Source organism: Lactuca virosa, chromosome 5 (genome assembly GCF_052849685.1).
Source record: "Lactuca virosa cultivar CGN04683 chromosome 5, Lactuca_virosa_CGN04683_v6, whole genome shotgun sequence".
Lineage (NCBI taxonomy): Eukaryota > Viridiplantae > Streptophyta > Magnoliopsida > Asterales > Asteraceae > Lactuca > Lactuca virosa.
Window position 1 is genome coordinate 335262791 of NC_136430.1, and position 72089 is coordinate 335334879.

Genomic DNA, 72089 nt, shown 5'->3' on the forward strand with positions numbered 1-72089 from the left:
GAAGAACTTGAAAATCAGCCTTGAAATCTCGAAATCTAGAGAGAGAATGAGTTTTTGCTTCTTAGTGAAGTATGAGTGAATGAGAGGAGAGATAAGGGTTTTCCTACCCTTGAGTCAAAGTACTTGGCTGGAAAGAGGAGGAAAAAGGACAATGAAATGACCAGGTATGGTGGAAGGACAAGGGCTGGTCATTGAGTGGGCATGGGTGGTTGCTTGTGTCACACATTAAAGCAAAGTCAACACTCCACCCAAAATATCCTACCCACTAATCTTGGATAAGATTTACACTAAAAAACGTGATTAATTGTGAATTAAGGGGTCTTGTATGTTAAAATATAATTTTGGGTGAAAATCCCGCGTAAAAATAATGGAAAACGGGCCTAAAATGAAGTCGTAGTCGAAAACCGGGAAGAAAAGGGCTTTACAGCGAAGTTGCTCGGATAAGGGCCGAAGGTTCGGTCCCTGCTGCTGTTGGGCCCGAAGGCGAACTAGGCCGAAATGAAGTGAAGGTGGTCAGGAGCGAAATGGGGCGTAGGCGAAGGGAAGGTTCGGTCCGAAGGGACCTTCGGGTTCGGTTCGCAGGACCTTCGGGTTCGGTCCGACGCAGTTCGGTTCTTAGCACCTTCGGTCCCTATGGTTTCGGCCCTTTGGAATTTCGGTCCTTTATTGAGAGGCTTCGGTTCTAAAGGTTGTTTTTCCAATAATTAGTCCGTTTTAAGTGGTTTTTGACCCGGTTAAGGGTCGGGATGACCCGAATGGTTACAAAAAGTTAAAGGAACTTTTGAGAGAGATTTGGGAGAGATTTTTAATAGAGAGAGATAGAGTGAAAAAGACTGGGAGAGACTTCTTTTGTGACCTTTTTGAGTGTTTGGCTTTGCAACGCAAGGTTCTTACACTCTGTTAAGCCTGGTTATGAATGTTATACGCTCTCGAGGGGTATGGAATAATGTTTTATCGAGTAGATTCATCACTTATCCTGATTAGCGTTTAGAATTTCCGAACACGTGAAAACTCTAAGTGATACTTTATATTAGGATTGCGAGTAGTACATTAAGAATCATAAGGGAAACCCTAATATACAAGGGTTAGATGAGTTGACCAGTTTGACTTGTTGACTTTAGTTGACTTTGACTTGGCCAAAAATTGACGGTTGTCACAATTGACAACTTGTTGGCCTCATTGCTAGCAGACACAACACTTGAATCAAAATAAGTAACCGTCTCATCAAAAGAAATTAGTTTAGAGTCATAAGCATGTGTAGGAATATTAAAGGATTCGAGAATTTTACGTACGTTTGTTGTCATTGGAGATTTGTCTGCCGTTTTAGATACGAAGCATCGTTCTTTCACTTCGAATTCTTCGTCATCTGAATCCTCCTCCATTTTCGCATACATCGCTCCATGCGTTGGATTCCTCATTTCTTCATCGTCTGACCCGGATGACCAGATTTGATAAGTTCCATCTTCATCCTCATGCTCACCCTTTGCAACCAATGACAAACTTTTAGCTTTCGTACGAACCTCTTCCAGCTTCTCTGCATAATACGCCTCATCCTTGACTTTATTCTTCCTCTCATCCTTCTTTCGAAGCATACAGTCATTTGCAAGATGATTCGCACCGTTGCAATAATGACAATCTATTCCAGCATCACCTTTCAGCTTCTACTCACCCTTTTCATCAGCTATCTTCGAATCTTGCTTCTCAACTTTCTTTTTCTCCTCAACAACATTTTTACTCACAGAACTTCCTTTCACCTCAGCAAGCTTAGTCTTCAAATTGAACAACTTTTTGAAAAATTTCTTAACACGATTATTCGAGTAAAATGCTATTGCTTCATCATCCGAATTCATGATGAATCCTTCTTCTTCCTCAGAATCACCATTTTCAGCTTCTTTCTCAGAAATCTTTGACACCAGAGCTAATGGACCTCCCAAATTCAGCTTCGATTCCTAAGCAATTTCATTTACCTCAATTTCGTGTGTTTTCAACTGATTGTACAAATCATTGAGAGTTGATGTATCAAAACTTTGTTGATTCTTCACCATCATACTCACACTTCTCCACTCTTTTCGAAGCCCCATTACAAAGATGAGATTGAATTCCGTTGATGTCCTGGTAATTCCATAGCGATTGCAACGATAGATTAACTCGTTAAGACGATCATAGTAAACTTCAATTGTTTCTCCTTCTTTTTGTTTGAAATCTTTCAGTTCAACCAAACACTGTTTGACTGAATTGATTTTTGTTTTCTCACTTCCTTGAAACTTATCTTTCAGATTGTTCCATACCTCCTTTGCAGTTGTACAACTTCTAACGTAATTGTACACAACTGGAGGTAAAGCACCTCGCAGTTCCCTCATACACCTCTTCTCCAGTTTCTTCAGACGATCAGATTGATTATCAACTCCAGAGTTTGTAGAAGATGATCCAATTGGTTGAACATTCACTGGAACATTGACATTTCCAGTGATACATGACCATAATTCTTCATCCAGACCATTCAAATAATCCTTCATACGATCAGCCCACTGATCATAGTATTCAGGGATTAGGATTGGAATTTTGGTTGATGAACCTAACAGATGAGAAAACGAGGTCATCGAATTGAGATTGAAACTCGCCATTGTTGTACGGAAGATGATTTTGAGAAGTTTGAAAAGATTTGAGAATTTGAAAACAAACTAGATGAATCAAATCGAATTGATGAGAATAACACTCGATTCAACAATTCAAATGCAGAATCGAATCACAGACTAAGATCTAGACAATTTATTACTTTCAAAAAGTGCGGAAACTTTTGAATCAAAAAGTTGATTCAAAAACCGTTTGAACAGCGTGAAAATCAGATCAGAGATATGATTCCTGCTCTGATACCAATTGATGAACCAATGAATCGAGTAATGAATTAATCAGAGTATGAATTCAAGTAAGAATACGAGATTTGAACACAGGATGTAAATATGATATTGTTATGCTCTATTATGCTTTCGAATTCTTTACAGAGTACAGTAGACAAGTCTGTAAAAGTTCTTCTCTCACTCTAGTAAATAACCCTATTTATAGGGAACTGAAAGCATACAAAAAATATACTAAGGCATTGACACTAAAGCTTCGAATAAAAGCGCCCTAGTAAAATACATTACAAAACATTCGAAGAGTCCAAAACATACTTCGACTAATTACAACAATTCAACCCTTACATCGCAGATCAAATAGACGCACTACTCCGATAACTCCAGCTCAAACGCCACAATTCGATCCTGCTGCTCTCTAAGCAGTGACATCAGCCGCAGTGGCAACTGCCCTAGCTCACATCGGCGAAAGTGGTACCTTCAGATCTGGTAGCGGTACCCACTTAACCAACCCTGAAGTTACTCACGAACACCCAAGGGAGTGCTCGTACAAGGACTTCATGAACTGCAAACCAATTCCTTTAATGGAAATGGTGGAGTCATCGCTCTGATACGATGGTTCGAGAAAACAGATTCAGTCTTCATAATCTGTTCGTGCCCAGAAGGGAGCAAAGTGAAGTTTGCTGCCTGCACCTTCTCCGACAGAGCCCTGACATGGTGGAATAGCCATGTTAAGTCACTGACCCTACCAGTGACTAACTCAATAGGTTGGGAGAACCTAAAAGAGATGATGCTAGAAGAATACTGGCCGAGGGGCGAAGTTCAAAAGTTGGAACAAGAACTATGGGAGCACACGATGCTCGGGTCAGACATAGTGGCCTACACTGAAAGGTTTAGCGACCTGGCATCACTATTCCCCGGGATGGTTACCCCGGAGAGGAAGAAGATAGAAAGATACATCTGGGGTCTATCTGCCCCGATCCAAGGAGATGTGCTGTCTTCTAACCCAACCACATTCGATAGTGCCAAACGCCTGGCCCAGCGACTCATTGACCATGGAGTCCGCCATGGCGTAGTAGTCCCCGTTCCCGAGCCATCAAAGGTAGACGACTATAAACGAAAGTCGGGGAACAAGATGAAGAAGAAGCGAACAACACAGGAAACCCTGCAGGAGCAACAAACGAGTACTATGTACGCCACCACAACGCCTGCTACTCTAGCACCTGCCAGTCGATATGTTGGAACTCTCCCGAAGTATGGAAAGTGCAACTACCACCACACTGGAATATGTCGGGAAATGTGGTGCCTGAACTGCCACAGAAAGGGACACACAATCCGTTTCTGCAGGGCACCGGCTCAACCAATCTCCCAAGTCCCCAGAGTTGAAGAAAACCAAGCCTGTTATGGCTGTGGTGAGACTGGACACTATACGAGGGACTGCCCGATAACAAAGAACTCAGGAGCGGATGGACGAATTCTGATGATCACCGCAGGAGAATCTACCTCGGAGTCGCCAGCGAGCAACGGTACGTTTTCGAAATAAAATAAGAATTACTTTAAAAATTAATTTATATTTATATAAGATTAAAAACTTGGGGAAATCATTTAAAAGTAATTATAATAACTCACGTATCGAAACAAGTCACAGTATTCAAGAGAACTAAAAGATCTGTTCAGAGAAGCTATGATGGCTTAGTATGTACATCAGGGTTGTGCATAGCTAAGATTTTGCAGACTTAGAGTGAGTGATTCCGCCTTAATTCATGTTCCTTGTTTGGTTGTGGATTTGGGACAGAGTTACTCAGTCGACTGTCTTACTCATCTTAATTATTCATAACTTGTATATGACAGGCGATCATAGTGGTACCTAGGAGGATCGTAGTATAAAGTATCGACACTAGTTATCAAAGCACTTTTATTGTATGTACTCGCTCATCGCGGTACGATACGTAGAAGTGTTAACATCAAGAGGAAAACAGAAAGCACTAGAAAGTATACACATAGTACATTGTCGAGCATACTAGGAATACATCATCGTATAAAATCGGCCAAACTTTTGTTCAGTAAAGAGTCCGTTTCTATCATTCATCATGAGTTGGCGTGGTCCTCACCATACTAAGTTCACATGTTTCTATCGCCCTAACCGTCAAAATTCACAAAACCTTCGTCATTCGTAACGACAGTCCGACCTAGACCTCAGTTCTATTCTTCGTATTCTAAACCCCGAAGTACTCATGCGAAGAGTACTTTGCCCTCCGAAGCCTTGCCGCTGTATGTTCCGCAGACCTTCCCGAAGTACCACTCGTTAAGCAGACCAAGTTCAAGCACAGAGGCTAAGGACGAATACAACCCACCTATCACTATTTAGTGTATACGCGAGGGTGGTATATGATTATGATTACGCAGATTTAGTATGTGTGCTTCCGCCCTATCTCCTGTTCCTTGTTTGGTTGTGGACCTGGGGCAGAGTCGCACATCCGACCATCTTACTAATCCTAATTATATACGACTTGTATATACGAGGTAATGATAGATGGACCAGGTATGAATCCTATCATGGACATTAGGACAAAGTTTCCAGGTCTACGAGTGGGTATTCTGCCAGTCAGAGGAGCACAACCCCGGTAGTACTGCTAAGAAAGCTAATTTCGGGACGAAATTCCATCTAACGGGGGGATGATGTGACAACCCGAAATTTTTTTCCTTGTAAGTCCAGCCATTCAATTCAACCGTGTGTCAGACTCGTTTCTGCTATCTTTTAGCCCTGTTAAGGGTCTGTTTGGGTGTTTTAAGCCTAGTACCTTAAAGGATAAAGTGTTACGAAGTATCTGATTGAGTTCACTGTACATCGTTCGAGCCATAAACTCCATCTCAAGGAGTTTACGACTGCAAACAAGGAGTTTACGGCCGTAAACTCTTGCCAGCCGTGAACTCATGTCCCTAAGTGTCATATTCCTTCACTTTTCTTCATTTCTTACACTTTCACCTCAAGAACACTTAAATTCTCTCTCAAGTATCACAAGGATTTTCGTCTTGATCTTCAAAAACTGTAAGTATTTCATCCATCCTTCTTGTTATTCCTTCTTGGCCTTATAAGCATCTCTTGATTCATCCATAAAATCACCTCTTTTGATTAGATCTTCAATATCATCAACTTTCACCAAGAACACCAAGAACACACACTTGTTCTTGGTGGCCGAAAACACCATTTTAAGGCTTAAAAATCGTGAGTATTCCTTTCATACACTTGCTACCTAGTAGAATCATTAGCCTAAATACCTGGAACAAACGATTTGAGGGTGATCTCCAGGAGTTTACGGCCGTAAACTCCCTTGGCCGTAAACCCCTTGGCCGTAAACACCCTCGACCATAAACCCCTTGGCCGTAAACACCCTACACCGTAAACATCATGGCCGTAAACACCTATGTGTGGCCGTAAACACCCCTTTGATGAATCACATGTGATTCTAACACTTGGTCCAAGTGTTTCCTAGTCCCTAAGGGTGTTTCCTTGCATGTTAGTTTCTTATAAACATTATATTCATGCCAATACATGCCATATATGTCATTTAGGACTCGTTTGTGTCTCAGGACTTCATTCGTGGAACTTCTCATCCTTGCGCGCACATTCGTTTGAATCACCCACATAAGGTGAGTTCATACCCCTATAATCAACCTTTTAAACTGTTTTAAATGCTTTTAAGCGGGGGAATACAAGTTGAACACAATGATAATTGTGTAAATGTTTGTTATAAACATCTTTTAAAAGATTTATTATGTTTTTATAAGTGACCAAAACATTTTAAAAACTCTTTTTAAGTTATGTTACTTTATAGTTTATAAAACTCCGTTTTTAAAGTACAATCATAACTTAGTAGATAAATGAGTCTTTTTCAGTAACAGTTCAAGTAAACATACTAGTAAACTATAATAGGCATGGTTTAAGGGTTCAGTTCATACTAGATACTAGAACATACTATAAAGAGAAACAGGGAGGTAGATACAATACACGATAACAGAAAGAACATACTAAGATACTATAACAGAAAGAACATACTAAGATACTATAACAGAAAGAACATACTAAGATGGTATAGCAGAAGAACAAACCAGGATCTAATTATACCAATAATCACTAACTCATTGTTCTAAACAAAAGGTGATAATAAATTGGGTATACATGATCAGATAACTTTAATGTGAGACTACTTCACGGCTTAGCAATTTGTTTTCTGAAGTCGCGTTTGGTAACCAGAATCTCTTGCAGGGAGAGCGTATAGTATGGGTACTACTCATCACATTATGACTTTAATAAAACAAACTTGTTTTAAGGTAATCAGTACTTCAGGATGTCAATTTAAAAGACAACTGTGTACTTACATTTTCCCATTACTTTCATATTGTGACAGTTCCACTTGAAAGTTAATGTAAACTATTTTCGAGTTAAGAGAGTTATAAACTAGGGAAAACTTACATCTTTTCAAACGACAAACAGAACAGTCGAGTCTAGTACATTCAGTAGAAAGGGGCCTATATTCTAACTTTATGATTCCTTAGTTTATACATCAGGGATATATATTAATCGGATCCGACAGGTAGTAGGATGTGTGCTTTCTGCTTCATTTTATGTTCCTTGTTTGGTTGTGGGCTTAGAGCAGATTCACCCAGCCTACTATCTATTCGATCTTAGCTATATATATATATATATATATATATATATATATATATATATATATATATATATATATATATATATATATATATATATTCTGTATACACCATGTAATCATAAGGAGTACCATGTATGGGTTAGGTCATAGGACACTAATTCAATGCACCGTTTTCTAGTACAAAACATACTTTTCAAATAGAACATTTGGTATACAAAACTAGAAACTTACCAGTAAAGGGTTTAATCCATTTTATTAAACCAGTATAACTTAAAGGACCTTAGGTGGTTAATTCTATAATACCTTAGTTTATACATCAGGGTTATATATAATTAATACCCGATAGGTAGTTGGATGTGTGCTTTACGCCTCATTTCCTGTTCCTTGTGTGGTTGTGGGCTTAGGGCAGATTCACACAATTAACTATATGTTCGATATTAGATTATATATAGCTAGTATAAACTAATTGATTATAGAAGGAACCATTGTGGTTACCATTTTTACTAAAAGAAATAAAGGTTTTCTTAAAGAATGTTTTCATCAAATATAAAGGAACTATTACAGTTAACTCCGTGAGTACCAAGTGAATACACCCGGGTTAAATACAACAAACATCTAACAACCAATGGGATGTGTGCCTTCCGCCTCATTTCCTGTTCCTTGTTTGGTTGTGGGCTTAGGGCAGATACACACAACTGATTGTTTGTTTACTCTGGGTTTTATATAACTTGTATCCATTTAGTACTCATAGAAAGAATTGTATAGTCATTTTTACTTATCTTTCATCAAAGCAGGAAATATAGGATTTTCTGGAGGAACAGGTGAACTTTTCTAAAAGAACTTACAGGAGACCAGCGGTAAGACGACTTTGATCTTATACATATATATAATAATTAACCATTAATGTTATAAATAGTATAAGGGTTGAATTTTAACTTTTAAAACTCTAAGGGTTTGGAATTAAAGTATATTAAAGTGTGTGTAACTTTACAAATTCCAAAACTTGAGGACAAGTTTTAAAACTATTCAAAACCTTTCATTTCATAACTTATGAATTAAAGGTTCATAAAAATGAAGACTCTTCATTTCCATGTAACTTATGTGTTTTAAGTGTGTGTTTAAAAGAAGTGACCTTTGGATATCCATAACTTGAGGACAAATTATGGACTCCATTAAAACACACAAATGATCAAGAATTAATCCTAAACAATTCAGCAAATAATTCCTATCATCTTCTAAATTCATAAGAACATGAACATGATCATCAAAGTTTCAAGAATTATATGAACACATACAAAGCATGAAATTTTGATATAAGCTATTGTAAATGGATTAGAACAACCATTACACCAACTAAAACAAGTTTTAAAACACCAAAACAGTTTAGGGTAATGTTTCTAGTCCATTTCCAGCAGCAAAAGTCGAAAATCTGCATTCTGAGGCTCCTACTCGCCGAGTGCATGAACCTACTCGCCGAGTAGGATGAGTTTACTCATGAACTCGGCGAGTCCCCCCATGGACTCGACGAGTTCATCAGGCAGACAGCAAAAAAATTGACCTTTTTCACTATTTTGCATCAAGTATCAAACAAACAAGCCTAGGCTCTGATACCACTGTTGGGTTTTGAGCATTCTAACACTTCCTAAGTGTACATGCAACCCTATTAAACCTTGGATCTATGTTTGTCTAAGATACATGCAAAATATTATTTTCCAAGGTTTATAACCTATCTAGCATGGCATGGGGTACTTTTAACCATAAAAGAACTAGATGAATTACATACCTTTTGTTGATTGTTGATTCCTTGGAGTTTGAGAGCCAAGCACCAATAATGTGAATGCCTCAAATGGAAATCACAAATCACCACAAACTTGGAAAAGATGTATGAGAGAGTATACTAACTCTTGATTTTGGCCACCACACTTACACACACATTAGTGTCTTTTTCATGCAACATAAGCTTGTTTATATAGTGTACATGGTTAGGGTGAAACCCTAATAACCCATGTCTTTTCCTCTTCCAAGGATCCATGGGTAAAAGCTCCATGGATCATCCATGGACTTCCATATAAGCTTAGCCCATTCCAAATGAGTGTTAGCCCACACCATATAAATATAATAGCCCATGATTTAATTAGTCTTCCTTTTAATTACTAAATTAATTCATAATTAATTCAAGATTAAAACTAATTAAGTAACATGACTTTATATTAATATGTTATAACTTATAATATATTAATAAATCGTAAGTATACAACTCTCATAAAATTATCCATAACTAGTTTGGGTGAAGTGCAACCCAAATGGACCATGTAGGGTCGGGTCAAGTATATACCAAATAAGTTATGGACTTAGACACCTTATCCAACAGACTCCCACTTGGATAAGTCTAATAACTGTATTTGCCTATATTACTTCAGGAACCAACCGGCAATCGTAGCTCTCGAAAACTCTTGTGAACTATGAAGCGCCATTTTAGATAAGTGATCATATAATCCTCTGCTCTCATGATATCAGCCGGACAAATACATGGAACAATGTCTTACTTATTGTCTAGCAGTTGTTTCTCGATTTCCGATTTGTTTGACAAAGAACTTAACTGAACACATCAATTTAGTTCTGACCGTGCCCGGTACATGGGTCAACACAAAATCATCGAGGGGCCCAGATATCGCTTCTATTTCTAGAAGGAACAGATAAACTTCGACTCATATGCTTGTTCTACTACTTATTGAATTGCACACAAAGGCACGTTTTATAACATCAAGTTACTGATGCGTTTACGTGCAATCAATGCACAACCAACTCATAGGTAACAACTCATATCTCTAGGTTTGAAGACTTATATTATATTACCGTCTCACGATCACTCGAGATAAATTCCATGAAGTGATACAAGTGAGTGTGGGTTTATTCCAATATCCATAACTTATGAGTACTCATGAATGTTGTAGCAACCATTGCTATGGCTAAACACCTTTAGTCATCTACAATCCCAATTCATGACAGTCTTGATTCATACCTACTTCCGACATATGACCGACTGTGGAGAGTTTGAATAAATTAATTATTTTGGAAGTCAAAACATGCAAAACTGAAACAATAGTAAATAATTGACAATGATAGCAACACTTTACTCATAAATAAATCACAAATTTTATTCATCATCAAACGTCGATTACATTTTACAAGTTTCAGAAAAGGCTATCTAATCTGTAAAACTAATATCGTCCCTCAGCCCGATGCGCCTCGCATGCTGCAAATGCTTCACCCTCGTCAGTCCCTTCGTAAGGGGATCCGTAGGGTTCTCACCTGACGATACCCTCTTTGCCACGAGGAGTCCCTCTTCTATCTTGTGTCTTATGAAGTGATATTTTCTGTCAATGTTTCGGGATCTGCCATGATCTCTTGGTTCCTTGGCTAAGGCAACCGCACTATTGCTGTCACAGAAAATCTCCATAGGCTCCTTAATAGCTGGTACAACTCCAAGGTCTCCGATGAAGTTCCTCAGCCATATCGCCTCCTTTTCCGCTTCACTCGCTGCTATGTACTCTGATTCACAAGTCGAATAAGCTACAGTCTCCTGTTTGGAACTCTTCCAAGTGATTGCCCCTCCATTTAAGGTAAAGACCCAGCCCGACTGAGAGCGGAAGTTATCCCTATCAGTCTGAAAGCTAGCATCACTATACCCTACTACTCTCAAGTCATCAATCCCACCAAGGGTAAGGATCCAATCCTTAGTCCTCCGCAGGTACTTGAGAATATTCTTTACCGCAGTCCAATGAGCCTTGCCAGGGTTCCCCTGATATCTGCTGACCATGCTCAAAGCGAAGGCCACATCAGGACGGGTACAATTCATAGCATACATGATCGAACCAACAGCAGAAGCATAAGGTAATCGACTCATCTCAGCTATCTCATCTTCTGTACTCGGGCTTTGAGCCTTGCTCAGTTTGGCATTGCTTTGGATCGGTAATTCTCCTTTCTTGGAATTCTGCATGTTGAACCTTTTCAACACCTTATCCAAGTAGATACTGTGACTAAGTCCAATTAGTCTTTTACTCCTTTCTCTTAATATCCTTATCCTTAGGATATAGGAAGCTTCTCCAAGGTCCTTCATAGCAAAGCACTTCCCAAGCCAGGACTTAACCTCCTGCAAGGTTGGGATGTCATTTCCTATGAGTAGTATGTCATCCACATACAGTACCAAAAAGCAAACTATACTCCCACTAGCTCTGACATACACGCAGGACTCATCTTCACTTCTTGAGAAACCAAACTCTTTGACCTTCTCATCGAAACAAAGATTCCAACTTCGAGATGCTTGTTTCAATCCATAAATGGATTTCTCAAGCTTACACACTCTATTAGGGTACTCTGCACTGACAAAACCTTCTGGTTGATTCATGTAAACATCCTCAGCCAACTTTCCGTTAAGGAAAGCGGTTTTGACATCCATTTGCCATATTTCATAATCATGAAATGCAGCAATGGCTAGCATAACCCTAATAGACTTAATCTTTGCTACTGGTGAAAAGGTTTCATCATAATCAATACCCTGAGTCTGAGTAAACCCCTTCGCAACCAGTCGAGCCTTATAAGTGTGCACCTTCCCATCCATGTCGGTCTTCTTCTTGAAGATCCATTTGCACCCGACTGTCTTACGGCCTGGTACATTGTCAACCAAGTTCCAAACTTGATTGTCATACATGGACTGTATCTCGCTGTCCATAGCCTCCTTCCATTTAGCAGACTCTGGGCCTACCATGGCTTCCTTAACACTGTTAGGTTCATCCAGATTTACCAGTGTACTGTCACTGATAAATGTATCACCTTCCGTAGTAATATGAAATCCATAATAAAACTCAGGTGTGTTCCTAACCCTTGTGGAACGCCTCGGAAGTATAGACTCGTCAGCTGGATCAACAGGAATTTCCTCCTCAAGTTGATTGCTAGTGTCTGAGGTTCCTTCACCAATTGAGTCTTGAATTTGTTCAAGGTCAATTTGCCTCCCACTGTCTCCTTGGTTTATAAATTCTCTCTCTCGAAAGACCCCTCTCCTAGCCACAAAGACCACATTCTCACTGGGTCTGTAGAAGAGGTAACCAAAGGATTTTTGTGGGTAGCCGATGAAAATACACCTTTCACTTCGAGGTTCGAGCTTGTCATGAGTTTCGCGCCTCACGAAAGCCTCGCAACCCCAAATCTTGATATGGTCCAAATTGGGAACTTTCCCAGTCCACATTTCATGAGGTGTTTTGGCAACCTTCTTTGTAGGGACTAGATTAAGGATGTGGGCGGCAGTCTCTAAGGCATACCCCCAAAAAGAGATTGGTAGCGAAGCTCGACTCATCATAGAGCGAACCATGTCCAACAAAGTTCGATTGCGCCTCTCAGCTACACCATTCAGCTGTGGTGTCTTGGGAGGTGTCAATTGTGAGACAATCAAACACTCCTTAAGATAGTCGAGGAACTCAGTACTAAGATACTCACCACCTCGATCGGATTGAAGCATCTTAATGTTCCTGCCCAATTGATTTTCTACTTCCTGTTTAAACTCTTTAAACCTTTCAAAAGTTTCTGACTTATGTTTGATTAAGTAGACATAACCATATCTACTAAAATCATCAATAAAAGTAACATAATAGCGATTAGCATCCCTTGTGGCGGTTTTGAATGGTCCACATACATCAATATGTATAAGGTCCAACAAACCCTCACCCCTTGCACAAGTACCAGTGAAGGGTGATTTTGTCATTTTTCCAAGTAGACAAGACTCACAACTATCATCCGACTTGAGGTCGAACGACTCCAAGACTCCATCCTTTTGGAGCTGGCCTATGCGTTTCTTGCTTACATGTCCAAGACGACAATGCCACAAAGATGCTTTATCCAAGCTAGTAGAAGAATCAATATATAATACATTATTTCCTAAATTATCTACAACCGATACAGCTTCATACACACCATCACAAGGTAATGCTTTAAAATAAAGAACATTATTAAAGAAAGCATTAATACTACCAACTTCATTATCAAAAGAAAAGGTAAAACCTTGTTTGTACAAAGCATGAAAGGAAATAATATTCCTCGCCATTTCAGACGAGTACACACATTTATTCAAATCTAACTTTAACCCACTATCTAGCAACAAAGTATAAACTCCAATCTTGGTAACATGTGCAACCTTCTTGTTCCCCATGATTAAGTTTATCTTTCCGTGCTCCACATCCTCACTTCTTCTTAGGCCCTGCAAGTCACAACAGATGTGAATACCACAACCTGTATCAAGAACCCAAGAATTAGAATATGGTGAGTTATTAGACAATATAGTGTAAATACCTGCATGGGATGGTTTCACTTTCCCATCCTTGACATCCTGCAAGTACTTTGGGCAGTTTCGCTTCCAGTGCCCCTTATTTTGACAGTAGAAGCATTCAGCATCCTTAGGGATGGCAGAAGGAGTGATAGAACCACCTTTGGTTCCAGATGAGGAGCCTTCAAGGGACTTTCCCTTGGTACCCTTCGAAGGGTGCTTCCTCTTCTTCCCTTTGCCTTGCCCGATAGCCAAAACAGGGGTAGTAGTAGGAGTAGGAGTAGCAACCGACTTACTCTTAAGACCACTTTCGGCAGTCTTCAGAAGTCCTTGAAGCTTACTGAGTGTGACTTCCTCCTTGTTCATGTGGTATGTCATACAAAATTGATCATAACACGATGGCAAGGAGTGCAAAATGATATCAATTGCCAACTCCTCAGGGAAGTTCACATTCAGTTTCATTAGACGGTCCACATACCTTTGCATTTTCTGCATGTGGCTAGTGATTGGTTCGCTATCCTTCATACGGGTAGTGATCATGGAGGAGATTATTTCATACCGCTCTTGACGAGCACTCTGATGGTACCTTTCCATCAGATCCTGATGCATCTCAAAAGGGTAATAGTCCTCATAGGACTTTTGGAGTTCAGCTGTCATGGTGGCCATCATGATGCATGCCACCTTGGTGGCATCTCTTTCATGTGCCTGATACTCAGCGACCTCCTCAGGAGTAGCAGTGGACTCATAAAGCTCCTTTAGCTCCTTATCGAGGACATATTCCTTGTCCTCATAACGAGTAACCATCCTGATGTTCCGGATCCAATCCATGAAGTTGGAACCATCAAAGATGACCCTCCCACAAAGGTTCATGAGGGAAAAGGAGCCAGTAGGGTTAGAGCCCGAAGCTTTGTTGTTGGAAGACATCTGAAAAGAAGAAAACAAGTTTAGATTAGGTATATCGAATCCTTAATAATACACCCAAATTTAATATTAAGGCTAGGATCCAACACAATATATTATAACTTAGAAGAGGAATGCCGTAATCTAAGCTATAATATATTTGAAGGTAGGTGAATGACGATTCACCAATTTCCACCATGAAAACGAAATGAATTATTAGGTTTAATTGGTTTTTGAAATTCCTAGATTCTTTTGAGATTCATTGAACTTTTCAATGGCATGTTTCAATCTCGATTGTGCCCTTCAAGTTTTGTGACTGGGATGCCGAGGATCACAAAACAAGGTGTGAATAACCATGCAAATTCACTTGGTACCCTTAATATTATCACCTAATCAATGTGCCGGTTAACCACACACGCTCCACCGATCTATGATAAACATTAAGTCACCCTTCGTGATCCTTACTAGTCCAAGTTAGTGTGCCGGTTAACCACACACGCTCCACCAACGACTTGGTAAGGTACAAAGTGTGAATTTCATGGGTTAGCACCATATTCACATTTTCCTAAAGTAACTAAGATTGGGAATTTATAAAAGGTTTAGTTACTTTATAATATTCATCATACTTTTAATGAGAATTTATAAGTCCTTGTCCTACCCGTTCGGCTAACGACCGTCCACCAGTCAAGCAAGCGGTGGGTGAGAGTGGACACCCATTAAGTTGTCATTTTATAGGCAACAACCTTATACCCACCTTATAGACTGGCTTCGTGAATGAGGCGTACTAGCGGTAAGACGACTTTGATCTTATACATATATATAATAATTAACTATTAATGTTATAAATAGTATAAGGGTTGAATTTTAACTTTTAAAACTCTAAGGGTTTGGAATTAAAGTATATTAAAGTGTGTGTAACTTTACAAATTCCAAAACTTGAGGACAAGTTTTAAAACTATTCAAAACCTTTCATTTCATAACTTATGAATTAAAGGTTCATAAAAATGAAGACTCTTCATTTCCATGTAACTTATGTGTTTTAAGTGTGTGTTTAAAAGAAGTGACCTTTGGATATCCATAACTTGAGGACAAATTATGGACTCCATTAAAACACACAAATGATCAAGAATTAATCCTAAACAATTCAGCAAATAATTCCTATCATCTTCTAAATTCATAAGAACATGAACATGATCATCAAAGTTTCAAGAATTATATGAACACATACAAAGCATGAAATTTTGATATAAGCTATTGTAAATGGATTAGAACAACCATTACACCAACTAAAACAAGTTTTAAAACACCAAAACAGTTTAGGGTAATGTTTCTAGTCCATTTCCAGCAGCAAAAGTCGAAAATATGCATTCTGAGGCTCCTATTCGCCGAGTGCATGAACCTACTCGCCGAGTAGGATGAGTTTACTCATGAACTCGACGAGTCCCCCCATGGACTCGACGAGTTCATCAGGCAGACAGCAAAAAAATTGACCTTTTTCACTATTTTGCATCAAGTATCAAACAAACAAGCCTAGGCTCTGATACCACTGTTGGGTTTTGAGCATTCTAACACTTCCTAAGTGTACATGCAACCCTATTAAACCTTGGATCTATGTTTGTCTAAGATACATGCAAAATATTATTTTCCAAGGTTTATAACCTATCTAGCATGGCATGGGGTACTTTTAACCATAAAAGAACTAGATGAATTACATACCTTTTGTTGATTGTTGATTCCTTGGAGTTTGAGAGCCAAGCACCAATAATGTGAATGCCTCAAATGGAAATCACAAATCACCACAAACTTGGAAAAGATGTATGAAAGAGTATACTAACTCTTGATTTTGGCCACCACACTTACACACACATTAGTGTCTTTTTCATGCAACATAAGCTTGTTTATATAGTGTACATGGTTAGGGTGAAACCCTAATAACCCATGTCTTTTCCTCTTCCAAGGATCCATGGGTAAAAGCTCCATGGATCATCCATGGACTTCCATATAAGCTTAGCCCATTCCAAATGAGTGTTAGCCCACACCATATAAATATAATAGCCCACGATTTAATTAGTCTTCCTTTTAATCACTAAATTAATTCATAATTAATTCAAGATTAAAACTAATTAAGTAACATGACTTTATATTAATATGTTATAACTGATAATATATTAATAAATCGTAAGTATACAACTCTCATAAAATTATCCATAACTAGTTTGGGTGAAGTGCAACCCAAATGGACCATGCCGGGTCGGGTCAAGTATATACCAAATAAGTTATGAACTTAGACACCTTATCCAACAATGTGAACCACATACTTTGTAAACACTTTCTTACTAATGAAATAGTTGTTTATTACTTTGATTACTATGATGCATGTCTTGTGATACTAAACATGACGTCCTCCACCCCCGAACGTTTCTGCCGTTCCGGTTTTGGGGTGTGACATTAATTATGTATAACTCTGATGTATAAACTAAGGAATTATAGAATTAAGCATTTAAGGTCCTTTATGTTTTTAAGGAAATGACTAGTGACGTTCCAGAAAATCCTATATTTTCTGCTTTACAACTGATAAGTAGTTTTAATTCCATAAAACCGTTCCATTTAAGTATTATTGTACTTATAAAAAGGTTTAACATAATTTTAACTATCCATAAAATTATGAGAAGAATGTTTTCCGTTTTGATGGTGAAAACTGGTTTTAAATCCCCATAAAACCGTTCTGTAAAGTAGTTTTAAATCCCCATAAAACCGTTCCGTAAAGTAGTTTTAAATCCCCATAAAACCGTTTCGTAAAGTAGTTTGAAATCCCCATAAAACCATTCCGTAAAGTAGTTTTAAATCCCCATAAAACCGTTCCGTTTTGTTTGTGGAAAGTGATTAATACAATAGTATTTCTTAAAAATAAAATACTGAAGAATAACTACCATAATATTAACCTGGTTAATTAGGGTTTAAAATGTGATAAAGTTGTAACCATGCTGGACTAGAATGAACACGACGACCTACTGGTGTCGAAACTGAATATGTGACATTTTTCACCCCATGGCTGGTCTGCCGGACTGTAGCTAGTAGTCGGGATGTGGGATTGTCGGTCCCGTATAGATCTATACACACAATGTCCGCTCTCCCTCGAGGAGACTCTGGTTACAAGAATGTAACATAGCAAGTATTGCTATGTCCTGAATACGTACCATCACATTTTAGTTTGAGTAAAGATCGAATTATACCCTTTTCTTGACAAAGTAGTTTAGACCTCGTATACTTATCTAGAAAATAGATTTCTCGTTTATCTCATAAATTATACATATTATAATTTATATGTTCTATCTGATTAGCATGATCTCTCCTGAATGTACCCCTTTGCTCAACATGATACAAAGGTAATGATACCGATTGAAGTAACCTTTAATATTCCCATATGTATAATATATATAAATAAGAAGGAAACGACCTTCGGACAAATAACCCCACCTTAAGCCCACATCCAAACAAGGAAAAGGAAATAAGGCAACTCATTAGTCCTAAGCGCTTTAAGTCTTATTTATATACTTATACATATGTGAACATGATTTTGACAATTATAAGTTAAAAGAATTATAAATACATTTTAAAGACTTTAACGGTATCTTAAAAGAGTTTATGTTGTTTTGAAAAGAGTTCACATGACTTTAAGTCATTAATGAAGTATTTGGTAATCCTTAAAAGCATAAGGAAATCCTTTATGTGATTGATATCACATGTATTTACTAACACAATTAGATTGTGTTCAACTTGTATCCCCCCCCCCCCCCCTAAAAAGCATTTAAAATCATTTAAAAGGTAGATATGATAATAGATTGTTTGGTATGCCAAGTGAAGTCCCGAGCACAAATGGACCCTAATTGGCATATATAGACATATATAGACATATAATTAGTGTTTATAACTACTAATATGTAAGGGAAACAACTCTAGGAAGTAGGAAACACTTTCAATGAAGTGTTAGAAGTGAAAGTGTGGGGTTGAAACTTGATCATGGCCAAACAAGGAGGGTTTACGGCCCTTGGGTTGTTCACGGCCCAAGAACATAAAGAACAGTTGAAGTGTTCACGGCCAAGATGAAGGGTTCACGGCCCAATCATGAAGGGCTCACGGCCGTGAACTCTTGAAGATCATGAAGATCATGAAAAGAAGTGTTGCATCTAGGCTAGAATCAAGTGTTTCAAAGGGACTACAAGAAGACGGATGAGATACTTACGTTTTTGGAGGGAAAATAGGGCTTTCACTTGATGATACTTGAGAGAGAATAGGGTGGTTCACGGCTGGATGATGCGAAAATGAAGAGAAAATTGCAACACCCTGTTATATATACGAGGGTTCACGGTCCGAAAGGTTCACGGCTGTGAACCTCGTTTACGGTCCGAAGGCGGTGCTGGCCGAGAACATGATTACAGCTGCGAGGGTTCACGGTCCAAGGAGTTCACGGTCGTGAACCTTTTGCGGCCCGGAGTGTATGGTCCGAAGTTTACTTGTTCTCGGTTGCGAGGTTGGTGTCCGAAGGGAAAGAAATAATATATTTCGGACTTCAAGTTTTCACCTCTTAAACATATAACACCTTGAATACGAGGTGTACACACACACACATACACACACACGTATATATATATATATATATATATATATATATATATATATATATATATATATATATATATATATAATATTAATCTAATCCATTTAAAATAGAATAGGATTTAAGTTTATTTTAGTTGACCCAAGTTTGACTTTTCAAGAAGAAAATAACGGGTTGTCACATCTCTGAACACGCTTACCCAAAAAACTTGATAACATGGCTGCATTCTCACAAGAAATTTTACTCATTTCATCAAAATATATATATATATATATATATATATATATATATATATATATATATAATATTAATCTAATCCATTTAAAATAGAATAGGATTTAAGTTTATTTTAGTTGGCCCAAGTTTGACTTTTCAAGAAGAAAATAACGGGTTGTCACATCTCTGAACATGCTTACCCAAAAAACTTGATAACATGGCTGCATTCTCACAAGAAATTTTACTCATTTCATCAAAATGAACCATTTTACGTTTTTTGCCTCTAGATCTATCCAAGTCGTTACAAATTTTTGGTAATCTATTTTTCCCTCTTCTAACCCTGGTCGCTGCATTTTCTTAAACCAATCAAACAACGCATGTAAGTAATAAATACTAGATTTAGAAGATGTGAAGAACTATATATATATATATATATATATATATATATATATATATATATATATATATATATATATATATATATACCAACCTTCATCATTCTCGGCAATAATTTCATCAGTACTTTCAGCACTAGACGATGAAGCATCTTCGCTTGGTTCTGGGTCATTATCACTAAAAATATCATCTTTGTTTCCATGTTTATCGAATTGCATATCGTCGTCGACGACATCCATTAGTATAGAAATATGAGCTGGATATCGAAAAAAATATGCTTATGGAGACCAAAAAAATGACGATGACAATGAAACAGTGTATTGTTTAGAGACTTTATCACTTATGTAAAATGAATTTTTCAACGTGGAGTACATATATATATATATATATATATATATATATATATATATATATATATATATATATATATATATATATATATATATATATATATATATATATATAGAGAGAGAGAGAGAGAGAGAGAGAGAGAGGGAATTGAAATTTTAGGATAATTTGAATCATTTTTATTTTGAGATTTGGAGGGAACTAAAATTAAGAATTAAATTTCATACAAAGGAACTAATATTTCCCTCTTGTTAATTTAATTTTTCCACTTACAAATTAAAATAATAATAATATAATATCAATAATAAAAACATAAATAAAAATTCAAAAATACATAAAAAAGAATTCGGTAATTAATAAATTAAAAATATCTTTTTGATGGGATGTTTTTAATGTATGTTGGATTGAAAAACTACACCATTTTAACTTTTCAATGATGATAATGGAGTTGTTTTAAATAGGTTGATGGATAAATCAAAAAACAAAATAACTTTTTCTAGGTTGTGTAATAAAGTGATAATAAGAAAATTATATGGATCAGCTAGGGGGCCACTGTACGAGTGCATGTGGTACGAGTGCATACGGATCCTTTGGAGCAGTGATCGTCAGCTCGATCTAGTATCATATGGGTCCGAGAGACACGGCTTGCTGATTTTATTATGTTCTTTGACATAGGACCCCAGATCATATGGGTGTCGGGCCTGCATCTTCAAAATCGAGGTTATATATGGATCATGCATTGGGGGTTCCGGCCATCACTCTAGTATCATGGAAAGAGATACGAGACTTCTCCTTTCGTGTATTCCCGATCATCAGCCAGGGGGCCACACGATACGAGTGCATATGCATCCTTTGGGGTAGTGTTCGTCAGCTCGATCTAGTATCATATGGGCCCGAGAGACACGAATTGCTTATTTATTATATTCTTCGACATGGGAACCTACACCGTATGGGTGTGGGGGTTGCGTCATCAAACTCGGGGTTATATATGGATCATGCGTTGGGGGTTACAATACGAGTGCATGTGGTACGAGTGCATATGGATCCTTTGGGGCACTAGTAGTCAACTCGATCTAGTATGATATGGGTTCGAGAGACACAGATTGCTGATTTTATTATGTTCTTCGACATGGGATCCTGCATCGTAAGTGTGTGGGGGCCGCGTCTTCAAAATTGAAGTTATATATGGGTTATCACTCAAGTTTCATGGAACAAGATACAAGAATTCTTCTTTCGTGTGTTCTCGATCATTAGCCAGGGGGCGACACAATATTATTGAATGTGGTACAAGTGCATATAGATCCTTTTGGGGAACTGGTTGTCAGCTCGATCTAGTATCACATGGCTCTGAGAGACATGGCTTGCTGATTTTATTATGTTCTTCGACATGGGACCCTGCATCGTATGGGTGCGTGGGATGCGTCATTAAACCTGAGGTTATATATGGATCATTCATTGGGGGTTCTGGACATCACTCTTGTGTCATCAAACGAGACATGAGACTTCTCTCTTTGTGTGTTCTTGATCATCATACAGGAGGCCACATGTACGAGGGCATGTGGTAAGAGTGCATATGGATCCTTTAGGGCACCGACCGTCAGCTCGATATAGTCTCATATGGGTCCGAGAGACACGGATTGCTGATTTTCTTATGTTCTTCGACGTGGGACCCTGCATCGTATGGGTAGGTGGGCTGCGTCTTCAAGCTCGAGGTTATATATGGATCATGCATTGGGAGTTCCAGCCATCACTCTAGTTTCATGGAACGACACATGAAACTGCTCCTTTCATATGTTCTCGATCATCAGCCAGGTTGCCACACAATACGAGTGCATGTGGTACGAGTGCTTATGGATCCTTTAGAGAAGTGGTCGTCACCTCGATCTAATATCATATGGGTCTGAGAGACACGACTTGCTAATTTTCTTATGTTCATCGACAGAGGACCCTGCATCATATGCATGTAGGGGTTGCATCATCATACTCGAGGTTATATATGGATCAAGCATTGGGGGTTACAACCATCACTCTAGTGTCAGGGAAGACGACATGAGACTTCTCTTTTCATGTGTTCTCGATCATCAGCTAGGTGGGCACACCGTACAAGTGCATGTCGTACGAGTGCATATGGATCCTTTAGGGAACCGGTCGTCAGCTCGATTTGGTATCATATGGGTCCGTGAGACATGGCTTGCTGATTTTCTTATGTTCTTCGACAAGGGATCCTGCATCGTATGGGTGCGGGGGCTGCGTTTTCAAAATTGAGGTTATATATGGATCATGCATTGGGGGTTCCGGCCATCACTCTAGTGTCATGGAACGAGACACGATACTTCTCCTTCCATGTGTTCTCGATCATCAGCCAGGGCGCCAGACGGTACGAGTGCATATGGATCATGTGGCGTAGCGGTAGTTAGCTCGATATAGTATCATATCGGTCCGAGAGACACGACTTGCGGATTTTCTTATGTTCTTCGACATGGGACCTTGCATCCTATGGGTGCGGGGACTATGTATTCAAACTCGAAGTTATATATGGATCATGCATTGGGGGTTCCGACCATCCCTCTATTGTCATGGAACGAGACACAAGACTTCTCCTTTCGTGTGTTCTCGATCATCAACCAGTGGCCCTACGGTACGAGTGTATGTGGTATGAGTGTATATGCATCCATTAGGGCAACGGTCGTCAGGTCGATCTAGTATCATTTGGGTACGAGAGACAGCACTTGCTAGTTTTCTAATGTTCTTCGACATGGGACCCTGCACCATATGGGTGTGGGGGCTGCATATTCAAACTCGAGGTTATATACGGATCATGCATTGGGGGTTACGACCATCACTCTAGTGTCATGGAATGAGACACAAGACTTCTCCTTTCATATGTTTTCGATCATCAACTAGGTGGGCACACTGTAGGAGTTCATGTGGTATGAGTGCATATGGATCCTTTGGGGCACCGGTCGTCAGCTCGATCTAGTATCATATGGGTCCGAGAGACACGACTTGATGATTTTATTATGTTATTTTACATAGGACCCTACATTGTATGGGTGCGGGGCCTGCATCTTCAAAATCGAGGTTATATATGGATCTTGCATTGGGGGTTCCGGCCATCACACTAGTGTCATGGAACGAGACACGAGACTTCTCCTTTCGTGTGTTCGCAATCATCATCCATGGGGCCACACGGTATGAGTGCATGTGGTACGAGTACATATGGATCCTGTGGGATAGCAATCGTTAGCTTGATCTAGTATCGTATGGGTCGGAGAGACACGCCTTGCTGATTTTCTTATGTTCTTCGACATGGGAACCTACACCGTATGGGTGTGGAGGTTGCGTATTCAAACTCGACGTTATATATGGATGATGAATTAGGGGTTACAACCATTACTCTAGTGTCACGGAATGAGACACGACACTTCTCTTTTCGTGTGTTCTTGATTACCAGCTAGGTGGGCACACAATACGAGTGCATGTGATACGAGTGCATATGGATCCTTTGGGGCACCAGTCGTTAGCTCGATCTAGTATCATATGGGTCCGAGAGACACGACTTGCTGATTTTCTTATGTTCTTCAACATGGGATCCTGCATCTTAAGGGTGCGGGGGCCGCGTCTTCAAAATTGAATTATATGTGGGTCATGCATTCAGCGTTCCGACCATCTCTCAAGTTTTATGGAACAAGACACAAGACATGTCCTTTCGTGTGTTCTCGATCATCAGCCAGGGGGCCGCACAGTACGAGTGCATGTGGTACAAGTGCATATGGATCCTTTTGGGGAACTGGTTGTCTGCTCGATCTAGTATCACATGGCTCTGAGAGACACGACTTGCTGATTTTATTATGTTCTTCGACATGGGATCATGCATCGTATGGGTGCAGGGGATGCGTCTTCAAACCTGAGGTTATATATGGATCATTCATTGGGGGTTCCGATCATCACTCTTATGTCATCGAACCAGACATGAGACTTCTCCTTTTGTGTGTTCTCAATCATCAGCCAGGAGGCCACATGTACGAGGGCATGTGGTAAGAGTGCATATGGATCCTTTAGGGCACCGATCGTCCGCTCAATCTAGTCTCATATGGGTCCGAGAGACACAGCTTGCTGATTTTCTGATGTTCATTGAGATGGGACCGTACATCGTATGGGTAGGTGGGCTGCATCTTCAAACTCGAGGTTATATATGGATAACGCATTGGGAGTTCCATCCATCACTCTAGTTTCATGGAACGAGACATGAGACTTGTACTTTCATGTGTTCTCGATCATCAGCCAGGTTCACACACTGTACGAGTGCATGTTGCACGACTGCTTATGGATTCTTTAAGGAAGCGGTCGTCACCTCTATCTAATATCATATGGGTCCGAGAGACACAACTTACTAGTTTTCTTATGTTCATCGACATAGGACCCTGCATCATATGAATGTAGGGGCTGCATCATCAAATTCGAGGTTATATATGGATCAAGCATTGGGGGTTACAACCATCACTCTAGTGTCATGGAAGAAGACACGAGACTTCTCTTTTCGTGTGTTCTCGATCATCAGGTAGATGGGCACACGGTATGAGTGCATGTGGTACGAGTGCATATGGATCCTTTGGGGAACCGATCGTCAGCTCGATCTGGTATCATATGGTTTCGTAAGACATGGATTGCTGATTTTCTTATGTTCTTCGACTTGGGATCCTCCATCGTATGGGTGCGGGGGATGCGTTTTCAAAATTGAGGTTATATATGGATCATGCATTGGGGGTTCCGGCCATCACTCTAGTGTCATGGAACGAAATACAAGACTTCTCCATCCATGTGTTCTCGATCATCAGCCAGGGGGCCACACGGTACGAGTGCATATGGATCCTGTGGGGCAGCGGTCGTCAGCTCGATCTAGTATCATATCGGTCCGAGAGACATGACTTGCTGATTTTCTTATATTCTTCGAAATGGGACCTTGCATCCTATGGGTGCGGGGGATACGTCTTCAAACTTAAGGTTATATATGGATCATGCATTGGGGGTTCCGGCCATCACTATATTGTCATGGAACGAGACACAACACTTCTCCTTTCGTGTGTTCTCAATATCAGCGAGGGGCCGCGCGGTACGAGTCTATGTGGTATGAGTGCATATACATCCTTTGGGGAAACGTTCGTCAGGTCGATCTAGTATCATATGGGTACGAGAGACACAACTTGCTAATTTTCTAATGTTCTTCGACATGTGACCCTGCACCATATGGGTGTGGGAGCTGCATATTCAAACTCGAGGTTATATATGGATCATGCATTGGGGATTACGACCATCACTATAGTGTCATGGAATGAGACACGAGACTTCTCCTTTCATATGTTCTCGATCATCAACTAGGTGGACACACGGTACAAGTTCATGTGGTATGAGTGCATATGGATCCTTTGGGGCACCGGTCGTCAGCTCGATCTAGTATCATATTGGTCCGTGATACACGGCTTGCTAATTTTTTTATGTTCTTTTACATAGGACCCTGCATCGTATGGGTGTGGGGTCTGCATCTTCAAAATAGAGGTTATATATGGATCATGCATTGGGGGTTACAGCCATCACTCTAGTGTCATGGAACGAGACACGAGACTTCTCCTTTTGTGTGTTCCCGATCATCTGCTAGAGGACCACACGGTATGAGTGAATGTAGTACGAGTGCATATGGATCCTTTTGGGGAACTGGTCGTCACCTCGATCTAGTATCATATGGGTCCGAGAGATACGGTTGCTGATTTTCTTATGTTCTTCGATGTGGGACCCTGCATCATATCGGTATGGGGGCTGCCTCTTCAAATTTGAGGTTATATATGGAACGAGTGTCATGGAACGAGACACGAGACTTCTCCTTTTGTGTGTTCTCGATCATCAGCAGGGGCCACACGAAACAAGTGTATGTGCCTCCTCCAACACTATCTGCCTAATCCCACCGGAAACTAGAATCCAAACCTAACCGCACCGAGTCAACAACCCCCGAATTTCGGTGAAAAACTTGCCGATCTCGCCCCTGATCCTCACCTGTTTCCAGTTCTCCTTCCTAACTCCCTCTGCCTGAGCTTCTTTGATCAAACTGAAAAGTGGGGAATCAACAGATATCCTCATACACAACTCCCCCACTGAAGACCCAACCGACTTGCGGCTCAAGGCATCCGCTACCACATTCGCTTTAAACGCATGGTAAAGGATTTCACATTCATAATCCTTGAACACGTCCATCCACCTGTGTTGCCTCATGTTCAGGTTCAGCTAGTCCATAAGATATTGAAAACTCTTGTGATCCATGTAAACAGTACAACAGACCCCACAAAGGTAATGTCTCCAAATATTGAGGGAAAACACCACTGCCCCCAACTCTAAGTCATCAGTAGGATACCGCGCCTCATGTGGCTTCAGCTACTGCGAAGCATATGCAATCACTCGTCCCCTCTGCATTAGGACCGCCCCCAAACCAGTGATGGATGCATCACAAATACCAAAAATCCTCAACACCCTCTGGAAGGGTCAATACTGGGGCCTCACATAACCTCTGTCGAAGCGTCTCAAAAGCAACCTGCTGCTCATGCCGCTATCGGAAACCCGGTCCCTTCCTCGTCAGACGAGTGAGGGGTACTGCGATCTTAGAGAGTTCCTGAATAAATCTCCGATAATATCCCACCAAACCCAAGAAACTTCTGATCTTTGAGGGAGATTTCAGAATCTCCCACTGCATTATGGACTCAATCTTGGCTGGATCGACCAAAATCCCATCATGGTTGACGAGATGTCCCAAGAACTGGACCTCTCATAACCAAAACTCACACTTAGAGAACTTGGCATACAACCGTTCCCCCCTCAATACACCAAAAAGTTCTTGAAGGTGCTCCTCGTGCTGCTCTTTGGTCTTGGAATACACCAAGATATCATCAATGAACACAATAACAGATCGTTCGAGCATCGGCCTGCAAACCCGATTCATCAAATCCATAAACATTGCAGGCGCATTGGTGAGCCTAAATGGCATCACCACGAACTCGTAATGCCTATAACGAGTCTGTCACGCGGTCTTCTCCATGTCCTCCTCTCTCACCCTCACCTGATGATACCCCACCCTCAAGTTGATCTTGGAGAACCAGGATGCACCCTGCAGCTGATCAAAGAGGTCATCAATCCGCAGAAGGGTATAACGGTTCTTCACCGTTAACTTGTTCAACTCCCGGTAATTAATGCACATCCAATGTGATCCATCTATCTTCTTGATGAACAGTATCGATGCTCCCCACGACGAACTGCTCAGTCTAATGAACTGCTTGCCTAACAGCTCCTAAAGCTGAGAGGACAACTCCTGCATCTCAGGCAGTGCTAAGCGGTACGGCGCCTTGGCAATCGGAGCTGCACCTGGCACTAGATCAATCTTGAACTCAACCTGCCTCTCGGGAGGCACACCGGGTAACTCCTCTGGGAATACATCGGTAAACTCCCTAACAACTGGCACATCTGAAACCGAGACCTGCTTCCCTACACGAGTACCAACCGTGTAAGAAAGATAACCCGCACACCCATGTTGAATATACTTCCAACCCCTAGCTGTCGAACAAAAACCTGAACCAACCATGGTACCCTCTCCATAGATAACCAATTCCCCCCCACTTAGGGTTCGAACTACTACTCGTTGGCCCTCGCAGTCTATCATAGCACCAAACCTGCTCAGCCAATCCATACCCACTATCATGCATACATCCCCCATGGGGATAAGGATCAAAACTATCAGATAAGGCACCCCGAAGATCTCCAATACACAATCCTGATACATTCTGGATGTAGAAACCTCGTGTTCGTTGGCGATAGAAAACCACAATGGACACTCTAACTCCCCCAATAGGCATATCAAACTCCCTACTGAACGTCTGAGATACAAAAGACTGACTCGCACCCAAGTCAAAAAGCACAAGATCATGCAAAGAGTTCACTAGGAAAGTACCTAACAGAATCATAAACACGAGCATACCATAAAATAATCAACAAAAAAATAATTAGAAACATATATGTCACGACGTCTGGCGCCTCCCTGGCCTCCTCTGTCGTGAGATGAAAAGCGTGACCTTGAGCCTTCGGGGGCTCCTCCCTGGCCTGGCTCCCATCAGTGATCCTCAGAGTAGCCAGCGTTGGAGCCTGATCCGGTCTTGAAGCAAGCAAGAGACAACTAGCCTTCACGTGGCCCACCTGATCACAGTGATAGCAAATCCTGGTGTTGAGTACTGGAGCCTGCTGACGGAATTCCCTAGAAATGTAGCCATGCCTGCCATATTTGTGGCATCCAAAAGAAGATCGGAAAGCACCATCATGAACCTTGTCGTACTTCCCACAAGTGCATCCCTTTTGACTCCCTAATCTCACATCAGCATCCTAGAACCGCTTCGCCGCAGGCTGCGACTGCGTCGGGGCCTGCCTTTTCTCCCTCGTCTAGAGCTCCATCTCGATCTCCCGCTGCCTAGCGGCCTCCTAAAAATCCAGCAGTGAACCATAGTGATGTGTAGACACAAACTGACGGATGTCTGTCATGAGCATGCTCAAGTAACGGGTCATCTGAGCTTGCTCAGAAGCATCAAACTCAGGTAAAAATATATCTCTCTCTGTGAACATCTTGGTGATATCCGTCACTGACTCGATCCCCTGCCTCAGATCCAAGTACTCCTGAGCCAGCCTCTCCCGCTCCACCAATGGAACATATCTCGAGCGGAACATCTCGTAGAACTGCTCCCATGATACTGCAACCCTCTTCTCTGGAGTGTATGAACTAGTAACCAGCCTCCACCAATCCTTCGCTCCGGACCGAAGAAGGTTCAGAGCGCACTTGACCTTCTAGTCAGTTGGGCAAGAGCAAGTAAAGAAACATCCCTCAACATTTGACAGCCACCTCATGGCAATGATCAAATCCTGAAACCTATCAAACACCAGGGGCTTCCTATTATCGAATTCCCGGTGCTGGAAAGCTCTCCCAGCACCAATCCCGGCCGCAACGACGGCTGCAGTGGCTGCAGAAGCAGCAGCCTCATAAATTGCAGTGTATCAGTCATCGAAGAAATCCATCATAACGGTCTTAATAGACCCAAACAACTCTGGTATCTGCTCATGGATAATAGAAACAACCTCCTCCCGAAGGATCTCCCTAACCCGGTCCTTAGTCAATCCTGGCCCATTATGGCCGCCTGCTCCGGCTCCTGATAAGGATCCTGTCTCAAATCGCCTCGTAACCACCATACTGAAAATAAGCCAGGGAGATATTAGATAAAACTGATATCATACCATATGTATCATTTCCCAACAAAACCCTGGGGGTTGTGACTTTCCTGCGACGCGTATGGGTCCTATGCTTCCAGTAGTACGGGCCCATACTACGTTTCGCACCTACCCATATTTGTCTCAGGGGATCATCACAACAACCCTAGCAACACTCACTGGAATACACATACACCCTATTCTCACTTCTTAGAGAAAGGCTAGACATCCCTAGACTGGTCGGCTAATCCCACATAACTCATCCATGAACCTTCCACTAACCCTGCGACACTCGTGTATGCTAATCATACATAACACTGGATCTATAGACAGTCGAATACCTGGTTCTACCCAAAGCCCTTCATCAAACAAGACCAGGAAATAAGGCTAAACCAAAGATTTTCAGGCTATAGAATCTTAGTTATGTACAACTATGATGTATACACTAAGAAACTATAGTAATGATGTCAATTCATATAAGGAAGAACCCTAGGCTATCAAGTATCATATAATCAGGAAATTCTATCATGCAATTCCTGAAGATCCCTAGCCTATCACTAGCATGTTATTCTAACATAACATAATATCAAATAACAGTGTGGTAACTTGGGGTCTACTTACTGGCTCCGGCTGATCGTACACATCACATCCTTCTTTGATTATTTTGAAAACAATTTTAGAAATCATTTTTAAAACTTTAGCAACTCCTTAGTTTGAGACTGGATTCATACGGATGTTCCTCCAATTCTCTCAAACTAAGGCTCTGATACCAACTTGTAACATCTCAAAAATCACAACCAATTTAAACTTTTCAAATCAACCCATCTACTAATAAAAGTGTTTATAAAACCATTGTTTTCAAAACATTGTTCAAAACAGAGTTTCCCAAGATCAAAAACATAAATCAGGATGTGTACGGTCACGCCTACGCCTTCCCATGATCATTAGAAGCACTTGAAACCATTACTAAATACTGTAAACCAACGCTTAGTGAGTTTCCCCCAAAGTACCACCGCACAAAACACATACCATAAACGAACAAGCATGTTGGGTCCAATCAGTCATCGGACTGGAATACCCACGGGTCCACAACCATCGAGCTGGTTTACCCCCTCCAGGCCCAATCAGCCAGCGGACTGGAATGCCAATATACAACAGGTCCACTCAGTCATCCGACTAGAATACCAATATACAACAGGCCCACTCAGTCATTGGACTAGAAGACCCTCGGGTCCACTCAGTCATCGGAGTGAATACCCCGGTCTGTTGACTCATGCACATAAGTCTCAACCCAACACAATATGTTGACATATAACAAATAACAAACATAATCAACAGACAGGTAATCGTCCAACAAGAGATCACTGGTCGGCCTATAGATCTACCCGTCTATGCATATCAACTACTATTAAAGAATCATACAGATCTATCCCATACTCAACATATCATAACTCAAGGTATAACAGGGTATCAATCCAATGGGGCGGCCTTGGTGCCATCGTACCATAAGTGCAATGAGGAAGACTCACCTCTCCGTATAAACAATAGCTGATGAGGTCCCGACTCCGAATCTCTGCTCTAACCATCACCTATCCATCCAAATGACCAATTCTTAAACACGATCCAAAATACCCCTGGGTCAAACTTGGTCAAAATCAGGTAAAAGACAAAATTCCCAAAAAAGCCAACCAAGTCAACCTTGCTGAGTACACCCAACGTACTCAGTTGTACGCCTAGCGTACACGACGATTGACCAAGCATGGGCCTACAGACCATGTACGCGCAGCGTACACCTTGTACGCCCAGCGTACGCAGCTGGCTGCCAACCCAACTCATTAAGAGCTTAATCGGTAAGCCCTTAAGTCCATTTTCTAGATCCAAATCCAAAATGATATCTTTGACCATAAAGTTTCCAACTTTATGGTCTTGCATGGCCATTAAGTGCCCAACACCGAAGATCCTAACCTCTTAATCCATTAAGACCATGCATGAGAAGAAACTAGTGTCCAAGATTACATTTTTATGACTCAAGAGGATCCAAAAGCTCTAAAAGGACAACTCAAAAGGATTAGAGTAACCCCTACTCATAATACCAAGCTTAGGGAACCAAAAGAACATAAAATCAATCCCAAAACAAGATCTAAGTATAACTTCACCAAATTCAGAACTTTATACCTCCAAGAGATGCCAAATGATGGTGTGATTCTGGATCTAAGGTGCTTCACTCTTCCAAGATGGTCTATACTTACTTCCTTCTTCTTCAAAGGCACAAAACACACACACTCAAGCTCAGAAATGCTCAAAAAGTATATTGGGGTTTGCAAAACGTTTTGTGAGGATAAAGCTGATGAAAGGAACCATGTTTGAGAGTTAATGATGAATAAATAGGGTCCAAACACTAAATATAAGGGTTTGGGACTTCACCTCGTATGCCCTGCATACGCAAAGGTATGCCCAACGTACGTGGCTCCGCCCCATAATTCCAAAAATGACAATATTAGCCCCCCTCGGCCACAATTCTTACATTATAAGGACCAAAATATAATAAATCTCAATATAAGGGTCAAAAGTGAAAGTACCTCAAAACAAGATGTTACAAAAAACCTCAACTGCTAATAGAAACACCCTCATGAACGATCGATACAAGACCGCACGCCTCGATTCAAACTAAACAGATCCCACCAATATGTAACTAGCTCGATAAAACGTCCAAAGTTATCCAAAAATGATGCTAAAACCCTGGTCGGATCAATCCAAATATCAACCATGTTGACATGACATGCCAAAATTGGATTCTGCGTAGATCCAAAGCCACACCTGAAAAACTAACAACACCGCTCCGACGTCCAAACTCCCAATTACCAAGGACAACTGCCAAACCCGAGCCCAATATGAACAATACTTCCATAACCAATAATTAAGGGTACCCATACCCATAAACCAAAATGTACAATGTACCGATTTTGATGATAGGTTGACGCATCCATTGAAGTTCAACTGATAAAGCTCGAAACTTTTGAAGAACCTCAACTATTGACGATGAACGAAATAACCAACAATCGAGAATGCATTGAAAACTAATCCAATAACCCAATACACTATTGAACAAAACCTATGAGAAACTATACTTACCAAACTCTAAAGCAGATTTACCGATCAACAGTTTCCTAGCCTAGACTATGGATAACAATCTATACAACGAGCTGACAAATCCATCAAAAACCAATACTCAACCTGAGCTACCCACACGCCTCTTGACTTATTCATTGGCATTCCTAAAAGGAACCACTGTCTACAACGAGCTCCTTGTCCACAACTTCCTACCGTGAAGACAACTCATGTATTCCTGAGCACATATATCTGATAGCAACTTGCCCTATGCCCCCGTCTTGACCAAATCTTGAACCAAAGTCATGCATACTCAAACCACAGATCCCTATGACCCATTCTTATGAAATCATAAACTCGAACAGATCGATGATCCTCCAAGCAGAATACCAAGTTCTCCCCTACTTAAGGTTCGAACTACCCCCAACTGACGTTGCAAACAAACCAAATATCAAACTGGCTTAACCATATACATAGAATCCTAGACCCTTGGAATGTATGACACAATGCAAGATAATCTTTTAGATAAAGACCAAGCAAAATCAAGGAAATCGAATCTTAGATGGAGACCTCGGAAACTCCCCAATCATAACCTCCTCTAACATCTAGAATCCCAAGTAAATGCACAAGAAATAATTGTGTCCATTCATAACACCGATTCTCTATCTAAAACAAATGGACTACCACACACCTTGTCTGCAAATCCCCAACCATAAATTAATTGCGAGAATTATTCATAAATACAAGAGGCATCGTTCTCATAGTCGGGATACATCAGAGACAACAAAAGTTATCGTTCCCAATTCACTTCCCTGATCACCTGAAACAATCAACCAACACCTGACCTAACTATATTCAAAGAAAGCAAACTGTTGATCTCAACTCAAGGAAACCATACCATAAGGATCCTCTGGTGCATTCCCATAATTCCATACTTGCCGCCAAAAACAACAACTATCTAGCCCCATGTTGGGTCTACATCCCAACTCTAAAAATTACATGTTTGTTATCTCTTTCCTCCGAACACTGAAGGCTAGAAGAACATAACCCTCATCGTGGATATTGACATCCCAATCCATCTGCCAATCACTCAGCCTCTGGTTGCGATCCTCAAGCCGATCATCACAATCGCTTCTTTCTTGAGTCGTGCGACTCAACTGGCACTACCTCGAGCAAGGCCCTAGAGAGCTCAAAATCAACTAACTCACCTAGTTCTGCACCATTCAAACCCAAACTAACATGGCCACTAAGTCCCAAGAAATCACCAGGCCTATCCTCTGCTTGAACAACCATAACCAGTAAACTGAATAAGACGAAAACACATTGCAGTGAATTATGGTGCCAAACCATGCAATCTATCCTCAATCGGCTCCTTAGAATCCCCAAATTTTCCTCCATTCGAGTACGGATCCCATGCTTTTAGTAGTATGGTCCCAATACTACCTTCCACACCTATCCGCACTTTCCTCAAGAATCGTTTCAGATCCTCTATGTTACTACTCATGTTGATACTCCCAAAATCCGCTAAACAATCATACTAAATCACTTCCTAGGATACGCATACATCCTATACTCACTATCTCGAGAGCGGCTCATCATTCCTCATGCTGGCATACTAAAAACCATACCCACTCATGAAACTTCCACTAACCCCACAGTCGCTCATGTATGCTAATCATACATAACATTATATTCGACAGATAGTCGAATACTTGCTTCTACCCTAAGCCCACAACCAGACAAGGAACATGAAATAAGGCTAAATCAAACTTTCTCAGGCTATAAAATTTTAGTTATGTACAACTATGATGCATACACTAAGCAACCACAATAATAATGTAAGTTCCATATAGCATAACAAGAAATTCTCCTAGGCTATTAGGCATCATACATCAAGCAATTCTATCATGCAATTCTTGAAGATCCTTGTCCTACATGCTAGCATGCAATTCCATCGTATAAGAAATACACGAACAAATGTGGGTATCTTGGGGAAACACTTTCCTTGGCTTCAGTTGATTGTACAGGCCGCATCGTCTCTATCGGTTCTTTTAGAGTTAATCCCAAATACTTCAACTCATCCTTCATCAATAATACTACACGACACCCAATACCACCTTCTACCGAACCCACTACCCACACACAAGCGCTAAATGATCCATACTGGAGCCAAGCAATGGATCAAGAGTTTAATCCTCTACTCACTAATGGAACATGGGAGCTAGTTCCAAAATCCTTTCACTCACCAATTGGATGAAAATGGATCTTCCGAGTCAAACGAAAACCCGATGACACTATCGAGAAATATAAAGTCTTCCTTATCACCAAACTACTAACCATATGTATGGTACTTTCCATTGCTCTTTCGCAAAACCGGTCACTACGGAAACTAGACGTTAACAATGCCTTCCTTCATGGTACTCTACATGAAGAAGTTTTCATGTCCCAACCTCCTGGATTTGTTAATTGTCAATATCCCACACATGTTTGCAAACTCAGGAAATCCTTGTATGACCTTAAGCAAGAACCACAAGCTTTGTACATTGAACTCGCCATCTTTCTACACTTTGTTGGTTTTCGTAAATCTCAAGCATATCCAACTCTTTTTATCTACAATCACAAAAATATTCTCAACTACCTCCTAATCTATGTCGATGACTTCATTCTTACAGGCAGAAACACCTCCTTTCTCGATAACTTAGTCACCAGTTTAGCCACTAGATTCTCAATCAAAGACATTGGTCCTCTTCATAACTTCCTAGGAGTTGAAGTCATACATACTCTCAATGGTTTCTTCCTTTCCCAAGATCGTCATATTTAAGACATGTTAACCCTTTTTCACATGGATTAAGCAAAGGAGGTGGCCACCCCGATGAACCCCTCAGTTACTCTCAAGCTGCAGGACCGGTCCGCCAGTGTTGAGCCTACACCTTATCGGAAACTAGTTGGCTCGCTACAATATCTAGCCTTCTTAAGACCATACATATCCTTTGTTGTCAACAAATTATCGCAGTTCATCCACTCTCCATTCAAGTCTCATTGCCAATCGTTAAGACAGGTTATGCAATACTTAAAAGGTATAATTCATCATGGTCTATTTATCAGTCACAACACCTCTATGGATCTCACCACCTTCTTTGACTGTAATTGGGGTGGCATCAAATGTGGAAGACGTTCAACTACTGCATATCTACTCTATCTTGGATCCAATATTATATCATGGAGGTCAGCCTGTCAAAAATATGTCTCCAGGTCCTCCACCAAAGTTGAATACAAAGCCCTTACTAATGCGACATTTGAAGTAGCATGGGTTCAAAATCTTTTAACTGATATGGACATTCATTCCAAGAATCATCACATTTTATATTGCGACAATACATGACCTACATATTCATGTGTCAACCCAGTTTACCACTCACACATGAATCACGTTGCACTAGATTATCCTTTTGTACGTGAGAAGGTCCCTGATGGTTCCGTGTGTGTTCATCACAACAATTTGTTTGATCAACTAGTTGGTGCTCTAACCAAACCGTTGACTCATGGTTCATTCCAAAGGTTTCGTTCCAAGATTGGAGTCTCTGATGGATCCTCCATCTTGCAGGGGTGTTAAGGAATAAGATACATGTAACATCCCCCTATGGCACGTATCACAATATTGACCGCTTTGGGCCACTAAGTACGAGGACTTCCCACGGGGGTCACCCATCTCGGTACTACACCCGCCTGAGCACGCTTAACTACAGAGTTCATATGGGATATGCTACCCTCACGACTTAAAACGTGTTGTGACAAGGAAGGTATCCACACCCCTTATAAGGAAATGTTTCGTTCTCCTTCTAAGACGATGTAGGATCAGGTGCAACCCAACTTCACCCCCCATTATAGGGTTCGATGTCCCCGTAAAACACATTGAACCGTGCCCCATCTCTGATACCATTTGTAACATCCCCCTCTGGCATGTATCACAATATTTTCCGCTTTGGGCCACTCAACACGAGGACTTCCTAGGGGGTCACCCATCCCGGTACTACTCCCGCCCGAGCACGCTTAACTGCAGAGTTCTTATGGGATCTGCTGCCCTCACGGCTTTAAAACGAGTTGTGACAAGGAATGTATCCACACCCCTTATAAGGAAATGTTTCGTTCTCCGTCCAAGCCGATGTAGGATTAGGTGCAACCCACCTTCAACTTCTAACATCCCAAAACTTAAGACCAAAAATTTCATTTTTAGTTTAATAATTCATAAACCAACGGTATAAGAACATCCATAAAACCATCCCATGTCAAAACCAAAGTGTCAATAATCAAAACATGTTATCATAAAACAATATCAGAGTGTAATCCCAAAGATCTTATGTGCGGAAAACATAGTGTGATGCGCTGCGATCGCCGACTCCTTTCCTTTGAAAACGAATTACCTGAAACCAAAACTGAAAACCGTAAGCACGAAGCTTAGTGAGTTCCCCCATCATACCACATACCATACAATAAACATACTGCCAGGCATATCTGGGTGCCCGTCCTACCCTACTGAGCATATCTGGGTGCTCAACATACCCTTGTCAGGCATACCGGGGTGCCCGACCTACCCTGTCAAGCATATCTGGGTGCTCGACCTACCCTGCCAGGCATATCTGGGTGCCCGACCTACCCTCCGGTTTATTTCAACCGGTTACGGGGACTATTTCACCCCTACCACTAACACATAATAACATAGCATAACATACTGTCAGGCATATTTGGGTGCCCGACCTACCCTGTCGGTCCTTACAACCGATACTAGGGTCTATCCACCACTCCTACTACTATCACATAATATCATAGCATACTAACACATAACTCATAATAGATAGTGGCATACCAGACAATTATCTTAACTATAATCAACTACTAGTGGGCCGGCATTGGTGCCTTCGACCCACTTCTACTGGAAGGTAACTCACCTCGCACTGCTGAAATCCTGTAGACAAAACTCTAGCTGCTGGATGACAGATTTCCGAACTGTCAATCATCAAAATAACACCCAATCAGTAACTGGGTTCCAATGCTTGGGGTAAAAGGCTACTTTACCCCCATCTTAGCTTTATTCAAGCTCAAGGCCCAATCCAAGGCCCAAAAGTCAAACTATGAATCAAAACCCAGCATATGGCCCAATTTTCCAAATTGGGCCCAAACTTCTACATGGTCTTACCCTAAGGCCCAACCATTTAGTCCATTCCAAACATTTGGCATTCCAATGGTCCAACCTCTCATAATCCTCAAGGCTCAGTTATGGCCCATCTATGGCCCAATTTTCCAAATTGGGCCCAAACCCTCACATGGGACTTATCCTAAATCCCATCCATATATTCTTAGTCCAAATGATTGTTCTTGGATGGCCCATCAATAACCCAATCACCGAAGCCCAATAGAAAGGCCCAACTTAAGGCCCAGGTAAGATTAGGGTTTTCACATAAAATGACGATTAGGGTTAAGTGTTTCCTACTTAACCCATTAAGGACTTAATCCATTAAGTCCATCAATCTATTGGGTCAATCATGTAGTGTGGTCGGCTTAGTATATAATCCCAATCCGGTCATCCAAAATGTGGGTCCCGACACTCCAAAACCCATATATCTAAAATTAGGGTTTTCTAAACCCTAATTAGGGTTCCCAACCCAATCACGACCCAATTAGGACCAAAATCTAAGTCTTTAGATCAATTAGGGTTTCATTAGGTCAACTAGGGTTTCATTAGGTCAACTAGGGTTAAACAAGTCGGGCACCACCCACTACCACCTCGGGTACTGGTGGATATGGTTCTAGTCCATTTATGTCCAAGCATCCCAAAGGAAATCTAAACACAAGCAAGAGCACAACGCTACCCAACACGACGGCTGGTGGCGGCAGAAGGCGGCATTTCTTTGATTATTCAGTCACCGATTACAAACATACAACACAAAATACCAAATAAACACATACACACACACTAAGATAAACACACACACACACACACACAACCACCCTTCTGGTGGCCGGCGGTGGTACAAGGTGGCAGCCACCACCTCACGATGGTGGCGGTGGATTTTTCGGGAATTCTGGCCTAACAAGGCACCCAAACACCACTCCATTGAAGTAAACACACACATACACGCTTGCCCGGGCCAGGAACACAACCACCCACCTGCTGGTGTACGGCGGCGGTAGCAGCATGATTGGCGGTAACAGTAGCGGCACCATCGGTAGTCATGTCATTTGGAAACAACTCACGGTGGGACAGCAACACACGAACACGACAACACCTCCGATTGGGCTATCCACGAGAAACCGACGACACATTGTCTTCAACGGAAACGGGCAGCGGCGGCGCCATCGGCCGGAGACAGCAGCGGCAGTGGCGTTATCAATTTGTTCTCCTTCATTTCCGTCTGAACAACGACCTGTCACGTCGGTCTTCATCTTCAGCGACCACGGGAGACATGGCGGTGGTTTTCCGACTCCAACAGCTGTGGTGCCGCCGGAGATGGTGGCAACCACGACGATAGCTTTGCCGATCTCCAACTGATGCAGCTTCATTTGAACGGTCTCGGTGGTTTTTCCCCGGCTACACACAACGTCCAGCGACGACAGTGACGGTGGTGTTTCGACGGCGAACTGCATGTGGCATGGTGGCAGCGGCCGGTGGGAGTGAGAGGTGAAGGTGGCGGCTAAGGTATCCTTTAGGGTTAAGGTTACGTATGGTTATATACCCGACACTTGAAACTTCACTCCATAATGACAGGAATGGTTCCTCCCCATATAGATCTTTTCAAACAAGGTCCATAACTTACTCTTCCTACCCCTGCTCCCATAATTCTTTTCATATTAAGTCCAACAGTTACCAAACAGCCCCTTAGCCTCCAAAATCTATTCAATTTAAGTCCCAATAATTTACCAAGTAGTCCTTACCTTCATAAATATTTACAAAACCAATCTGGAACTTACAATTTTAACCCCAACTTCTAAAGTTGTGACAATTAACTCCTCGAGACCAACACCTTGCTATATAATTATTGATTTTAGGGCCACTATTCATTCATTAATTTGTCTATTTATTTATTTATTTATTTAACGAGGTGTTACAACTCTCCCCCACTTAAATTAGATTTCATCCTCGAAATTATTCCTTACCATTCCTTACACGCCAAACCACTCCAGTAACATGGCCACAATCATGGGCACACCCTAGCCTTCCCATAGTAACCATAACCAACCCTCGCAGGGTTCTAAAACCCAAAGGTGAACGAATTCCTTGCAACATGATCACGTTTACTCCGTCTGAGATCTGTAGTCTCGAGATGGTTTGACTCCCTGACAGACCGCCAATACTGAATCATTATCGTTAAATCCAGTCCACTTGTCTCTCAACTGACTACTCAACTTCTGATAACTCGAGGTTTCCACTGGGAAAACAGAGTCACAAACCTAATTATCCTTACAGATCACTTATACTTGGCCAAGGTTCAGATAATACCACTGGGAGTGACTTAGCATAACCCACGCAATCCGTTATCCATCCATATCTGAAATTCTAAAACACTAACACTAATACTGCCAAAACACTGAAACTGTGGATTTGCCATGCCCTCACTGCTGCACCCGAACTAATGGGTACTACTGTTCCTTCCGTGATCTAACAACGCTCTCATGCTACCTACCAACCTAGTGAATGCCATGACTATACCCGCAGTCTTACAACACTCTAGCACTATCTGCCAACCTCGTGTATGCTACGTCTACACCCGCAGACTTACAACACTCTAGCACTATCTGCCAACCTCGTGGATGCTACGACTACACCCGCAAACTTACAACACACTAGCACTATCTGTCAACCTCGTGAATCCTACGGCTACATCCGTAGACTGACAACACTCTATCACTATCTTCCAACCTCATGAATGCTAAGGCTACACCCGCAGACTTACAACACTCTAGCACTATCTGCCAACCTTGGTCCTACCACCAATCCAACTATACCATCATGGGTCGAACACGCACTCGACCTAACACTCATCTGAACTTGAGTCCTAACTGGATCTCTAACCTGGTTTCCGAAACCTGTTATCCGATGCCAAGGAAAAGCGTGAGCCAAATGTTGGAACGTATTCCGAACTCCCAACTCACCCAATCCTCAACCTAGACGGCCACTCGACCGCCTTTCTCCCTATCGGGGATGCGACACTCATCCTAGTTTCACACCTATTTCTGCTCCTGGATACCTGATCGATTCTCCCCCACTTAAATTCTACTAAGTCTTCCCGGCACGTGAGAATTGAAGGATTCCCAATCCTTCTTACTTCCTAATAGTCCACCGTCGACAACCTGTGCTTACCAATGCTAACGATCAATTACCAGTCAAACCTTAAGATCGCCCGTCCTCTGAAATCTTGAAGAGTACTCTTGAAATCTAGTCCAGTCTGACACCTCAGTCTACCTCCCATGCTGACAACTGCAGGCCTTAATCTTCCCCCTGGCTGACGAATCCTCGTTCCCACTTCCACTCTTGCAGCACCACTGAACTCTACCGAACACAACCCATGCAAAAATACAACTCTCTTGAACATCCAATGCCCAAACACTTATGCATCAAACACCTGCAACTGACACCACCATCTTCATGCTACCAGTCCTTTCCTAGCAATGGTAGTGCCTTGAACTTCAAAGTTCTTCCATAGTCAATTATCGACCATACCCGAACAATGCTAGAACCACTGAACTTTGACTTCACTGGAGAACTATCGCTCTAACTCTGACAAAATATCCTCCAAATAATACTCTTTCACAGATCCCGACAAGGATCCGAAATGATAACGATACACGCGGAACCCACTCCTCAAGATACGTCCATCTGTAGGTTCCTCAAAGATTTCTCGGCATACAGAATGGCATATGACTACCCTTGATAACCCAGACGATAGCGGAGAACCGACCCGAGATCTAACTTGTTCGAACTCAATCAAAATTCCAAAGTGGTACAGATTCCCGACATCCACCTATTAGCAGTAGAAGATGACATACCCGTAACATCTGGAGGAATCCTGATCACCTTCTCCACAGATACTTCGAACCTCCTGAGATCATGGTGCAAAACTCCCTTCCGATCCCGATGACATGAACTAACAATAGGATCCTCCTTCCTGAAGGATTATAAGGATCCACAGGCTTTGGTCTTCAGATAAGCCCCTAACTACCCTGCGACAAATCTATATTATGAACCAAGAGAACATTGAACACCCCGAACCAGCAAAAGGGAAACGAACTTACACTAACCACTAGTAATTCATGGTATGCAAATGGCATATGACAATATTTGAAGATATACCCCTCGAACGACAAACTCCCTTGTGCACTTTCCCGTACGTGCTGCACTGACTCCGACCCTGCTGGCCTTTCACCCGATGATCAGAAGTCTTGGGTCTCTTCCCGTGACCCTCTACTATGTGCACCTGGCACGACCCTCTCTTCTCAAAGTGCTCCAAATCGATCTCGCATTTTAAAAAAATATACCTATTTAGTATATATATATATATATATATATATATATATATATATATATATATATATATATATATATATATATATATATATATATATATATATTGAAAATCAGTTTTTTGCTCAAAAATCAGGAAAAATGACTTGCGAGAGTAACTATCTTTTCCTCTTGTTCACGTTTAGGTAATTTCATTTTTTTTTGTATATATTTGACCATTTAACTTGTTAAATATGTTCACATATTACCATTGTCACCTGCTATAGTAGGTGACAATGGTAATATGTTAACATATTTTACAAGTTAAATTGTTAAATGTGTACAAAAAAAAAGTTGTCTAAATGTGAACAATTTTTTTTTTATAAATTTCTTAAGATTTTTTTATAATTTCTTACAATATTTTTATGATATTTTTTTCCTATAGGTTTTTCTAATACAATGTTTTAAACTTTGCTTATAAATTTTTAAATTTTTTTTATACATTCATATAATTTTATTACAAGTGCTTTTAAACCAAATATTTTATAAATGTTTAAATTTTTTCTTACAAGTTTTTAACTTTTTTTTTTCATTTTCATACAATCTTTTTATAACTTTCGTACATTTATTTCTAAACTTTCTTTTACAACATTTTTTTAGTGTTTTACAGATTTTGTATGACAATTTAATATTTTTTATAACGTTTTAAAATACTTTCGTTGAAAACTAGTTTAAAACGTTGTATTAAAAAAATTAAACGTTTATAAACTTTCAATTAAATAGTATTAAAAAGATGGAATAATTTTAAAACATTTACATTATGTAGATTTTTTTTGTTTTTTATTTGCTAAGTAATATTTTCTTTTTATTTTTTTAAAAGACCCTTCATACTTATTGTTACATATTTAATTTATTTAATTTTATTGTTAGATACTATTTATTTTAAAAATATTGTATATGCTTCAAAAAAATTATAAGAGGCTATATAAAATATTTCACAAAACAAAAACATATTTATTAATTAAAAAGTAAAGTTTAAAATTGATCAATATTTAATTAATATTTAGGAAATTATGGATATTTTAAAAATAACGTTTGAAAAAAATATTACAAACAAATATGAAAAATAAAATCGTTATTCAAACTGGAAAAAATGACTTATCAGGGTAATTAATTTTTCGTTTTGTTCACATTTAGACAATTTTCTTTTTGTTTTGTACACATTTAACAATTTAACTTGTTAATTTGTTCACATATTATCATTGTCACCTGATATAGCCGGTGACAATGACAATATGTGAACATATGTAACAAGTTAAATGGTCAAATGTATTCAAAAATAAAAAAATTATCTAAATGTGAAAAAAGCAACAAAGATGATTACCCAAAAATGATTACCCTATTATCCCATTGGCAACGGCTTAGCACCAATTCATAGACAATTAGATCATACATTTACGGTCAACATATCAATTCTTATCACACTTTTCAATATTGATTTCCTTGTCAACCTCGATGGGCCCTTTTATACTTTTCCTTCTCTGTTAACTTTTTGAGAATTTTCTCCGCTTATTTCTCATTGTCATTCTTCACACGTTTCGCCCATTTTACAAGGCTTTTGTAAAACTAAAAACATACTTATATATGTTTAGACACGCTGTTCTCATATTTGAACTTAAAAGTCAAACATATTTCAGAAATTATAATTACCCTTCATTCCTTTGTATTTACATATTTTTACCAACTACTTGCAATTAACTATGTCATTTAAAAACATGTGTATTTATATAGTATAAAATAAAATCAAGGTCAATTTCTTTTTTATATAACAAATATTTATACATCCTGCCCAACCCAGGGACGTTTATCATAACGATTAACAAATCTCTATTATACTTTATAGGAGTAAATAAATATTTTAGATGGTGTTTCAATATTTTCTAATGGAATCATTGTAACTTAAGCCATGACATGATAATCAGTTTATCATGGTTGACAAAACTGATGTTGATGTTAATTTTACTTCTGATTCTCTGATTTTTCAAGTCAAAATATTTGAATTTGGATAAACAAAATCGTTGTAAAATATTTAAAAACCAATCACGTACGTATCACGGGGAAGTGGGAACGAGGGTGGGGTAGGCAGGTGTTATGTCGGTGGCGATTTAATTCATCTCCCTACCAAATTCAGTTGTAATTAAAAGGGCCGAGTAAGTTACAACTTGCAAATCATAAATATCACAATCTCACATTTGCCTCTCAAAGATTCAAAGAAGTAAACAAATTATGGGAAATGTGTTTGTCGTTCTAACACCTTTAATTCATGGAATCGTAAAGCTAGCTGGATTAACACCACAGACCATAGAAATAGAGCCAGGGACCTTAATGAATATATGGGTTCCAAAAGAAATCGTCACCAAAGATGATGGGAAAATCGTTTACGTACCACCCACCAAACCAGCCGTATTACTCCTTCATTCTTTCGCCATGGATGGTATTTTCACATGGTTCTTACAAGTTTTGGCATTGACACGTGAATACTCAGTCTACGTGCCTGACTTCTTGTTCTTTGGTGGCTCAATCACCGATAGAAATGAGAGGTCTACAAGTTTTCAAGCTGAGTTTGTGGTTGAAGAAACTACGAGTGGAGAACGTGACACTAGTTGGGTTAAGTTATGGAGGGATGGTTGGATTCAAGATTGCTAAGTTGTACCCAAATCTGGTCAAGTCTATGGTTATGTCTGCCACTGTTATAGAGTTAACCGAATCCATTAGCCTTGACTCGTATAAGAGACTTGGTTTGTCAAGTTGGTCGGACCTTTTGATGCCCACAACCGTAGAGGGGTTGAAGAGGATGTTTTCTGTTGGGTTTCATAAACTCCCATGGCTTCCCGATTTCTTTTATCGGAACATTCTTGAGGTATCTCATAACTTAACTACATGTACTCCAATCTCTCTATCATATTATAAATTATGTAATGATCGATGTTATCTTTTTGACATTTGTAGACAATGTTTAGCAATCGAAAAGAAAGAAACAAACTCTTAGCTTGCTTGGTCGTTCCCGATACCGATGTAACATCGGATACCGACTATCCGCAGGTAATTTAGGCATTAAACACCTTCAATTATATAATTTGTGTTTGAATTAAATTTTTTGCAGGTGATACATATGTTGTGGGGTGATGACGACAAGATTTTTGATCTCGACCTTGCTAACACGATGAAAATGTACGTCCTATATCTTTCTTCATTACAAAGAAAGAACAGTTTAATCAAATTCAATAATGTATGATCACCAGGGGTGCAAACAAGCCGAGCCGAGTGGAGCCCGAGCCTGGCCAGGCTCCGCTCGGGCTCGTTTAAATTATACAAGACTTGAGCTCGAGCTCGAGCTCGGCTCGATTCGAGCTTTCTTATACTAAGCTCGGCTCGAGCTCATAAACAATTATACAAGCTCGGCATTGGCTCGAGCTCGACTCGTTTTTTGTCTAACGTATCTAAATAAGCTTAAACTCAGTTCAAGCTCGTTAAAAATCTCATTTACCAATACTTTAAATCTCTAATTCTCCAAATATTTTTATATTTTAATATTTAAAAATAATAATAAGTTATATTATATATAGGCTCGTATAGGTTTGCGAGCCTAATCGAGCTTAATGTCATAGGCTCATGCTCGATCTCAGCTTAATACTAAGCTCGAGCTCGGCTCAGGCTCGTTTAAAATTGGTTTCGATTCGAGCTTTTAGCGTGTTATATGTTTAAAGTTGGTTAAAAATAAATTCTATAGCTAGGAATTGAAGTTGTTATAAATCTTATATGGTGAATATGTTTTAATATGTATCAGACGCTTGGGTGAAAAAACAACTTTGGACTGGATAAAGGATGCAGGGCACCTAGTACCGTTGGAGAAACCATTCACATATAACAAACGCCTTAAAAGTATTCTTGAATGTGTCACAAAATATCAATGAATTAGTGAATATGTAGACTATGTATTTGTTTAAGTGTGTTTTTTGACCTCTTGTAATTTCAGAACTTCTTATATTTGTTTTTTTTTTCATAATTTTCATAATGATCCAAAACTATTAAATAAAAAAAAAACCTGATTTCATTATATAGGTGTTGTTCTATTATACACCTGAATATATTTGAGTGATTAAGACTTTAATATGATATTTTAAAGATTCACAACAAGAAACAAAGTATTAGGGACGCCGTTTTTAGCGACGACTAGACCTTTAGCGACGACACCAGACAAGCCACGCTTGTTGTCGCCGCTAAAAGACAATGTCGTCGCTAATAGCGTCGTCGCTAAAGGTACAGACCAGAGATCCGTCGGAGACACGCCACTTTCAATCTTGGCCCTTGGTTTGGAACATGATCGAACGGATAGGGTTCGTTCCTGTGGAAGGCAATAGCGACGACACCTTTAGCGGCGCCATGTCGTCGCTATTGGTGTCAATCCGTTGACCCACATTAAACGAAATCTTGGCCCTATGATTCTTACACGATCCAGCTGTCAATAATCTCCGGAAAAGGCGCGTTCAACCCCCTCCACCTTGTCGCCGCTAATACCCTTTAGGGTGCCGCTATTAGCGTCGCCGCTAAAGAGTTACCTCTTTTGTTCAGCATCCTCGTACCAGATCATGTATAATCTTCCAAAACTCTCCCATGGTTCTCTCCGGCGACGATTTGCGACATCACCACAACTTCCACTGACGCCACTGCTCTCCACAGATTGCCGACTGCCACGACCGATTAACCTCCCTCACAGACTGCCACCGCCTGCCGACTACCACCTCCGCTTGCCGACTGTCACCTCCGGTTACGACCTGCTACCACCGGCCACGTTTGTTTTCTCTACCCATTTCTCTTTCTCTTCTTTTCTGACCATCGGTTACGACTGTGACAATCATAATTGTTGATTTTTTTTATTTATGTTTTTAAGGTTCCGGTAAGGACACCACATATCACCACCGATTGCAGCTACGTTGTTCCGGCGAGCACATGTGTACCACTCATAAAAATCATGATAAATTTAAACTTTTTAAAACCAACCAAATTCACAATTTTTTTTACAAACATAGTTTTCAAAAGCATTTCAGCATCAGAGTTCCCAACATCATAAGTCCAAAACATGAGGATGTGTACTGTCACGCCTTCGCCTTCCCGCGGTCCTCTAAAGTACTTGAAACATAACCCAAAATTGTAAGCCAACGCTTAATGAGTTCCCCCAAAATACTAACACATAACATCAACATAATACAGACAACATGCATACAGAACCTTCAGCCTGACTAGAACGCCCCACCGGCCTACAGTCTATCTGGTACGCTCACAGAACCTTCAGCATGACTGGTACGCCTCATCGGGCCTTCAGCCTATCTGGAACGTTCTCCAGGCCTTCGGCCTGACTGGTACGCCTCTCAGGCATGCAGTATATCCTAGACGCCCTGGGTATCTTGGCCTTCAATCTACACTGGTGCGCCTCAGACCAACCACACATACCATGTCGACATATACATAACAGATAAACATACATATAACCAGTCTACAGACAATCAGACAGATCTTACAAATCACTAAGCTTAGGATTATCCTATATACCAGGATACATATCGAACAGATCACTACAGCATACCTACATGCGATAAACCAAGATAACAATACAATGGGCCGACCTTCGTGCCTTCGACCCAAAGGTTCAACGAGGAAAACTCACCTCACAAACTGAACAAAAACTGATGAGGTCTCAACTCCGAATCTCAGCTCTCTAACCGACACCTATTCCCACCAAATGACCAATTTCCATCAAAATCCCAAAATACCCAAAATACTTTTAAGGTCAAACTTGGTCAAAGTCAACTGGTCAAACCCACTAAGTCAATTGAGTCAACCCAGCCGAGTCCACCCAACCGAGTCAACTCATCAGGGTCGACCCAGTGCTAGTACGTGGGGTGTACTCCGGAGGTACGCTGAGCGTACTCCAAACCCTCACAGTTGACCTCCATTGGGGTGGTTGACCTCGTACGTAGGGCGTACTCTCACATCCTGTAAAACTCAATAAGTGCTTAATGGCTTAAGCACTTATGTCCATGTTTCAGATCCCAGGCTCAAATACACTCTAGAGTCATAAAGTTTCCAACTTTATGACTTTACATGCCCAATAAGTGCTTAACTCAAGGTCTTAATACATTAAGACCTTCTACAAGATGCATGGAGCAAAACTAACCATTGGGACTTCATTTTTATGACTTAGGACCCCTCCTAGGGTCTAAAAGGACAACTCAAACCGTCAAGAACATGTCATGCTCAAGATAAGACATTTGGGAACAAAAAGTATCACTAAAACACCCATTTCTAGATCTACATGATTGAAAGATCAAGTTGCAAGTTTTATACCTTTGAAGGGTTGGAAATGAAGAGTAAATCCCAAATCCAAAGTGCTTCACTCTCCAAAGACGATCTTGGCTTCCTTCCTTCTTCTTCTAAGCACAGAAACACACACTTTTAGGCTAGAAATGGCTTTTCAAGGAGAACTAGGGCTTCAAACACGAATGAGAGGGTGGAGGCTGATAAGGTGAAAGGAAATGAGGCCATAATGATGCTTAAATACCAGCCAAACACTAAAAATTAGGGTTTCCCCATTTAGGAAGTACGCTCAGCGTATAATGATGTACGTCCGGTGTACTAGGGCGCGCCCTAGTACGCTCAGCGTACACCACGTTCGTATGACGTACTCCAAACCCTTAAATTACCAATATGCCATTAAGGCCCTTTTTTGCATACAATTCTTGAACTTTGGGACCAAATGCAAGATAAATGAATTAAAGGGTTGAAATTTGAATACCTTATCATCGGGATGTTACAATTCTCCCCAAATTGATATAGACTTCATCCTCGAAGTCTGTTGCGACGAATAACTCAGGATAATGCTCCCGCATCTCAGCCTCCGGCTCCCAGGTCCACTCGGAGCCTCTCCGATGCTGCCACCACACCTTTAACAAAGGTAACTCCTTGTTGCGCAAGACCTTCATCTTTCTTTCCAAAATAGCTACCGGACTCTCAAGATGATTTAGGTGCTCATCGACCTGAATATTGTCCAAGGAGACCACTGCCTCGTCATCCAATATGCACTTCCGCAACTACAAAACATGTAAAGTGTTGTGGATCTGACTAAGCTCCACAGGTAGATCCAACCTGTAAGAAACCTTGCCAACCCTGGCAACCACTCAAAAAGGTCCAATATACCGGGGACCCAACTTCTCATTCTTCCTGAAGCGTATTACACCTTTCCAAGGTGAGACCTTCAATAATACCATATGACCGACTTGAAACTGCAACTCAGTTCAGCGTCGGTCGGCATAGCTCTTCTGCCGACTCCGAGCGGTCTGTAGTCTTTGCCTGATTTGCAGAATAAGCTCCGTGGTCTGAAGGACTACTTCGGTCCTTCCCATTATCCTGTGACCAACCTACCCCCCAACAAACTAGGGTACGACCTCTCCGACCATACAAGAGCTCAAAAGGCGGAGCACCAATGCTAGAGTGATAACTATTTGTTGAAACAAAAAGTGACTCTCTTCAGCTATAAGGAACCACAGACTTTTGCACTTTGTGATACTGCAGAGAAGCTACTACTGGAGACTGTGTTTTGAACGTTGAAGAACCGCAGAGTTGAAAGATGAACCGCAAAGTGAAGATTTGCATGAAGATAGTTTAGTTTACTTTAACTGACATTGCTTGTATTCCACCGTAGTCATTTACTTTAGATTATTTTACTATTTCGATGTAAAATTTGGGACTCTATAAATAGAGCTTCCTATTTCATGTAATCCTTACCAATTCACAAAATATCAATCTATCGATCACTGTATGTTTATCAATATCAGATTGTTCATCTTTTTAACTTAAGTTATCTTAATTGATACTTAACCGAGTCCCTCTTCACTTGTGTTGTTTATCTTATACTAACTTGTGTTTGCATGCAAACCTTGTTACGATTCAACCTTGTGTCTACTTGTTTACTGCTTATTGATATAAACTTGTTGCTATTTGTTTCCCTTACATTTCCGTAATCTAACTATTATTATTGTTGAGCTAACAAGATCCATTGATATTAACTTTAGTTCCGCAACTTATTATCTTGTACTACCATTTGTTCAAGTTTTTCTCTCAACAATTCGTATCAGAGCCAAAGTGGTTGCCTTTTAATTTCTTTCAAAATTGAAGCTTTTGTTCTCAAAAACTCTGATTTAAAAGGCCTTCTATACCACTTAAGCTCATAAGAAAATTTCAAAAAAAGACAAGGAAAATGGCACAAGCTTATTCTCTAAACGTTTCAAATAGTGTTGGTGGTTCTAATAGAGCCCTTATACTTGTTGCAAGTGAATATCATCATTGGTCCCAAAGAATGGAAAGATATCTAAAGAGGCTCGGTAGATATGTGTGGAGATCTGTAGAAGAAGGACCTCATGTCCCTATTCTCACTCCTGTTGCCGAAGACGGTGCTCAAGCAAGACTTGGTGGAGGTCAGGCACACATGACTAGACCTACCAACGATGACATAGAGAAGATGGAGAAAGATGCAATAGCCTTCTACGAAATCCCGAGTGGTGTTGCTCCTAAAAACTTCGACATCATCATCAACTGTGAATCTGCTAAAGAGATCTGGGATGTTCTAAAAAATCTCTATCAAGGGTCTGAACAGGCTCAAGACAAGAAGCTTACAACAACTCTCAATGAGTTCACCAACTTTAAAGCCTTACCTGGTGACTCCTTCAAGAGATTCAACCTCATCATCACCAAACATTCAAACGTTGGCACTGTAAGAAGCAACCACGAAACAAACATGTAGTTTCTAAATGGTCTGGGTGGACATTGGACTACGGATAAAATGATAGTCCAATGAGATAGAAAGATTCAAACTCTCTCACTGTTCAAGCTATATGGTGAACTTCAAGCACAAGAATCGACTGTGTTAAAGGAGTGTGCAGACCTTGGTGGACCACTTGCTTTGATGGCTCAAACTCCACAATTTAAAACTCCTCAGTACCCATATCCCGCAGAATCATCATACTAACACTCATATGACAGCTCACCGCAGTCGTATGAAGCTAATGCAGAACTGGATGACGAAGAAGAGATTCAGAATGCCATTGCCCTGGTTATCCAAAAGTTCAATAGACTCCCACCACCATCCTTTCGTAAAAACCAACAGTTCACCACACCACCTTTCAATCGCAATTTCAACCTGCAAAGTAACCACTCAAGATATCCCGGAAATCCTCATCATCCTTCACAACCACAAAATGCCTCTTCAAAAGAGACACCACAGACCAACAAACCTTCAGTCTCCGGTACCACTACCTAAGACAAAGATGGAGTCATTGTTTGCCATAAGTGTCACAAGGAAAACCACTTTGCCAAAGACTGCAAAGAAAACGTGGTAAAAGATAAGGCATTCTACCTCAGAATGGCTCGAGAAATGGAGGAAAAAGAAAAGGCAAGAGATTATGTTGCTCAAGTGAGAAGGGATCATCAATTGTGGTCCTCGGGTGATGAAGATAAAGATATTGACAACAACAAGCAGAAAGGGAAAACATCCATGGTGGCAACAAGTGAGGAAGACGGATCAACGAACCTGTAGAGGAATTACTGCTACATGGCAAAAGATGGAACTCTCAGCATCGTCGAGAATGTAAAAATTATGATTCAGTCTAATGATTACAACATGCATGATTGTGAAGCTTACTTAGAAAGACTTAATGACACTTGCGTTTCCGTCCTTACAGACTACAACAAAGCCCTAGATGAAAAGAACATAGCGACCTAAGAGCTGTACCATGTGAGAGGAAGACTAGAAGACAAAAAGCTTAATGTCATTATGTTAGAAAAAGATTTTTTGTTAGAAAAAGATACTAGAAAGTTAAGTGAAACTCAATTAGATATTGCTTTGAATCAATGGGATCTTGTCCGAAAAGAGATTGTACGTTTAACCCAATTAATTGAAAATTTCTTTACTGAAACTGAAGCAATTGAGAATTTAGTTAACAATGGGACCGTAGACAACACTTATAATTGGGGATGGTCCAATGGGTACTCTACCGATGAGAACTCTCTTCCCCGGTTTGATGCCGATCGTCCCTATGTCTCACCAGACAAGACTTTTCATTATCCAGTCAATGACAAAAGTTTTCCCGAAGACATAAGATGTCACTTTGGTAGACTTCATGAAGTTAGCAACAATTGTGTCATTGAGGAAATTCTTCATAAATCCTCGGGTATTCTAGATGATCTTTTACCCATCATTGGCACAATTTGTCCCAGTTCTCAGTCCAGTTCAGATGTGGATGAAGAAATTGTTTTGGAAGGACCTAAATTATTTGTAGATTGTCCATCCTTTCCTTCCAAGACATGTCCCAACCAAGAACCACCAAAGACTTACTCTACGATAGTCCAGTCTTCTCTACCGCAGACCCCAGTCAAAAGCACAACTACTCTTCAGCCCATCTTGCATGAACTACCCATTAATAATTTTGAGCTTGGACAATGTTCTCAGAGTCATAACTTTTCTAGCTTTAATGACTCAAGTCCTCGAGTTTTATCTCAAACAAAGAATTCCAAGAAACCTCAACTAAATGTTTCTGATGTTGTCCCACCAAAGAAAGAAGCAGAATTGGCTTTAGATAAGGAGATCCACTACTGCAAAAATCTTTTCAAAATCAAAAATTTCAAAAACCAGACCAACTTTTTAAACAAAAGGAATTTTGAAAAATCCATTACTGCAAAAATCTTTTCAAAATCCACTGCAGTTGATGTATCGTGCAAAAATCATGTCCAGTGATTAAATCTCTTGACTCAAACAAAACTAAAAATTTTCAAAAAGGGGTCAAGTCAACATCATCAAATTCCTTAAAAGACACAAAAATGAAAGGTATTTTACACTTCACAAACTTCAAAATCCCTTCCATTAGTCAAAAGGTCTAAACCTTCGACAGTTTCCTTCAAAAAACCTTTTCAAAATCCAGTGGACAATACCAAGAGACACCAACCTCGGACCAGTCACAAACAAAAGACCACACCCTCCAGACCGTTGACTAGGTAGGGTCTGTGGATTAATGAAAAGAACTTATCTTTTTGCTTTTATCCACTGCCATCAAAGACCGGTCCAATCCCAGCTCGACAAATTCTAAAAGATGTGACAGATCGTAATTCCAAACAAACATGGAAAAAGAAATTTGTGTCCAAGACCCACATGCATGCATATGTTAAGAAAGTTTCCCACGTTACCACGGGCTCCAAATTTGTTTGGGTGCCCAAACTAACCAACTGATTGTGCAGGCAATGTGCAAGGAGGAACAAGAAGAAGATTGGTTAATCGATAGTTCCTACTCCTTACACATGACTGGAAGGTTGTAATACCTTCGAGACTTCAATCCAATCAATAGTGATGCACACGTCACCTTTGGAAATAACGCAAATGGAATCATCATGGGTTATGGAGTATTGACTATGGGGAGCTTCTCTATTCAACGAGTTGCTTACGTAGAGGGTCTAAAACATAATCTGATCAGTGTGGGTCAATTATGGAAAGCTGGTCATTGGGTTGAGTTTGATAGTGAATATTGCTACATCATGACGAATGACAGAAACACTTGCTTCATCAAATCTAAAGCCGAAGGGACAATGTATCCATTAGATGTCTCTTTGATCATTGGCAAACCGCAGTTGTGTTTTTTGTCCAAAGTTGTGTCTGAAGTGAGTTGGTTATGGCACCGCGAACTTGCTCACCTCAACTTCAGATACATCAACAACCTGGTAACCGAAGAGTTAGTCCGTGGACTACCAATCTTGAAGTACAACAACGATATGTTATGCCCAGCCTGTGAATATGGTAAACAAACTAAGAGTAGCCATCCTCTGATAGTTGATTCTTCAATCGTTTAACCTCTAGAGCTACTTCACATTGATCTTTACGGTCCATCAACCGTAGCCAGCCTTCACCACAAGAAATATATTGTGGTCATAATTGATGACTTCACTAGCTTCACTTGGATCTTTTTCTTGAGACTCAAATCAGACACATCGCAGATCATGATCAACTTCATCAAGGAAATAGAGCTCCAGATCAAACTACCAGTCAGACGGATAAGGAGTGATAATGGCACTGAATTTACTAATCAGCTCTTGAATAGCTTTTTAGTTTCCAAGGGAATCGGCCATAACTTCTCGGCACCTTTCACACCACAAAAAAACGGAGTAGTTGAGAGAAGGAATAGAACATTGGTCGAAGTAGCTAGATCGATGTTGAATTTTGCCAATTTACCTCTCTACTTCTGGGCAGAAGCAGTGGCAACTGCATGCTTTGTTCAAAATTGAAGCATCATTTGCAAACGCCTTAACAAGACTCCCTATGAAGGTCTCAACAATCAAAAACCCAATGTCCAATTCTTTCATATTTTTGGGTACGGGTGTTTTGTGATCAACAACAAGGATCATCTTAACAAGTTTGCACCGAAGTCAGATGAAGGCATTTTTCTGGGTTACTCAACCAACAAAGTTGCATACAGGGTTCTCATACGGTGTGCAAGACTAATTGTCGAAATCTTTGATGTCAAATTCGATGACTATTACGTCCACAACACTGATCCTTCAACAGAAACAAAGTTCATCTTGGAAAGTGATATCCCAACCTCATCGGGTTCGTTAAACATAGTTGAAGTTAACTATGATGATCTCTTCGATCTTGCAGAGACAACTCATCTTTCATAAATTTTGGTGTCTCCGGTAGCCCAACAACAACATGCAGAATTATCTGGACCAATCCTATCTGAAGGAACATCCTTCAATACTTCCACCTCGCCAGTTGAGGGGGGAAAGTTCAATTCCTTTGGAAGTTACAACCATCGAGGTTCCAGTATTTGAAGATGCGGCTCCAATACATACCTGCAGACCAACCAATCAATCAAATGTATCTGAAGACTCTGAGGATGAAGAAGTCGAAAACATTGATACAAGAACGGATCCAAGGATTATTAATAAATCATCAGTCCAAGGGGAACCGACGTCACTGGCTTAGGGGGAACCGTCATCGGTTAGGGGGGAACTCCAATCTACAATCCAGGGGGAACTTCCATTACCTACCGCAGAGCCCATTCCAATAGTCCAAGATTCATCTGCAGGCTGTTCACACATCAAAAGGGAACTACCTTCAACAAGCAGACCCGAAGAGACCTCAGACGTAGAGGATATTCCCTCAACCGCAGCCGTAGACCATCAACAATCTCGTCTACACATTTGGACGAAATATCACCCACCGGGTCAAATCATCGGCAACTCGTCTTCAAGTATTCAAACTCGTTCTTCTACTGATTTCAATAACCATTTTCATCATGCAGCATTTATGTCATCCGTCGAGCCCAGAACCACAAAAGAAGCACTTATGGGGCCCGATTGGATCATTGCAACGCAAGAGGAACACACTGAGTTTGAATGTAATAAAGTTTGGAAATTGGTACCGAAGCCAAAAGGTCACACCATTGTCGTTACAAGATGGGTTTACAAAAACAAGTTAGATGAATCAGGTGTGGTGATACGAAACAAAACACGCTTAGTTAAAAAGGGGTATAGTCAACTTGAAGGTGTTGATTTCGATGAAACATATGCACCGGTTGCTAGAATGGAAGCCATACTTATTTTCTTAGCGTATGCAGCTCATAAAAACATCAAGTTCTATCAAATGAATGTAAAAAGTGCTTTCCTAAATGGCGAACTGAAAGATGAAGTCTATCTGCAACAACCTCCAGGCTTTGAAAGCTCAATATTTCCAAATCATTGTTATAAGCTGGAGAAAGCAGTCTATGGTTTAAATCATGAACCAAGAGCATGGTATAAGACTCTTTCAGAGTTTCTTGTCTCTTCAGGGTACAAAAGAGGTGTGATTGATCCGACTTTATTTAGACGAGCAAATGACAACCATTTGATGCTTGTTCAAATCTATATGGATGATATTATCTTCAGTTCAACGGATCAGGGTATGGTGAATGAATTTGCAAAGCTCATGACAAGCAAGTCTCAAATGAGCATGAATAGAGAGATTAACTTCTTTCTAGGTCTTCAGGTTAAACAAGTCCCTCAAGGGATTTTCATCCATCAATAGAAATACACCACTAAACTGTTGAAGAAGTTTTCAATGGATAATTGCTCCTCGGCAAAGGTCCCGATGGCCTTTGGGTACAAAATCTCAGCTGACCCTACCGGAGAGTCAGTTCATCACAAGATTTATCGAGGAATGATTGGTTCATTGATGTAACTCATTGCTAGTCGACCAGATGTCGTGTTTGCTACGGGTTTATGTGCTAGATACCAATCATATCCCAAAATATCCCACTTGACCACAGTCAAGCAGATCTTCGGGTATCTAAAAGGGAATAAAGCATTGGGTATTTGGTACCCTGCGGGTAACGACTTCAGCCTTCAAGCTTTTACAGACGTTGATCATGTCGGAAGCAGACTCGATCGAAAGAGCACTTCGGGTGGATGTTAGTTTTTGGGTGGAAGATTAGTTAGCTGGTCTTAAAGAAAACAAAACTGTGTTTCATTGTCTACCGCAGAGGAAGAATATGTGGCCGCAGCCAGTTGTTGCTCCCAAGTCCTTTGGATGAAGACACAACTTTTGGACTACGGGTATAGGATGCTGCGACTGCCCATCTATTGCGATTCAGAGAGTGCAATAGCTATTTCTCATAATCGTATTCATCACTCGAAGAAGAAACACATAGAGCTATGGTACCACTTCATCAAAGACCACATCCTCAAATGTAACATCAAACTTATTTTTGTGCCAACTCATGAAGAAATAGCTGATGTTTTCATTAAGGCACTCGAATCCACAAAACTGAATGAATTTTTGGAAAATGTTAGGGATGATGAACCCTGACCCGTAGTTCTTCCATAAAGGATAGGTACCGCAGACCTCACTAGGTCTCTGGGTGTGAATGAATTGCTTCTTTTCTTTTCAAAACAAAACAAAAAAAACTCTTGAAGCACTTTTTCCATTGCAGTCTATTTCCAAAACAACTGAGTTAGTATATACTTCATAATTTCTCCCCGGTATACTTTGTATACTGAAGTCACTTATGATCTATATACTTTGCGGGTCACCTTTTTTCTTTTATTTCTAACCTTCATGATCTAGTTTATCTTTCAGCTACCGCAGACGCATTAAATGCTACCGCAGATACATTAAATGAACCCACAATCATCACTTCATAAATGCCTTAAATTATAGTGTGTGCTACTTAATGAAATTAAAAACATTCTTCAAACATTCATTTTGTTGCACATGATACTCTAGTCTCTTTTCAAATGACTTTCCTTGTCAGGCCTATTTTTGGATAAAAATAAAGAAAACCGATTGCCTTCTATAAAATCTTTTTGCAAATCCTTTCCAATCACATCACGCTACCGTTGGGGTCTAATCCATTCCACTTACCCATTTTTCACAACAGATAAACCATTTCTCACCCCACGTTTAACCGGCGTGTCATCATGGGCCTGTCAAAACATTTAATGCTCCTCTTTTCCCGGAAACTATTTATTTTTTTATTTATTTTAATTCTATATGATAATGGTAAAAACCCAAAGGTTTTTAACTTTACCAGCTGTAATTAAATTAATACCAATCTTTTTTGAAATCCGGAGGTATAAAAACCCCCGTTTTCTTCCCAAGAGAGCTTTTACGCTTTCTGAACTCATAGACGATCTTCATCTCTTTCACCTCTTGCAAAAAACCTTTCGAGCAAGTTCTTCAAACACTTTTCCTACAACAATAGTGAAGTCAGGCATTTCAAAGAAACAATCCAAAGCTTCAGGTTTAGCACGACCAACTGGGTCAAAATCGACGATCAAAGACCTAACTCCTTTGATCCCAGCTAGCAATTACAGAGGAATCTTTGAAGATCATCCATCCTACAATGAAGCAATCAAACTGATGATGAAGTTTCTTCCATCTCACCCTCTGTTTGGAGCTTTCGATTCATTCACAGAAGCTGTACCATAAGAAGTCTTGTTCAAGTGTGCGTTTTCTGCTTTCAGACCTCATGACAAACCCCTAGAAGTTCATCTCAACCTCATTGATGATTCATTTGTGGTTTTAACAAAAGAAAAGTTTCTCACTACAATCAACCTAAGGGTTCTTCCGTCAACAAAGTTCTACTCTCCAAGCACAACTGATGTGTTTTCTGCACTTTACCAAATGGGGTATCAAGCAAAACTCAAAGGAGTAGGAGAATTCAAGAAAAGAAAATTGGCTGTTGTTTGGCAATTTGTTTGTCATTTCGTGATCAGATGTCTCTCAAGCAGAACAGGAGGGACAAATAACATGGGAAAACAACTTTTGGACATTGTATAGAGTATCTACACTGGAAATACAGTCAACTATGGGCAGATCATATGGGTTGATTTTCTACAATATATCTCCAAGGACGCACCAAAGGAAGGCATGACAGAACTCACGTTTGCAAGGTTCTGGTCATTGTGTCTTGTTGATCTACACAAGGATGCTAAACTTAGCATGGGTAACGACACCAACTTGTTTTCAGCTCGCGATATTAAGAGGTACAATCCTTCCAAGGATCAAACTATTTTTGGTCCCATTCGTAGATTGTCAATGTATATTTTGGAGTCCATTGGACTTACCACCGTAGAGGTGGCTGACCATATAATGGCTTCGAGTGATATTGCCCCATATCACTCTTTCGCGTTAAGACCCAGTCAGCCTACCACAGCCCAAGACCCACAGCCAAAACCCAAAAGGGTTAAATCCCTTGTTGTCTCAAGAAAAACTCCAATGAATGTTGTGAACAAGGGAGTTGTTCCCCCAAAGAAAAGAAAGGCTAAGACCGCAGAGTCTAATCCTAAAGCTCAACCTTCCATGTCTAAGGCTCATGATTCCCCTGTTAATGTTGTTGATGACAACCAAGATGAGCCTTTAGAATCCGCATACATCTTTAGAAGGAAGAAGTTGAAGCTCACCCCCAGTCACAGCCATATGTAAACCAAGGCCAATGTCGGAGTCTCTCAAAAGACTCCCGCAACCATTCGAGTCACCGCAGACTCACCCGCAAGAACTCCAACTCACCACTCAGATAAAAACAGTGTATCCATTTCATCTCATAATGGAGACAGACCCCCATCTGGAGCCCAAGTGGATCCAGATGTGAATAGTTGCCCTAAGGTATCCAGGGCTTCACGATTGCACATTTTTACTCCTGAGGAGTTGCACTCAATTCTCTTTCATGTCACACAAGCAGAACAAACACATGTTGCACCGTAGGGCACTTCTTTCTCAGCCCTTTCCAGAATAGAGCCGATGCCAAACTTGATTTTAGATCAAGGAGACCAAGGAAGCTCTGGAAATCATGTACCGCCTTTATTACTTTCAAACGGTTTAGGCATGGTGAGCACAAATATGCAGGGATCCATGAACCCGAGGTACACCTCGGCGAACAAAGGATTTGTTGGCTATGCATCCAACGACTCATGGTCTCAATACTGACCAACAACTGAATCTAGGATCAGGAAATTTGAAGCCTTTAAAAGGCCCCTGCAGGCGAGGAAAACTCAATAGGTTCAACAACAACAACAAAAGGAGGAATCTCTTCTCCTGGTGGCAAAATATTGGGCCAACATGTTTAACAACGCCAAAACAGTTCATGATATCCTTTCGATTCAACAATGGATGTCAACCATGGAAGATACTGTTCAAAAGGTTCATGAAATAGAGAATGTTATTGGTACCTCTAAGCCTCCTCCCAATGAAGAAACTCCTGATTCAAACGATGATGGAACCGCAATCGAAATCAGCTCAGCACCAATGTTTGGTCTTGATGATGACAATTTGATGATATTCAACAGCCTCCTCCTTCAGACGATTTCATTATGGTTATTGATGATGAAGAGTCAAGTGGATCTCAACATTCCACTTCAAAGCCTAAGCATAAGAAGAAGAAGAAGATAGCAGTTTCAAGGAAAGAATTTCTCAACCTTCAAGCCAAAGTAGATCAAATCTTGGCTGCAGTCTCCTCCAAGCAATCGCAGTGCAATGAACCTTCAACATAATCACTGGTTGATCGTATGGAGATTTTGGAGACAAGAGAATGAATGACTGCAGAAAGGATTGTTCTACGGGTTGAAATGGGTATCAGGGATCTTGACAACCGACGCACCGCAGATCACAAGGAATTTATGTCCAAGGCTGAAGACTCCATCAAGGAAGTAAAGGAGTTAAAAAATGATCTCCAACAAAACCTGAAAACCCAAGCGAAAAACTCTAAGCAGCTTATGGATGAAACTCATACCGCATATGAAACAGGGTTTGCGGTACTCCAAGACACCATCAAAGGCTTGAGAAGATCACTAACAGCCAAACAAACTGTTGATGAAATTCTCTGCCTCACAAAGGAGATTCATCAACATCTCTTCAGTCCTGCGATTCCCAACAACCAACGAGTGTGTGCTCAAATGAAAACTCATTTTGATTCCACCTTCCAAAAGATTGATGAATTGAAACAATGGTTTGAGGAGCAGATGGAGCCTGCTTCCTCAAAGGGGGGAAGTGAATAAAGAAATCAAAATCAATATCAATCATACAATCACTCTATCACTCCTCCTCAGGATCCATCCTCTCCAGTGCACCGCAGAGAACAAACGCATCCTCAAAACCAACCTCCCACAGCAGAGGTCAACAAAAAAGTCAACAAAGAACCAACTCCACGGTTATCTCCTCAAATTCCAACTCCCCAGGGTTCACCTTAATAAGAAGAAATGTCATCTAGTCATACTGATGACTCCGCTGCCACAGCCTAACGAAAACGAGAATGGAGAGCTGCCAAGTTTGCAGATGAAATTTGGAAGGAACAAGGATTTGAAACTACGTTTGATGAAACCCTGATCAATTCATGGGTAAACCCAACCCGTAGACTTCTTGATGCTGATTACACTCCTCATCTCACATACGAAGATGCTCCATAAGATGGCTATTGGGACATTCCAATTTCTCCCAATTCCAAATATTTCCCAGTATTTCAATCACTTGATCTCAACGTTACGGATGATTGAAGACTCGCCATGGAGTTCGAACGCTTGAAGCTGTTTCATTCCAAGCATGGTTCCAAGTTTGAGAACATTTGGTCCAATGATAGACCAGACGGGGTGAAGAACTGCAAAGTGAGAAAATTCATGAAAACTGAAATTTTCCAATACACCCTGACTAGAAGAGGATGTGAATATATCAAAACCCAAGCTGATTTCGTGTGCATGAACCACGAAGAAATATTTTTGATAGCCAGGGGGTTTCAGCTTAAAGCTGAAAAATATCCCAAGATGAATGCTGCATATGAAAGGACGTGTGAATTCGAAAAGGCATTGGTATGTGACTTTGGAAAGATTGATGATGAAATACATCCAATCCTTCCCAACAAGTTCGATTTTCCTCCCTTTGAGCCTGTACCAAACTTCACTGAAGGATTCCAAGATATGTCACTTGGTGCAACAAGCTACCCTGAGCTAGGGGTTGTGTACAAGATAGCTCAAGATGGTCCCAAGTACTTCATTCCTGTAACCGCAATCTATCGAATAACAAAAAGGTAACTAGATATTACTCTGGCTTAGTGCAAAGATCAAAACACACAACTGATGAAGTCAAGTTCGAGATTTCAAGAAGTATCCAGTGGTTGTTTGAAGTTAGAAAATTTTGGTGGATTATCATCAAGTTCCTGAAAATGAACATGTGAAGGAAATAAGTTGAGAGGTTACTTTGGGGGAAATTGTTGAAACAAAAAGTGACCCTCTTCAGCTATAAGGAGCCACAGACTTTTTCACTTGGTGATACCGTAGTGAAGCTACTACCAGAGACTGTGTTTTGAACGTTGAACAACCGCAAAGTTGAAAGATGAACCGCAGAGTGAAGATTTGCATGAAGATAATTTAGTTTACTTTAACTGACATTGCTTGTATTCCATGTATTATCTGGTGAACCATTCATGGTCACCGTAGTCAGTTACTTTAGATTATTTTACTATTTCGATGTAAATTTTGGGACTCTATAAATAGAGCTTCCCACTTCATGTAATCCTTACCAATTCACAAAATATCAATCTATCGATCACTGTATGTTTATTAATATCAGATTGTTCATCTCTTAAACTTAAGTTATCTTAATTGATACTTAACCGAGTCCCTCTTCACTTGTGTTGTTCATCTTATACTAACTTGTGTTTCCATGCAAACCTTGTTACGATTCAACCGCGTGTCTACTTGTTTACTGCTTATTGATATAAACTTGATGCTATTTATTTTACTTACATTTCCGCAATCTAACTATTATTATTGTTGAGCTAACAAGATCCATTGAGATTAACTTTGATTCCACAACTTATTATCTTGTACTAACGTTTGTTCAAGTTTTTCTCTCAACACTATTGTTGTAGGAGAACTCCGCAAGGGGTACGTAGGAATCCCAACTCCCACCAAAATCAATAACATAGGCCCGCAACATATCCTCAAGGGTCTGTATCGTCCGTTCACTCTAGTCGTCGGTCTGCAGATGATAAGCAGTGCTGAAATGAAACCTCGTGCCCAGTTCGTCGTGGAACTTCTGCCAGAAACGGGAAGTGAACCGAACATCCTGGTCCTGAACAATGGAGACCCGGACCCCATGACAAGCAACAATCTCTCGGACATAAACATCGGCCAAATTTTCGGCCGAAGAGCTCTCTCAGATGGCCAAAAAGTGGGAACGTTTGGTCAATCAATCCACGACGACCCATATAGCATCGGAAACCTTTGCCGTCTTCGAAACTTGGTGATAAAATCCATCGAAATCTGCTCCCATTTCCACATGGGAACCTCTAGAGGTTGTAGCTTTCCATGCAGCCTCTGATGCTCAGCCTTGACCATCCTGCAGGTCAAGCATCTCTCAACATACCAGGTTATCTCCCTCTTCATACACGGCCACCAGTAGCTCAATCACAAATCTCGATACATCTTGGTGGCTCCCGGGTGTATAGAAAAGCGATACTTATGAGCCTCCTCTAACACAATCTGCCTGACCCCACCATAAATTGCAACCCAGACCTGACCACACCGGGTTAATAACCCTCGATTATCCGTGACAAATTTTTCAATCTCACCTCTGATCCTCTCTTGTTTCCAATTCTCTTTCCGAACTCCCTCAACCTGAGCCTCCCTATTCAAACCCAAAAGAGAAGAATCAGTCCTCACACACGTCTCCCCGACCGAAGATCCATCTGACTTGCAGCTCAAAGCATCCGCCACCACATTCTCTTTACCCGGATGGTAAAGGATCTCACAGTCATAATGCTTGACCACGTCCAGCCACCTGCGTTGCCTCATGTTCAGGTTCGGCTGGTCCATCAGATATCTCAAACTCCTGTGATCCGTGATAGTATCTCCAAATCTTGAGGGTGAACACCACTGCCCCCAACTCCAGATCATGCGTGGGATATCGTGACTCATGCGGCTTCAGCTTCCGCGAAGCATAAGCAATCACCTGTCCTCTCTACATGGGGACCGCCCCTAAACCGGTGATGGGTGCATCATAGAATACCACAAGATCCTCAACTCCCTCCAGGAGGGTCAATACCAGGGCCTCACATAACCTCTGCCGAAGAGTATCAAATGCCGACTGCTGCTTAGGGCCCCATCAGAAATCCACCCCCTTCCTCATCAGACGAGTGAGGGGTACCGCAATCTTGGAGAAGTCCTAAATGAATCTCCCCTGCCAAACCCAAGAAACTCCTGATATCCGAGGGAGAATTCGGAACCTCCCACTGGTTAATGAGGTGCCCCAGAAACTGGACTTCTCGTAATCAAAACGCACTTCGAGAACTTGGCATAAAGTCGTTCTCGCCTCAAAACCCCCAAAAGCTCTCGAAGGTGCTCTCATGTTTCTCTCGGGTCTTGGAATACACCAAGATATCATCAATAAACACAATGACAGATCGATCGAGCATCGACTTGAATACCTGATTCATCAAATCCATAGACACAGTAGGCACATTGGTGAGCCTAAATGGCATCACCACGAACTCGTAATGCCCATAACGAGTCTGGAACACGGTCTTCTCCATGTCCTCCTCTCTCACTCTCACCTGATGATACCCAGATCTCGGATCTATCTTGGAGAACCACGATGCACCCTACAACTGATCAAAGAGTCATCAATATGCGGAAGGGGTTAACGGTTCTTCACCGTTAACTTGTTCAACTCCTTATAATCAATGCACATCCGGTGTGAACCATCCTTCTTCTTGACGAACAGTATCGGCGTTCCCCACGGAGAACTGCTCGGTCTGATGACCTGCTTGCCTAGTAGCTCTTGCAGCTAATATGACAACTCCTGCATCTCAGGCGGTGCCAAGCAGTACAACACCTTAGCAATCGGGGCTGCACCCGACACAAGGTCAATCCTGAACTCGACCTACCTCTCGGGAGGCACACCGGGTAACTCATTCGGGAATACATCGGCAAACTCCCTGACCACTGGAACCTCTGAAACTGAAATCTGATCCCCAACTCGAGTGTCAACCACATAAGCCAAATAACTTGCACACTCGTGCTGAATATACTGACATGCCCTGGCTTCCGAACAAAACCCTAAATTGACTCTGGTGCCCTCTCCATAAATAGCCAATTCTCCCCCACTTAGGATTCGAACTACCACTTACTCGCCCTCACAATCAATCATGGCATCAAACCTGCTCAGCCAATCCATACCCACTATCACGCATTGAAAGATCTAGTATGCTCAAGAGTCATATTAAAGTGATATTGCTAAATAACATATGATACTAATGGGTCACACTAACAACAACTTGATACAATTGATTATTTATTAGAAATTGATTTCAATAAATATTCAATAAAACTCTTATAATTAAATTGGAAACTATTTATTTCATGGAAATAATAAATTCCATTAGCAAGTAACTTAATATATATCATATGGTATGATATATAAGTCATGTACAAACTTTTCTACTAGTTGAATCCTTTTGTCTTTTTCCTAAAAGACAAGGTTTATATTTTATAATAGAGTTTATAAAAGTTTGACTTTCTTTCTTCTTCTTTATGTAATTTTCGAGATATACATAAAAAGAATAAGTGTATGACTTGTCTAATCATACTTTAAAGGCATGGGAGACATGCTTATGACAAGGAGACAAGTTTGTCTAAAGTTGAAGGAACCAATGGTTAATAACTTCACTTTTAGGCACTATAAATATGAGGCTTCCACTATTGAAGTTTTTGCCTCATTCTTTCTTCCAATGGCTAAGAGCTCCATGGGATACTCTCCATCTCTTCTTTGATTTGAGTTATTGAAGATTACTTGTATATCTTTTGCTCTCTTGAAGTTCATATTGGTTATGAACTTCAAGCTTAAGAGGTTAAGAGTTTTGGACTAGCATCTACATCAAGTTGAGTCATTGTTGGTGTCTCAAAGGTTCCACATTCTTCATCAACATCCAAGCCTCCCAAGAGGACCCAAAGCACTACAAAGGTTGTTATTTCTTCACCTCTTCTTTGGTTGGTGTTTTAATCTTTCTATAACTTGCAAGAATATCCTTGGTGGGTATAAAATGTTTATGTTATTTCAAACTTAAAGTCTTCCGTTGCCATAATTTTTCTAGTTTATGAAACTATTTTTGAACTAAAACCCAACAAGTGGTATCAGAGCCATCTTACAAGTTTGGTTAGATTTTTGATTTTTGGATATCTTAGTTTTTAGAGAATATGGATAACTTGTTTTTTGTATAAAAATAAGTTCATACATATTTTCTATGACAACTTTATAATTGTTATTTTTTTTATGTGACAAAAGTTTTATGTATCTTTTGTCATTTAAAGTTGTCTTAAAAAAAAAGGTTGTTTGATGTGTATATTGATGTATATGATGTGCATAAACTAGCCAATGACCAATGTGTTGTTATGTTGATATGTTGGTTATTTTTGTTATAAAATGGTTGTAATAATTTATTTATTCATATGGTATGTAATAATTAAATATATTAGATTTTCTTGTTTATTTTTGTAAATTAATAGATTAGTTTTTAAAAATAATTTATTTGTACAAAGATGTAACAAGAAATGAATTTTAAACCATTTTTTGAAGACAAAAGGAAAATTTTCGAGTTAAACATGTGCTGGGAAGAACATGACACTTTCTGAAAAGTGTCATGAATGCTACACATGTGCTGAAAAGGTGCTGAACAGAAAGATGACACTTTCTGAAAAGTGTCATGAAAGCTGCAGTCTTTCCTTTAAAGAAGCTTTTCAAATCTTTTGCAAGCAATGGGTGTTTACTCAAGTGAGAGCTTCTTCAACAACATTACACAATATTTTTGGTCCCCTTAAATGTCCCTTTAGGAATGGACTTGACATTTTTTGTGTTGGCTCACAAAAATGTTATTAGTTGGTTATGTTTATGCACATATCTTTTTATGCATGTTTGTGTTGTTTATTTTATGCAATTATTATGTGTGGTTGATAAATTAGTTTTTCACATGCTAAAATAATTTTGGACAAAATAAACATCACATGGAGTTTGTGTTTTCAAAATTGGACATAAGATGTAACAAGTTACTATTTTAAAATAAAACCCAGTTTTATAAAATCGTAAACAACGACAAATTTTGAAATACTCCATTATAAGTTTTTTAATGGTGATTTCTATAACTTATACAAACTCCAAATATATAAGTAATAAGATGAAGTTTTATTAAAGATATAAAAGGTTCACATCCATTCAAACTTAATATTGGTTATTAAAATTGAATTGCGTCAAATTATATAAAAAAACTAGTTTTTTATATAGAACCTTTAAAAATGATTTTTTTTTTGAAAATTGATACCATGGTATATTATATGCATGTAATAACCATAGTATCATATTTGTTTTAAACTAGAATTATAAAACATACAAAAGACCTTTTTTACAAACCTCAAATCTATGCAATTTTTTTTAAGAACACTCACACATCTCTTATATACACTAGTGGGATAAAGGATACCTAACCGCTTAGTGTTATCTTTTGATGGTCGGGGTGTCTTCGCGATTTCTATAACCAAGTTATAGGCCGATTACACAAGTTTTTCAAATTAGATGATTTGATCGGAAATCTTTCGTGATAAAGGATACCTAAGCAAGAGAGTTTCGAGGCATAGATGGGATCAAACATGTCTAATTAAATTTGTTATTAGCGATACCATAAATCTAGGAATTATATGGTAAGATATAATTGATAATCGATATCTACCGAGTTGAATTAAAATGGATGGAATAAAGGATACCTAACCATTTATTTGTTTTGCAACTTGGATCATAGACTTTGATAATTAATGTTTTTGGAAACTAAAAGGGTATTAATTATTAAAGATTAAATATTGAAAATACTAAATGAATTTTGTTAAAATTTTGTATTTAAATAATCCATTCTCATTATCATGAATTGTCATTTTCTTTAATGACTTTATGAAACAATAACATTCAATAGATACAACTTCAATGAACGGGTTCATGTCTTAAGAGACAATCTCGTAAGAGATATGAAATTGTATACACTTAAAGGTCCTAGTCCTAAACTATTTGCTTTGAGCAATAACCTGAACATGATACCTAGTAAAGGTATCACCGTGATGTTTAAGATGCTTCTAACATCAAGCTAGGAATAGTTATTCATGACTTCTAGGAAGTCTTGGATAATTTAAACATATATTTGTTGATATAACAAGTTAGCAATATTCCAATAAATACGGTGATATTTTATTTAAAGCTAGTTTAAACAATGGAATAATGCAAGGCTAAAAGAATCACCTTCTGTGATCCAGGAGGCCCATGCTTTATGGACTGAACACCTTTAAGCCCAAGAAATCTACTAAAGCCCACATAGATGGATCTTGTTTCTTTTGTGAAGAAATTAGACATTGGAAGAGGATTTACTCCTCTTATTTGGAAAGAAAGACTGTACGAGTCTAGTACTTCTAGTATCTACTGGATAGAACTCATACTTTTCATATAACACTTAGGTACTTGGTACTTAAATGTTAATCTAATATTTGTAAATGACTTGAAAATATTTGTTGAAGAGTAACCAAGCTGAGCACAATCAAGTTGGAACTACACTCTCGGAGTTTAGTTTATTATTTATGCTTAGAACATAAATTACTTGTAATGTAAAACAATATTTGTTTGGAACAAAGTATGTTTTAATTTAGCATGTCTAAATTTATGTCTCAGTTATTTTATTCAAATGTTTGATCATTTAGTTAATCGTTTGTCATAACGATAATATTCATATTCTAAAATGATTAACTTCTATTTATGAGACTAGATCTCTTAATAGAATTATGAAGTAAATATCAACATTTTATAAATAAAATCAAGTTCTATATACAAGCACTTTTGACTTAAACTTGTTTTAAATCAAACTTATCTTGGACATTGATATCTTTATTATATAAATGGCATTCACATATTCCAACTTCAAGAAAGGGATCTTTGAAGGCAAATAATGTAGTTTACTTGACATATGTGAACCTTATTTATACGTAAATGATCCATAATGATATTTTCACTAAGGTGTATATAAAATAATTAAGGCACTATACACTTTGGTGTATGAGTTCCTTTCCTAATGAATGTCTGAGATTAAGCACAAGATACGAAATCAACTTTGTTAACAACTATAGTAGTTTTAATTATATTTTACGTGGTAAAGTATAATTGTGAAATCTTTGTTGAAGGTTTCAAAAAGTTGATATACAAATCGGTAAGAACCATATAAGGCCTTAATGATAATAAAGGATGAATTAAATCTTATTTGGTATGATTTACTTTCTAATCTGTAGAAATATCCTCCTTTAATATTTTTGGGATAATACTTCAATCACTATTAATTGTATCTTGAATACAAATACCAATTAATAAGTAGATTAAACATTTTATAAGATTAAGTATGGAGAGGCTCCATCCTCATCTTACTTAATGTTTTATGGATTTGAAGCCGATGTTGGACTAAAGCTTCTAAACCCAAAATCTACTAAAAACATATTTGTATAATACTCTAAATGTGGTTTATATTATTATATGCAAACCCACCAAGAATAAGTCCTCTTATTCTTGTGAAAGATAATTTAATAGAAAGAAAGCTTCTTATGACAAAGCAAGTGGGAGGCACATGGAACTTGAAGCAGCTCAAGAACCATAACCTTATGTAGTAATAGTTGGCACTAGTTTTAACAAGGATTGTTAAACTTGGATAATAGCTATTCACAAACACAAATTGTTCGCATTAATGGTAGAAATCATCTATGACTTGAGAAATGTGGAATCTCTCATTGATGAGCTTTTATTGATAGTTTCTGGAAAAATCCATCAAATACCAAGATGCTATGTCAGATCTCAAATCTGATAAATGACTTAGAGTCATGAACATGAGATGTAATCCATGTGTGTGAATCAAGTTTGGGCTTGATTAAAATTTCTCCCTATAGCAAGGCTAGAAGGAGTAAATGATTCTTCTAGAAAGAATAAATTACATGGATAACCATACACATTTAAAGCAAGACTTGTAGTAAAAGGATTTTCTCATACTTATGTCATTGACTATGGTCCTCATCATACGTACTCATGACATTGACTGTGATCAAACCTTTTTCACATGCAACTATGATTAGATCAACAAGGATATTATTTGCTATAAATTCATATTCTTAATATGAGATATAGTAAATAGATTTCAAGAAAGACCAGTTTTCTTAATAGACATCTACTAGAAGATATCTATATAGCTTAGCCTAGAGGTTTTCTTGATCCAAGTTATCCTAACAAAATGTGTAGAGCTTGAGATCCACTTGTGGATATAAAGCAAACATCTCAATGTTGCAATCATCATTTCATATAAAACCACAAGGTGTGTTTTTATATCAAAATGGGTAGAACATGTGTGTTTACTAAGAATTAGTGGGAGCATAGTGAAATTCCTAATCTTCTATGAATGAGACATACTTAATCATTTGAAATCACATTCTGACTAAGCAAGGTCCTTTTCACCTTGACTCAGAAGGTGTTTCTAAAATGAAAGACTTAGGAAGGAGAAGATACATTATTGGAATGTAAAATCTATAAGGGATAGATAAAATGAATGTTAAAAGTTTCATGTCCTTATACATATATTGGCAATATCTTGAAAGGGATCAAGACACAAGATTCTTTTAGAGAATTCTTGGCATTGTCAAATGGCACCATTTTGAGCTAGCCTCAAAAGTACATAGCTAATAGGCTTGAACCAGATGATATGATTTATATTCTATTTGCTTGGCAAATGAATTCATCAGGTACGTCATATTATGCATAGGACATGGTATTTGATCATGCTGTAAGCATGTCATAGGATACTAATTGAATGCATGGTTAAGTCACTGGATGACTATGAGAGCATTCTAAGAGTACTTTAGAAGAACTAAGAGAATGCATATGAGACAATCAGTTTAGAGAGGATCTTTATGAAAGAGCTACACAAGATGTTAATTTCTAAATAGATACAAATAATTATGAATTATAATTGGATTTTGACTTCATTATGGAATGAAAGGTAAGTTTTGTTGGAATGAGGTCCAAGCAAAACATAATGACACAATCTACTACAAAATAAGAATACACTAATTTAGAAGTTGAATTCAAATATGATTGGATGAATGGTTCATTGAAAAACTATGTTGATTTCTGCCATTCATGGATCACATAGAAATCTTTGTGACTTTGAGAGTATACATAATCAAGCTAAGAGACTCTATGTCACGAAAGAACACCAATCATATTCTCCAAGATATTTAACTATACTTAGAGTAAAGTTAAGTATGGAGACGATAGTATTCACAAAATTCCTACAAATTAAATTTTGACAAATCTGTTGATAAAGTCATTCTTTTGAGCTAAGTATGAATGGTCACACTTCGGCTATAAGACTTTATTACTCTAGAAATGGGTTTTTGATTTGGATTTAGTATTTGGATATTAGAACATTATAACAACAACTATTAGATAATGTTATGATATATTGGGATATAGTCATCACAATAATATTTGTTGTGTTCTATAATAACATGTTTAATCCATGAATAATGTTATTATTTTAAAAGTTCATAGTCGGTTATAATTATGGGAGCAATTATAAATTAAGACTAATATGAATTGGATTGGTTGACTCTCACTAGATGAAATTAGGCAAGTGGTTGTAACCACGTTTCATAGGTACTTGTCAGAGAACTAGTATTGAACTGACCCGCATCAAGATCATCTCATGGATCGCTATCACGAATGATACTTGATTAAAAGGTATTATCTTTGTATCCTTAACACCTAAGATACATAGTGGGACTTGAGTGTAGGCAGTACTATGCTTTGATAATGGTCAAATGTTGTTCCTTAACCGGGCAGTTATAAAAGCCATTTTTAGGTATGGTGTGAACTATGCAAGAGGCTTATGTAGTCAAGATGAGATTTGTTCCTCTTATGTGTTGAGAGTTAGACATCTAAGCCGCCTTACCAAAAGTTGAACAACTAATGAGATTGATCGCGATCCGAATTTCATGCTCAACACGATGTCTGTAGCAAAGGGGTAACTGATAAACTTACCTTATACACCAATTGTAGCTTTGAGATTTTTGGGAATTGGGTATTTATAGAATGGAAAAAACAGTCGTATGGTCTTAGGGGCAGTGAAATGTTGCTAGACGTTCACCACTGTCTATATCAGTCTAATATGAGTCTTGCGCAAGTGGGAGATTGAAAGATCTAGTA

The 72089-nt window shown here is 39.7% G+C and overlaps 2 pseudogenes across 1 annotated transcript; one reads left to right on the plus strand and one right to left on the minus strand.

Moving 5' to 3' along the window:
• Window positions 1–36695: 36695 nt before the first annotated feature.
• Window positions 36696–36813, minus strand: LOC145118202 (5S ribosomal RNA; annotated as a pseudogene).
• Window positions 36814–44450: 7637 nt separating this feature from the next.
• LOC145116452 (uncharacterized) lies at window positions 44451–46262 on the plus strand (annotated as a pseudogene). Its single transcript, XR_013712095.1, has 4 exons — window positions 44451–45125; window positions 45215–45307; window positions 45369–45436; window positions 46053–46262. The product of XR_013712095.1 is annotated as an uncharacterized LOC145116452 (transcript).
• Window positions 46263–72089: the final 25827 nt, after the last annotated feature.